Source organism: Monodon monoceros, unplaced genomic scaffold, assembly GCF_005190385.1.
Source record: "Monodon monoceros isolate NGI ecotype Baffin Bay Population unplaced genomic scaffold, NGI_Narwhal_1 Super_Scaffold_11, whole genome shotgun sequence".
NCBI lineage: Eukaryota > Metazoa > Chordata > Mammalia > Artiodactyla > Monodontidae > Monodon > Monodon monoceros.
The window spans coordinates 21401709-21473797 of record NW_021703767.1 but is presented as its reverse complement, the minus strand read 5'-3'; the positions used below and the strand labels follow the sequence as shown (position 1 = coordinate 21473797).

At 33.3% G+C, this 72089-nt stretch overlaps 1 pseudogene; it reads left to right on the top strand.

The window, feature by feature from the left end:
• Window positions 1-57641: 57641 nt before the first annotated feature.
• Window positions 57642-57872, top strand: LOC114891339 (annotated as a pseudogene).
• Window positions 57873-72089: the final 14217 nt, after the last annotated feature.

Genomic DNA, 72089 nt, shown 5'->3' with positions numbered 1-72089 from the left:
TTTCATGTGATGACATTATACTGCAAGTATGTATTTTATAAGGTAATCATCTTAATCCCAGGTGAAATAAATTTATGATCAACTGCATGATTACATTATATTTGCGAACAGTGAGAAGTCATGAGTCACAATGCAAATGTAGCCTAAATAAGCACATCTAACAAGCTTTCCTTAGCAATATCCTTCTTTTATATGTTGTACATAAATATACACATTTACTATGTATCCAAGAATCTCAGTACACAAACCTGTATTCCACAAGATTAATGTGTAAAACTAATTGTGGTTTCCAATAGCTTTGTATGGGAACTAATTCACAATAAAATAAGTCAAGGTAAGCACACTGTATGTCTCTTTCCTAGCACAGTGGATTAATTACCTTTGCACTGCACCCTATTTATAACAGCATTAGGAGGAATGAAATATTTTGAGAGAAATAAAAAGTGTCCCAAAGAAGGCAGTCATGTCAGTATTTAATTTCTCTAGGGTGTAAAAGTAGAACCCAAATAAAAAATAATCCATCTCCTTAAATAGCTTTAATATATTGTGCCCTTGATTATTAAGCCTTGAAACTTGTTCACATTTACTTAAGGCCGACTGGGTGGAAGCATTTTCTTTTCAACATCATGGCTTTTTTTATTTTTTTAACTACTCTGCTCCACATTATTTTAAATAAGAGCTGGTATAATTAACACCATTGTGTTTTGGAGACCTCAAGTATTTTAGCATAAAACATTTCATCAGCACTAAAGGCAAGACCATGTCCTCACAAACTGACAGGTTAACTTCTTTCAGAAATAATCCAAAAAGAAATTTCTTTATGAAATTAAATTAAGAAATATGTTGGTGTACAATTTAAAACACTCTGAAAGATGACTTTTTTCAAATTAAAAATAAAAAATTATATATATATTTTAGTTAAACCAGGTGAGGATTTCATATTTTATTTCATATTTCATCTAGCAATTTATAATTTCTAGATTAATTTTAATTGAGTACCCTGCATTCCTTTGTCATAAGAGATACTATGCATTTGTTTGTACAAATATTGTTACCAGAATAGCATTCTTACAAACATTCTTGCATTATTTTGGGTCAACTATGGCATAGCCAATTAGTTCTTCTCTAATATACAGAATAATGACATGTTATTTAATACCAATTTAAAATATAATTAAAATATTCAAAGTAGCTCTAAACTTAGATATTATCACCATACTAAATAATTACTGAAATGTGTAATACTGTAGTTAAAACTTACTGTTATCTTAGTTTGTATTTTAATATTGCCTCTTTAATCATGAATGATACAATTTGTTCATGACTATTCATATCTTACGTATTTCTAATTTATATCATTCATTTACAGTGGCTCATACCAAAGGAAACAACATTGGTTTTTCAGATTTTTTAAAATATCAGCATGATTTTTGCTGAAAATATGAGTATCTAGTAAGAGTAACTTACGTAATGAAGGTATTATCATCTCTCTTATTTCGGCCAGCACATTTCCTACCACAAGCACGTGCTGCACCCCACTCAGTACTGGGAATGCATTTTCATTGTGATTGACAGTAGTCACATATAGACTTTACTACGAATGTACTCACTAGGTTTTCACAGTGTCAAGATGCACAATCAAACACAGAAATTTTAATTAGTATTCTGGAACTAAACAGATGTAAATTTCAACTGCTCAAAAACAACAGGGCAAACTCAACCCCTTCTCATCTTTCTGGTCTAATACCATCCTCACTCTGTATCCTCTGTGGGTAGCTGAAGCAGATCTAATTATCTCACCACTCACTCCACCATAGCTGAAAGCAGAAAAGAAGGGCATGATACAGCTTATTTGTCCTCATGTGCTTCACTCTTTAAATCAGAGAACAAAATCTTCCGCCAAAGCACAGCTACAAAGTTCCACTTTTGTCTCATTGACCAGAAGTATTCATAACCTTTTCTAGCCCAATGATTAACAAAAGGGAACACAATTGTAATGATATGCCTGGAGTAGGCACTTGGCTGCAGAAACAAAATCATAGTTCTGAAAACTAAATGAGAATGGAGAAAGGACTGCTTGGTGGGGTTCTAAAAGGATCTGTCACATGCATCTCCATTAGTGATCAAATGGTGCCAGCCCAAACGTTGTACTGATTTAATTTGAAAACTGTTGTGAAATGTTGGACTCATTACTGAGAAATATTATTTTAAAGAAAGCTAAAAAAAAACTAGCTTCACATTTAGTAGCACTTATTTTAGACACTTATTAAATTTAAGTTTCTGGAAGAAAGTAAATATAGCCACTATGTGCAAATCAAATGGTTATTTGGAAAATCTAAACGCAAAAATATATGGTGAACACCATAAGCACTGATGGAAAAGAAAACCACAGATATTTCTTTATGTCTTTGGTTGTACAAACTACACATTTTCTCTGAATAATGAAGATAAAAAGGGAAATTATTTGAAGCTTAGGGCGTCATAGCTTAGCACCGCAGAAGGAAATGGCATTAATAGAACAGGTCAAAAGATGTGGCTGATGAAAGCAAATAAACTTCTCTTATCCAGACTGTGCCACAGTGGGATATTGACCTAAACAAATAGACTGCTAGTTTTTTCTCCAAAAAAAAAAAAAAAAAAATCCAAGTAAAACCCCGTGGGTTTATTCAAGATCAGCAAAGAATTGCAATTCAGGGTCTGCAATGATGGTGCAACACTAGCAAATCCCCCTGCAACAAGGAAAGAAGAATTATTTGAAAGAAAGGGAAAGGAAGTTGGGAGTGCTAGAGTGAACTATTGGAGGAACTGAGAGTTTGAAGTGCAGTGGCTTTTCATTGGTGGAATTGAGTCAGTCTCTCATTGGCTGAGCTCTTGCCAGGCAATAAGAGGAAGTCATTCTTCTTCAGGATCTGCTGTCCTCATAGGGTGGGGGACCTTCCCCTTCTGGTCTCCCAACATTATTTATTTATTTGAATTTTTGAATTTTATTTTTTTTTTTAATACAGCATGTTCTTATTACTTATCCATTTTATACATATTAGTGTATATATGTCAATCCCAATCTCCCAATTCATCACACCACCACCCGACTTTATTTTAATTGAAGTTTGTTTATTGATTTTTTACCAGGACAGGGCTAACCATTTTCAATTATTGCACAGCATCCCGCAGAGGCAGCAAGAGGGCATTTATTAGCCTTGAAGTGGATCATGTGTCAGTGAGGAAAAGAAGATTTTAATGACATTCCCACCAACATTATCTATTGTACAAAGAGGTCATTCTCACAGAAAAATTAGGCTTCTCTTAGAAAAAAGAAAGGGAAGAGATGAAGCACACAAAATAATATCATGTTCATTAAGAGAAATGTAATATTGCCTGCCATGTCAGTAAGCAAATGATGTCATGGTCATCAGAGATTGCAGCCACTGCCGCCATGGTGAGCTGGTGAGACCTGAGGGAACTCAGGAAGTAAACAAAGAATACCTGCCATCCAGCAACCATCAGACTGCAGCCACTTTCTACGGTGAGTCCTGAGGAAACTCAGGATGTGAAAACACAGGATACTTGCCCCAGATAGCTGAGGTGCATATCAAAGGAATGATTTCAGTAAGCCCAGACTCTTACATCTTCCCATACATAGAAAAGTGCTAAATTCCTTAACTGGAGATATCTACTTTTGTTTTATTAACAGTAATCTTTTATTCCACCTACCTGCCCTTTGTTGCAAAACTCCTATATATCCTGGCACCTCCCTCACCTCCTCAGAGCAGTTCTCTCAGGGTTACTTAAGATTCTGCTCCCTGGGATTGAAGTCCTAAAAATTTCTACTGAATAAAACATAACTCTCAAATTTAGGTTGTGAATATTTTTTTAGTCAACAATGATATTCCAGTTTTTGTTGTCCTGAACCAAGGTTTTTTTTGTGTGTGCGTGTGGTACACGGGTCTCTCACTGTTGTGGCCTCTCCCGTTGCGGAGCACAGGCTCCGGACGTGCAGTCTCAGTGGCCATGGCTCACGGGCCTAGCCGCTCCACGGCATGTGGGATCTTCCTGGACTGGGGCACAAACCCGTGTCCCCTGCATCGGCAGGCGGACTCTCAACCACTGTGCCACCAGGGAAGCCCTGAACCAAGGTTTTAATTGTAGTTATAGGATTTAGATTTAAGTCATCATACAGGCATTTTTTTTCTTAGTATTTTATAGGGATAAGATTATTTTTAATTATGGATAGCAAAAAAAAAAGCAGAGGATATATTCAAAGTAGAGATGTTTAATTATATTTACTTGGGAAGACACTGACACATTGCTCAAATTAAATACAGACTGCGGTGAAAACTGTTATTTCTGGCCCTTGAGAATTTCATAGCACTATAATGCTAAACTCCTAAGGTAAAGAATAAGAATCTAAATTCTGTTGAAAAAAAGAAAAAGAGTCCAAAGCAAGGGATAATGCAGGCAAACATACCTCTACATAAGCAATTAAAGCACTGTGTGGATTTCCTAGTCATGCGTCATTCCTCTGTGTGCTTGTAATGCCTAGACACGTAGAAGTTCCATTTATGAAACATTATATTTTTGTGTGTTTGCATTTGTTTACAAAAACTGGTATTTGCATAAAAGTTTTTTCCTTAGCAAGACCCACTATAAACTTTTATTTCAAGTATCCCTCTAACATTTATCATTTTGAAATTGGTTAATTGTTGCTTTTTATTCTAGGATGGCTTCCACTAATCTGGCACAGGACTTTTAAGAATTCCAGTAGTAAATGAATTACACTTCTTCATATGGAAAAGTCTTTGTTAAGGACAAGTCTACATGGGCTGAAAGAGCAACTTAAATCTGGGTTGGAAACATTAAATATTGCCCATTCACACCTGGAACAGTGAACAACCAACTAATGTAAGTGGGAAAGGTTAATGGTATCTCTAGCTCAGAGCTGTAACTTCTGGAGCCAGATTTCCTGATTTAGAATCCTTCCTGGCATCACAACTTGCAAGATCACTTGTGTGATCTTAGTTTGACCACTTAATCTCATTAATCCACAGCTGTCTTAACTCCAAAAGGGGGATAAAAATAACACCTGTGTTATGAGTTATGAAGGTTGTTATTTAATTCATGTAATGTTACTCAACGCAATGCAAGTAAGACAGTTCTAGCACTGTAAATTCTTAATAAATATTAGCTACTTTTATTATCTCTTAAAGAGGGCTCATTCTAAATATACCCAATTCTAAGGATTTTCTTTCCTTATTAATTTATTAAGGAGTGCAACAATAAAAATGACAGTTATAAATTAGGTGCTCTGGAGCTATACTTCCTGGGATCTGCCACTAACCAGGTATGTGACCTCACATTGGTTACTCAGCCTCTCTAAGCCTCAGTCTTCTTTTATGTAAAACAGGGTAAATAATAGGGAGTGCTTAACTTGCAGAGTTGTGTGAGGTATACAGAATCAATATATTTAAAGCACTTGGTAAGCAGTTTAGAGTATACATATTATCATCGTGGTACTATATTTTTAATGAAAACATATATCTATTTTGTAATTTTAAATAATTCATTGTCATTGTCAGAAAGTACTGTGCATGTGTGTGTGTGTGTGTATATATATATATATATATATATATATATGCTTTTCATGAATTTTGAATTATTTTTTCTCCTGAGAGAAAAATAGTCATCTGAAAATATTTGTTGTATTCTTTCAAGAAAAAGAAAACAACATAGGTCTTTGTACAACTTTGACCTAACCTTGATTTTGGACTGTGTTGTACAGGAGAGTGGCGAGATTAAAATGAGTCAATTAACTTAAAAAAGATGACAACTTCTGGGGAAAATATCTTATCTCTCAACACAAAGTTCTGTAGAAACAAATTATACAAAAGAAAAATACTTATTAAAAATTAAAAGCTTCCAGCATAAACTACGATAATATATAAAAGCATGTAAGTTCATAGCACAGAAATAAAAATGAAGAATAGGGTTAAAATAAAAGTTATTAAAATTTCTTTCTCCAGAGAGATGCAACAAAATAACAGGCAGAAGCAAGTAAGAAGGGAAATAGCTGAAACAACAAATAATAGGCAGCCCGCAATTTACATGAGAAAGCTAGATGGAAAAGAGCCACAGTAGAGAAAATAAAAGAAATATTATAAAGGTGTGTATTTTAAATACAGAACATATTTAAACAACATCTTGAGAAATAATTCAAAATGATATTTAATGCTGTAACAAATTTTGGAAAGGCAATCATAGTACATTGCATGCCAGCTTATTAATATTTAATAAATATATTAGTTTGAATTAAATGTTTTACTTAAAATTTGGCAATATTTTGGATCTTTGACAAATATTGTAATGTTGGTGAACATTACATATGAAGGCCATAAGGCAATTATGTATGATTGCTACAGAAAGTTACAATTAGAAATGGAATTTTCCAACATTAGCCGAAGCTGCATTTCAGTTCCTATTCCTTATGAGATTCTTGATAGATGTGGGGAAGAGAGGGAAAGCATTTAGTTTTGTTGTATGTGGAGGTACACCAGCTCCCTTCATTATAATGAAATGTCAATCCTAGAGTTATTCCCACCAGGGAAATGGCTTCATACTCATTTATAATAGCAGCAGGGAACTCAAGTGCAGCCATTGAGACACATGCCACTGTTTCAGTGAGAAAAAGAATACAACAATAAGATGTGCCATCCTGACAAAACAACTGCTCCCTACTGAATTTTTAAAGAAGGTATAGATTTAATTTCCTTGGGGAAGGACATTATCTCCCTAAGAGGGACATTCTAACCTGCAACAATGCAGAAATTTATGGAAAGACAAAATTTAAAATTCAAGACATGCTATTTCAATGGGTTAAACCAGAAAATACACAATAGGCAGCTTGTTTTAAGCTGCTTCTACTTAGAGCTTGAATGATCAAGGAAATTTCAGCTAACTTTTAAAATTTCATAGCACATTTTTTTTTCAGTGTTGAAGATCTAAGTTCACATTCAACTGAGCAAAAATTTTTGAATAAAAATCACCTTTGAATTTTCCTAATTCATTCTTTTTACGATAACTTTTAGCTTTGCAAATTGTATAGTGTTTTTTAATGTCATATGGATTTTCTCGTGGGTCTCTTTGCTGCATGAGTATATTTTATTTCTTATTTCCAATGGTACATTTTTTTCTCCTGACAAATACATCCTATGCAACGTAACAAAGTTAAATTTCAATAGACACCCCCAACATTTAAGAAATACACAGTTAAAAGTGGTTGAGGATGTTTTAAATAACTATTGATTGAAACAGCAGAAAAACAAGTTCTGATTTGAACTGTACTTTTTGATATTCATTGTCTATCTACCTATCCATCAAAATTAAAGACAATAACTTATATAACTATGTTAATTAGCAAGCAAAGGCAAATTTTCAGGCACTGATAGTATGTTAAATGACAGTTTCAAACACTGAGAATAAAACACCCATTGAAGAGCCTGTGGAAATTTTCTTTAGACAAAGTTTAGACTTTAGAGAAAGTTCTACATTCTACACATTCCAAGAAAGAAGAGGAGAAACAGATAGAGAGGAACAAAGAATGACAAACAAGGGAGAGACAGAAAAACAATCTTATTTTTCAGGTTATTAGAGATTTCCCTTAAGAAATACAGTGTACTTGAAATTATACAGATTTCCTCTGACACATGGTATCACACAGTGAAATAAAAGAGGCAACCAATTGATAGATTAAAGAGATGTTTATGTAAGAAGCCTTCTATATATTTGATATACTAGATCTTAATAGAAGGTATTAGATTATAGCTATTGATACCAATGACAGGAAAATGAGGAGAGAGAGGTGCAAGGCCAGCTGGTAAGTGGATGTGCTGGGCTGTCCCATGCAGCTAGGGATTAAAGTGGACTATCAGCTGCAGGGGACCTGGCACCGCACCAAGAGCAGAGTAGGCCTGGCTGCAAGGGGAGGAGCCAAACTTCAAGGGCAACAGGAACTAAGAGAACTGGCTTCCCTGAGATGCCGCCCAACTGTGTACTGTGGTGAGGGCTGTGAAGATCTGCGTCCCTACAGCAGGGCTGGGACAGGATCTTCCTGCCTGGAGAAAAGATGGTCTGCAGGACTGGAATAGTACTCTCTTCTGGAGGGCCTCTGATTGTTTTGTCTCTGTGCAATACAGACTAGATTGATTATTTGGGGGACGACAACTGCCAGAGAGAGATGCCCTAGCTGCACTTGGAGTGGAGGGCATCTGAATCTTCACCCGCTCAGTTACATTTTATCACAGAAACCATGAAAGATAGCTAGGAATGGCCATGGAGGAAATTCAATCCGTAATAAAGAGATGTCAAATCCCACAAGAGCAAGACATTAAAGGAGATTTTGGCCTTATTTCAGTTAGGAGGTCAATGATGCATAGATGAAGGCACATACACTGACTATTAGAAATCATTCAAAATGAAATGAAACTAATGAAACTGTGTACCATTGAGGCATTAAGGATAAAAGGTTTAGCTATTCTTCAGCCATATATTAACAAGTTGGATTCACAAGGCAAATATACATTATTTAGGTGCTTATTGAATAAAAGTAATGATTCAGGTGTGGAAGCCTTTATTATTCAAAATATCAAAATCTAATTGATGTTTTATTAAAGAGAACATATAAAAACAATGGTTGTTATTATATATATAATATATAACATATAATAACATAGGACCACAGTTGATTTCCTTTCTAGATTTGGTTCTCTTTCTTCCAGAGGGTATGGAAACAGATCTACTGCAAAACTCAGAGAAGACTATGGCTTCATTAAATGTATTGAGGTATTTGATTACCAGAAATGATGAAAATGAAAACCAAACTGGATTATAGACAGAACTCAGGAAAATTTGAGAATATTTTCTTAAAGTCACTCCAAATAGAACTTAATATGTTAAAAGCACATTATGAAGCAGAAATTAAAAACAGCCAAGAAAATAGCTAAGAAGTCCAGAAGTGTAATGATCTTTTTCTATAACCTTAGGTGGAGAGAAGATCTCTGCTATGACTCCTGAAATACAGTTTAAGGTCTTATGTTCAACTCTTTCACACTTGATTGAATTGAAAGTGTTCTGGCTTGAGTAGAAGACCAGATTAATATGAAAAACAAAATTTATCTCTGAAGAAAATATTGGGACAAAGTAGTTTCCACAGCCCAAATAAAAACCAGTAGAACACTATAAATTCCATTATGACTTATTTAACACCTTTATATATTTCTCTGTTATGCAGTTACTGCTAGAAAAATAAATGTGTTTTTAAATGTATTTAAATAAAATAAATGTATTTTTTAAATGAGAAAAAAAAATACAGCTGAGTCTTGAATATTGAACTATGTTACACATACCAAAAACATTCACTCTAGAGAAATAGGCTTGTGATTGGAAACTGCCAACTATAATACATGGATTAGTCTTTCAATCAATAATTGTACATTATGTTCAAGTAAATAATTTTGGTTATTTGCATGGGAATAAATCAATAAGTTCACATAACTATTCAAACTGATAATAAGTAGTTAATAATCATATATGAACCTATTTTTAAAATAACAATTCTCACTTTAACAGGTTCTTCTCAATCATGCCCATTACTTTTCAAGCAATAGGACATTAGCCAAATATACATAACTGTTAGTACTATGAAGGGTAGCAGGATGTCCCACCCTGAAATATACCTCTTTGGTTTAAGGATTATTTTGAACTGATTGTTTTGAGAAACATCAGACAAAAGATGGAGATGTGTACAGAGTAGCAGTTATCCTTTTGTAAAGGAAATTTACGTTTATAGAAGATGTGTCCATTTCTAAGGGTGTGGCCCTCTCTGTACCAGGAAGAGAAAGAAAATCCTAAATCACAAGAGAATCTGATTAACAGAGAAGGAACAGACTTAAATCTCCATTACAAATCCTACCCTTGTTTAGCTTACTTTTCCTGGTAACACACCCCCCTCAGTAACTGGCCTCCCCCACGCCCTTCCCTCTTGTGTCTTTAGCTGAAGATGGTATTTAAACTGGTGACTTAGGTCACGTGAAATAGTTACTCATTTTGGGATATGACCATCCTCTTGAGCCCCAGTTTTCCTACAACAATTTGTGTATGTTGTTTTCTCCATAAGTGCAAGCTGACTTAGGTTTAGATTTGTGAACATGGGCCAGGCCACTGGGGTGGCCTCCTTTTTGGGGTCCTTATATACAAATTACATATATATATATATATGAACCTTACTATGTTATCTATATCTAAGTCTATATCTATCTATCTATATCTATCTATCTATCTATATATATATATCTTACCATATAATGGTTACTTAGGTTTTAAGAAAAAATGAATGTTAATATGGCAGATAATTCTTTAGAGGAAATAATAGGACTTATTCATATATTTATTTTTTTCTTTTAAAAAGCAAATATAGTTTATATCACACCAAACAAATAATTGTGCTCATAGTTTAACTATATCTACTTTGTGAGGGACCCCTCATGAACTGTATCAAAATGAAATTTAAACATCTAACCACTCTTTTTTTTCTCATGTTGGATATTTATCAAGTAAAATTTTAAGTATGATGTTTCCTTTCCCTCTATGAATTTTTACACTATGTGCATGTGTATGTTTAAATCTTCATTCAAGGGGGCTCTGCTTTTAGTGTAAAGGTCTTGTGAAGTGCAATTATAATGTATGGTTATATTGATGTGTATTATTTATAATGTTAGTTTTGTATCACACAATTGTGTCAGATTTACTTGAATACTAAAGAGACATGCATTGAAAATAATCGAAATGATAATATTTCCATTTAAAATTATGCTTTTCCATTGACTCCTCCACTCTATGTATTTACAAATCTTATAAGAAATAATATAAACTATTTAAAAATATCCAATAGCATTTTAAAATATGAAAATCTGTCTACAGTTACCTAACATCCTTCTTTTGCTTAACAATACTACACTAAAATTTTATGATATAATTCTCTATAATTATGTGTAAAGTTAAAAGCACTGTGTGGGTTGTTCAAGAATATATTACAAGCATATAATAAAATGTTGACACTGAATACAACCTATGCATTGTGTATTTTGAATTTTTAGTGCAACAGCATTTGCATATGAGCAATGAAAATAATCAACTTAATTTGCCCTCCTAGAGAGCATGGAAGTGGCTTTGATTAGCCTATTGAAAATTTGTGTTGTTCCCCTTGAGTTTAGATTCAGGGGGTAGAATTGCCAACATGATGCAACTCAGTAGGGATGCAGGGTGTCAAGGCAATGCTAAAGTTGACTATATTAAAAACAAAGGGGAAGGTCATTGACTAGGAATAAACAAGTTGTTTATGCCACAGCTGTCTCTGTCTTCTTTAAATAATGTGTCCATGCTACTATGTTACAATCATAAATGCAAGCATACATTTCGTCCCTCATTGTTTATTTAGTTTTTTTGCAAATGAGCTTCCAAAGAATTAATATAAACAATGTCCAGTGCTCAAATAGGGCTGCATCTGTTCTCACCAGCCAGGATGGAAAAATCTCATAATTCATGGAACATTGGGTAGAATACTTAAGAAGTTCTTATCTAGGTAGTAGAGAATAATGAGCTTTAGAATGAGGACTGCACTGAATTGGTCTAAAAACAGAAAAAAATAATACCAACAAAAATCAACCTATTCCAAGTAAATTAATTGAATCTACTACCCCCACAAAAGCTCAGAAGTTCTTAAGATATTAAAAAATAGCCATCACACATCAAGATAAAATTCACAATGTCTTGCACCTAGTCAAAGATTACAGGGTAGGCAAAGAATCATGAAAACATAAACCTTAATGAGAATATTCAATTAATGAAAATACAACCATAGATACATATGTTGTAATTTGCAAAGACAGTAAAATTGTTATTATAACTGTGAGGGACAGAGTAAAGGGACAAATTAGGTAATTAATTAGATAATCCCATTAGGGTATTGTAAGTAAAGAAAAAAAGTATGGGAGACCCCTGTAAATTAATGATTACTCAAGAAAGCAGGTTTACTTAACCACAAAACCAAGCAGGCTTGCCTAGCGACAAAACCATGTGACAGAAACACGAGACATGCCCCAAGACAATAAAACAATGGTGACATGAGACACACATCCTGCCCAGTGAGCTCAGTAAGTTAATGATTCCCTAGGATATGATCTCTGCACACATAAAAAACAATAATTTATGGAAAGGGGCTCATTGTACAGAGACCTGAAATAATTTTTACAGTCCTGGCTTGACCATGTAGGGACAATAAAACTCCCCTGCCCAGCCTGGAGGAGGAGCTGATGATGAAAGCATGACATCTATTCAAGAATGAAGAAGAAAGTGGTCTTTTCCCCTTCCCCACTTTTCCTTTGATTATAAAACTGTAGCTCACTAAGTTCTTGGGTGCAGTACTCTCTTGCCCACCTGCTTGTAAGCCTCACAAGCATCCTATTCTAATAAATCACATCTCATCTATCACTTTGCCTCTCACTGAATTCTTTCTGCACTGAGACACAAAGGACCAGGCTCCTTGGAGCCCCCGACGAAATGACACTATCAGTTTCATAACTATTGTCCATGGGTTCAAAAATGTGTATAAATATATATGCACACATACATTATGTTTTAATACACAAACATACACACAGATAAATAAAAACTAATTACATATATGTTAGTATACATGTTTATTGCATAAACATGAACTTCCTGTCTTTGTCCACTGAATGGGTCTGGAAACAGTGATGACACAGTAACAATGAAGACACCCAAATCTTATAACTTAGTTTTTAAATACCATTCTATAATAAAAGCAATCAGGGCTCTGATTTTAGAGATTGGACAGGGAATACACAAGATCAGTCTTGATCATCTGATGGTTCTAGAAAGAAAGGAAGTGCTCTCAAAATAAAATGAAAGGGACACATCAAAGGGATATGGTGTAAAACTGAAAGAGTTCTCAGTGGACAAAGTTAGAACAGTTTGTGCAATGATATTAATAACAGTATTGGATTATAATTCAAAGAATATAAAAAAATATACATGAATCCATATTGCTATAAATAAATAACTGAATAAAAATTTGGAAAAAGAAACAAATCATTACAGAAGATATCTGTATTAGTTTGCTAGAGCTGTCCTTATAAAGTACCACATACTGGGTAGCTTAAACAATAGAACTTTATTTTCTTACAATTTTGGAGGCTAAAAGACTGAGATCAAGGTGTGTTTGTTGTTGCCCAAATCATATAATCCTAGTGTAATCATAAGAAAACAGTTCATAAACACAAATTTAGGGATATTCTATAAAATACATGATGAGTCTTCAATTCTCTTAAAGTCATGAAAAATAAGAAAAGAGTGAATCCACAACAGATGAAAGAGACTGAGGAAACATGTATACCAAATACAGTATGGTATCATGAATTAGATCCGGAAACATAAACTACATTAATGAAAAAACTGGTGAAATATGAATAGATTCAGTACTTTAGATAATGCTATTAGCTATCTCAGTGTAAACACATAGATCATAGTTAATGTTAGTTTAGGGAAAGTTGAGTAACAGGCATATGAGAACACTGTGCATTGTCTTTGCAACTTGCAATAAATCTAAAATTATTCAAACAAATTCGTTTAAACATATTGTAATGAGATGCCTCACATAAACAGCAGAAAGTCTTAAAATGAAAGAATGATATTACTAAAGGTTGGCAAGCACGTAGAGCAACTGGAACTCCCCTTCACTATGGGTAGTAGTACATGCTGGTACAACCAGGTATTAAAACAATTTCTGCTCAATCTCACTCTATGCACACACTCTACATTAGCAATTTCAACATGAGATTAGAATCCAATCAAAATGCATAATTATTTACATTAAGACATAAAACTGTTCATAGCATTTAGAAATGGCAGCACAAATTGGACACAAAATTGTTCATGAGAAAATGGAAGCAAACATGAAAATACCATAAATATAAGAAAATGGAAGTTAACATCAGCTTATCTTAAAGGGACAGAAAGGAAGAGAGTAATGATTTGATGGTGATATTCATGAGTCTTTTGTGGTACAGGAAATTTTCTATTTTTTGACTTGAATATCTTTATGTGAGTGTGTACATTTTGTCAAATATGTGTATGATTTTTGCATATTCTGTATTGTGCATGAATATAAGACCTTTATTTCCAAAGAAATGTATGAATAGAACTAATAGTGTCTCATCTGCCTTCCTGATATGTTTTTTTAAATTGAGGTATGATTGACGTATAACATTATTTTAGTTTCAGGTTTACAACTTAATGATTCCATATCTGTATACACTGTGAAATGATCACTGTAATAAGTCTAGTTCCTCCATCACCATATAAAATTACAAAATATGCAACATATCATTATTGACTATAGTCACCATGCTATACATTACATTCTTATAACTTATTATTTTATGACTAGAACTTTATACCACTGACCCTCTTCACTCATTTTGCTTACCCCCCAACCCCCTCTTCTCTGATAAATGCAATCTGTTCTCTGTTTCTATGAGTTCTGTTCTGTTTGTTTGCTTTGATTTTTTTAGATTCCACATATAGTGAGATCATACAGTATTTGTCTTTTTCTTTCTGACTTATCTCACTTAGCAAAATACCCTCCAGGTCCATCCACATTGTCACAAATGGCAAGATTTCCTTCCCTTTTATGGATGAGTAGTATTCCTGTGTGTGTGTGTGTGTGTGTGTGTGTGTAAATATTCCTTGTTCTCTTGGTTGGAAGTTTTTGCTTTTGGCACTTAGGAGAGATCATGCCTTTCTGTTCTGTCCTTCAAAGTTTCTAAGCAGTACTGAAAAGTATACTTTTTGCCACTTTAATGTTTCTTTTGTGTGTGTGTGTGTGTGTGTATGTGTGTGACTTAACTTCTTTCCTATTCAATATGTTTATGTGAATATTTTAATGAAGCAAACTGATTATATTGCTTTATTTCTGTCAGCATAAGTTTGAACAGAATATTCATTTTCATAAACTAAGGTATAATTTTTAAAAGTGATTTAACTAAATGATGATAACTTTAAGACTTCTGGATGTCAACATAAAGAAACGTTAGCATGACATTGGTAGCCATGGTTTTCAGAGTTAGACCCTGTCATTTTATGCCACAGTATTTGTTAAATATTTTAATAATTTTAATACTAAAATCTAAATTTTAAACTTCATTATATCAATGCAAATGTAGTTCTGCAAAAAGAAAAAAGACTTTTTGGAAAGTGATCTGAAATTGGAGATTAGTTTATTCTCTCAAAAATGATTGTTTCCCTCAGTGGAATATTTTAGCTAATTCCCTTTTTATAGCAATTTCAGACCACTAAGATTTGTGGGAACCTAAAACTACTACAAGCAAAGGTTGCTATATGTTTAATATAGTGAAAATGCATCAAAGAAAAACATATTCTTCAACTTTTGTGGCAATGCATATGTGTATAAAAATGTTGATGGTTTATGTACATATACATACACACATATATACATTCATATGCCAGATATATATTAGATACATCTGATATATATCTGATATGATAATTATATATATGTATGTGTCTATATATATATATATATATAAAATTGTATTTCAAGGAGATGTGAATATATATGAACAATTCATACCTCCTTGACATACATTTATAAAGATAAGTAGATGGATTTCAATTTATGTGTTAAATCTTTTTTTATGTTTTAAATCTTAATCAGTTCAGTGATGAGAACTCTGGAAAAATGTTAATAGTCCTTAGTAAATATGAGCAAAATAAAATATTTAAGTAAAAGAAAATTTAATTATGTTTTTAAATATGACTCAATCAGTCATGACAGAGAATAAATAAACCTTCCCCAAACTTCTTTAATCAAATTTTCTTAGATCACAAATATCACACAACATTGAAGACAGAATACTGAAATTAAAAAGTATAAATACTAATTTAGGTGGGGTGAATTAATAAAGACAGCTATGCATAAATAAAATTTAAAACTTTAATAAAGAGCTAAAACTTTCATTTTTAATCAATTTTTTTTATACTTAACATTTTTTAAGCAAAGAGGCTATATTAAGTTTGCAGTTTTTACAACTGAAGAAGGGGGAGTTCCTGAATACATAGTTTAAATTTTGGAACTAATCATAGGCAGAAAACATTATGACTAATACTGACTCACAGAAAGGAAAGTCTTTGAAAAGATTGTAAATGTAGTGGTTATCACATTCTACATAATTTTCTAGAATAAACTTTTTAATTGCCTTATTTATAGGCCTAGCCATCTGGAGTGATGGTAAGAGAAGAGGGGGTACCCCAAGTTTCAGGTCACCTAGCTTATGGGTGATTAAACAGAATACTAGGTGAATATACATTCATCTTTTCCTAGTACAGGGCTCCTGACTACTGGGGTTTCATTGCAAGCAGAAATTTATACAGGTTGATTTGAAAAGAAAAAATGTGAATAAAAAGTGATATGATTTATTACAGGTATTAATTTGAATGGTCAGTAGGAGAAGCAACAAGTCAACTCTAACTAGTAGCAGTCCAGTTACACAGGCTCAATGTTAGTATGTCAGTAATTTAGAATTCTTCAGCATAATGGGGCATTACGTGTTAATTTGATATACAGCCCAGACAAAATATTTGCTGTATTCAGAAAGTTATACTCCAAAGATGGTCAGCTAGCATTCAATTAAAAAGTCACTTTCTTGGAGGTGGCTACCGAAGTGCTTCATCTATCTTATATATGACCAGCTCCATTAACTTACTAATTTACTAAATAAGATATTTATAAAACAAAAATGGGTTTCCATTAGTAACAAATGGCTTTAGTGGTTAGCCTTAAAGAGTAATACCTTCAGGTTGGTCCCTAAATTGTCTGATCTCTAAACGATGTTAAACCAAACTTGGTGCCTACAATCAATATGGTGACAGTCACCTGCAGTAAAATGGCTTGAGGTATTTTGGTTTTATAATTTTTCTTTTTCCGGGATATCCTAAAGGACAGAGAAAGAGAGATTCTCCAAGTACATAGAAAAAATTGGAGCATGCATGTCTAAAACCATGGCAGATTTGGGGTTATTTTAGCCTAGTAGCAAGATGTAACAGAATAGCTAATCTTCAGTATTTTCTAAATATTGGTGACTGCCAAGATCTAGCAAAGAAATACACTTGTGGAGAAATAAAAATAGTGACTTACTTACATTCAGAAAAGTCAACTCAATCCTTCTATACATATTAACCATTATTTTACCTTTTATATATATATATATATTTAACATATTTATTGGAGTATAATTGCTTTACGATGGTGTGTTAGTTTCTGCTGTATAACAAAGTGAATCAGCTATACATATACATATATCCCCATATCTCCTTCCTCTTGCATCTCCCTCCCACCCTCCCTATGCCACCTCTCTAGGTGGTCACAAAGCACTGAGCTGATCTCCCTGTGCTATGCAGCTGCTTCCCACTAGCTATCTATTTTACATTTGGTAGTATGTATAAGTCCATGCCACTCTCTCACTTCATCCCAACTTACCCTTCCCCCTCCCCGTGTCCTCAAGTCCATTCTCTACATCTACATCTTTATTCTTGTCCTGCCCCTCAGTTCTTCATAACCATTATTATTATTTTTAGATTCCATATACATGTGTTAGCATACGGTATTTATTTTTCTCTTTCTGACTTACTTCACTGTGTGTGTGTATGTACTTTTGTAACATTTCTTAGAACATTTCCCTGCTTTTATTATTGTTTACTTCAATGGATATTAGACATCTTTTATTTCATTAAATTGACATTGCCATAAAGTGAGAATCATTATTTTGATCGAAATAATGAAACCATTCCACAGTGACTCTATTTCTTCTTCTGATGACATTCTTTTTACCCAAGATTAGATCTCTCTACAATGCCCTGTGGATGGCTATTGATTCTCCTGTGCTACAAACTAAACCCATGGAAAAATTTCTCTCCTCCTACACAATTGCTCTTCTTTAAAGCAATACTTCCTACTCAATGTTCTCTTACCTCTCACATGTCTTTCTAAATGCTCAGGTCTCTACAAAAAAAAAAACAAAAAATAAAGTTCATTTGTCATTCCTCTCCATAATGCTACAAAAGGAAATGATCCCTATTATTTAATTCTTCATTAATAAACTACATTAAAAAAAATGACCAACTCTTTCTTCTACTGGATCACTGCAATTATTAAGTCGGTGCTTGGGTGTTGGACACACCCAAAGCAAAATAACTAATCTGTATTTTCCTCAAGATGCAGAGACTGTCTTGTTGCATTTTGAATGACCGTCTATCATGTTCCATTTAAATTGTCCTAAAATCTCTCATTAAAGATCACTATTTCAACTTCTCTAAAAATGTTGGAACAGGATCTTAATCATACATTCTTCAAACCTGTAATCAGAATACTGTTGCATCTTTCCTTACATCCTCTTTGGGCTCTGTAATTCACTGGAGTTCCTTTTGCTCAGATATTCATATCCATATCCACACATTTAAAATATGTGATATTTCACAGCACTGTCAACCTCTGTTCAACTGGTGCTCCCAAATCTGATGCAGTTGTTCTCCAGGCAAAACCAAGCTAAGTCATACCAAGTCAGTTGAAAAAGCATTACAAAGCCAAATACAATGATCAGAAAATGTGTTATTCAACCTTACATATATAACTATATAAGATATAAGTATATAAGTATAAGTTATATATATATATATGTATTTAGTTTGAAGCATTTAAAAATTTACTGTTGAGATAGGCATGCTGACACCTCTAATTTAATTTTTATTTTTTTTTCATTTTGTCGCTGTAGTTTTTGATCAAACTATTGTGATGGTATTTTGTTTTATGCATGCAAATACTTGATTGCTTTTTGTGGATGATGACATTTATTATTGTCCCATTTTAAGGCATTGGGCATTAAAATCTTATGTTGCTTCTGTTTTGAATATGTTCATATTTTATTTTTAAAAGTTTTCTCTATTTCATTGTTTAATTTCGGGTCACTTTTTTTTGTTTTATCCCTTATAATAACTACAGAGCTTATTTTTAAATACTAATCTGAGATTTAGTTTCCTTTATTATCTAAATATTACTATTGATATTTATTGGAATAGCATATATCTGGTCTTTTTTACCAACCTCTAACTTTGTGTTTTTATAGTTAGGCTCATCTGTTAAATTTCTGTTTTTGTTTGTATCACCTCTTTGCCACTAAATAAGATTAAATGGGTAAATCAAGTTGGTCAGATCATGGTGTGTTACTCTCCTTAGCTAAAGTGATTTTTTGCTCCTAAGGTTAAGACATATGAATCAAGTCATTCCAATTGCAGTTCTTAAAGGGACAATTTCACACTTGTTTTCTTATTTAAAAATATGTGCAAATGAACAGAAGGACTAGTAGATTTATAGTTTCATCCTTATGGAAACAGCTAATCTTAGGAAATTGAAGTGTCCATTCAAAGAGAAGCTGAGATGAGTATGAAGAAACGGGAAACTTACAGTGATTGTAGTCTTTATTCAGACTCAATCACTATCTCTCCTTCTCCTCTTTCTTCTTTTTCTCCTTTCAGTAGATTTCAACCTTGGCTGCACATGGAAATCACCAGGATCCCACTCTCAGAGATTCTGATTAAAATATCTGCTATAGCTTGGATATGGGAATCTTTTACAGCTTCACAGGTAATTCCATGTACAACCAAGGTTGACAGACACTATTTATGTGACACTGAGTAAACATACTTGCTCCCTTTCCCCCATGTCATAAAAAACAAACAACAATAACAACAACAAAAAAGATTATCAGGCTTTTTTTTTCTCTTTCCTTGTTTTACCTACTGTGTTGGCTGAAATCATCTGAAGTGTCAGTTTCAGAATTTTTGTTATTATGTTTTTACTTTCTTAGTTCTAATTTTTCAACAAATAAATATAACCAGAAACTGTTTCTTCCATTATGTATTTATTATATTTTTAAATTAATTTGATTCATTTGTGTCTTATCATTCTAAATTGTGAGTTTTTATTTCAGAAGATTTCCGTTGAATTATAGAGTGGTCATCTTCTGTTTTTGGCTGCCCAATATCTCTATATTTTCCTGGCTAGGAAGACAGCAGTAATTTTCTTCTGGGGACTATTCTTCTTACATCACATACCTTCTTCCTTATCTTTCAATCCTCCCTAACCTAAAGGATAGGCATATAAACTAGACTTTTTCAATGAAACTACAACTAAAATTTGTATTTCAAGCAGAGTGAAGCTTGAAAAAAAATTAGAAGAATTTCTTAGATAAACCTTCAGAAATACTTGGAGCATTTAGGAAGATTTTAGTTTTGAAATTGCCTGAAATGCAAGAAAACCCATATTCGTGTTACAGATTAAAAAAAACTTGCAGTCTCTTATAATCAAGAAACATCTAATTATGTGTCTACACAATGACCTATATATAAAAGTTCCTATATAGCAGCTTAATTTGTAATACCCAGAAAATAGAAATGCCCCCAAATACCTATCAACTGGAAATAGATAAACAAATGGGTATGTAATAGGATATTACTCAGCAAGAGAAAGGAATGAACTATTAATACATGTAACAACATAGTTGAATTCCAAAAGCATTAAGTTAAGGAAGCCATACACAAAAGAGTACATACTGTATGGCCCTATTTAATTGAAATACTACAAAAGGCAAAAATAAAGTCATAAAGATACAGATCAGAGTTGCTAGAGTCCAAGGGTTGGGGAAGAGGGTACTGACTGCAGCAAGAGGGATTGAGAAATCATTGAGGTGTGCAGTAGGAAAACATACAGGTTATAATACTTAAAAGATCATGGTAGGGCTTCCCTGGTGGCACAGTGGTTGAGAGTCTGCCTGCCGATGCAGGGGGCATGGGTTCATGTCCCGGTCCGGGAAGATCCCACATGCCGCAGAGCGGCTGGGCCCGTAAGCCATGGCCGCTGAGCCTGCGCGTCCGGAGCCTGTGCTCCACAACGAGAGAGGCCACAACAGTGAGAGGCCCATGTACCGCAAACAAAACAAAAAGATCATGGTGAATAAATGCTTCTGAAGATACTGGAAAAGTTGAAAGAAAAGAGTACCAACTCAAATAATTAATATGCTTGCTTCAAGGCATTGAATATAATGAAGTATCTTTCTATGCCTGAGCTGAATTATTGTCTCACTGCTTTTTAATGAATGGTAAGATGGAGATGATGATGATGATAATCAGAAATTAACTATGTTTGTTGATAAACTTCATCAACTGAATTTAGAACCTAATAAATTCTTGTAAGTGAAAAGTATCCCCTTAAATGTGAAAGAGTAACATCTGAACCATTGATTTGGCCATATCTCAGAGGTTGTGAAATACACGGATGGATCACCTACTGTCCATGGCCAGATTAGACCTACAGCCTGTTTTTGTGTGGTCAGTGAGCTAATAATTGTACATTTTTAAAAAGTCATAAAAAGAAATATTGAAGAATATGAGACAGGAACTATATGTAGCCCACAACATATAAAATAGTTACCACTTGACAATTTACAAAAGCTTTGCCTATCCAAGTACTAACAGCAGCCCTGGAAACAATTTCTATTGAGTCTTCCTTGCCAAGGTGAGATAGATTCTCCTCATTCTAACACACTTAAGTGCCAAGCCTGTAACCACAGTCTGAACTCAACATTACTCATGGGGTAGAAGGCAGACAGAGTCAAAATAACAAAATATGTATCCAGAAAGAATTGGTAGAATTTGTTGATTTATATCATCACAATTATTAGGAATTTTTTTTGATTTCTTGTCAAGGAAGAAAATGCTAACTGTGGATACAGATATTAAATACATAGCCACATAAATGTATTGCGGCTGGCCAAAAAGTTTGTTCGGGTTTGGCCATACTATCTTATGGACAAACCCGAACGAACTGTTTGGCCAACCCTACACACACACACACACACACACACACACGCGCACACACACACACACACACACACACGTGCGCGCACGCACACACATGCACACACATGAAACATAGTATATACCTGTGTTTTGTGTACTAGCTGGTGCAAGGAGTGAAAATACTAAAAAATCTGCAGTTTGCCAAGGTCCATAAACAGTCATTTAAGCCAGGAAAACATGTTGAAGTTATGGTAAATGAAATGGAGTCTCTGATCTTAAACAGGAGTGGGAGGGAGTTTGCGGAACCAAAGTGATAGCATTATTTAACTCACAGCTTCTGCAAGAAAAAGTCTTAAATTCCACAATGATCTATGTTGACTTGACTTCCCTTGTTAGGCTCTAGAAAGGTGTTAGCAAGGGAAATGGCTCTACCTACTATCATCGTCAGTTGAAGTAAAGGACTCAAGGATTTACTATTAATTCCATCAAATCACAAAAATCACAGCACCAGTATGTTGATGTAATAGTTATTACTATTAGGTAAATTAGTTGAGTCAATGTGTGTCAAAACATTGAATTCACTTATACTTCACTGCAACAACATCTTCAAAGGCATATGCTTTTCTTCTTTTATTTTTGAATTTTATTTTTTTATACAGCAGGTTCTTATTAGTTATTTATTTTATACACATTAGAGTATAGATGTCAATTCCAATCTCCCAATTCATCCCACCACCACCCCCACTCTCGCTTTCCCCCCTTGGTGTCCATACATTTGTTCTCTACATCTGTGTCTCTATTTCTGTCTTGAAAACAGACATATGTATCATTTTTTTGATTCCACATATATGCATTAATATATGATATGTGTTTTCTCCTGATTCACTTCACTCTGTATGACAGTCTCTAGGTCCATCCACATCTCTACAAATGACCCAATTTTGTTCCTTTTTATGGCTGAGTAATATTCCATTGTATATATGTATCACATCTTCTTTACCCATTCATCTGTTGAAGGGCATTTAGGTTGATTCCATACCCTGGTTATTGTAAATAGTACTGCAATGAACATTGGGGTGCCTGTGTCTTTCTGAATTTTGCTTTTCTCTGGGTATATGCTCAGTAGTGGGACTGTTGGGTCATACGGTAATTCTATTTTTAGTTTTTTAAGGAACCTCCATACTGTTCTCTATATTGGCTGTATCAATTTACATTCCCACCAACAGTGCAAGAGGGTTCCCTTTTCTCCATACCCTCTCCAGGATTTGTTGTTTGTAGATTTTCTGATGATGGCCATTTGGACCGGTGTGAGTTAATACCTTATTGTAGGTTTGATTTGCATTTCTCTAATAATTAGTGATGTTGAGCAGCTTTCCATGTGCCTCTTGGCCAACTGTATGCCTTCTTTGGAGAAATGTCTACTTAGATCATCAGCCCATTTTTCGATTGGGTTGTTTGTTTTTTTAATACTGTGCTGCATGAGCTGTATATATTTTGGAGATTAATCCTTTGTCCATTGATTTGTTTGCAAATATATTCTCCCATTCTGAGGATTGTTTTTTAATCTTGTTTATAGTCTCCTTTGCTGTGCAAAAGCTTGTAAGTTTCATTAGGTCCCATTGGCTTATTTTTGTTTCTATTTCCATTACTCTATGAGGTAGGTCAAAAAAGATCTTGCTGGGCTTCCCTGGTGGTGCAGTGGTTGAGAGTCCGCCTGCCGATGCAGGGGACATTGGTTCGTGCCCCGGTCCAGTAAGATCCCACATGCCATGGAGCAGCTGGGCCCATAAGCCATGGCCACTGAGACTGCACGTCCGGAGCCTGTGCTCTGCAATGGGAGAGGCCACAACAGTGAGAGGCCCATGTACCACAAAAAAAAAAAAAAAAAAAAAAAAGGTCTTGCTGTGATTTATGTCAAACGGTATTCTTCCTACGTTTTCCTTTAAGAGTTTTTTAGTGTCCAGTCTTACATTTAAGTCTTTCATCCATTTAGAGTTTATTTTTGTGTACGGTGTTAAGGAGTGTTCTAGTTTCATTTTTTACATGTAGCTATCCAGTTTTTCCAGCACCACTGATTGAAGAGACTGTCTTTTCTCCACTGAATATCCTTGCCTCCATTGTCATAGATTAGTTGACCATAGGTGTATGAGTTTATCTCTGGGCTTTCTGTTTTGTTCCATTGATCTATACTATATTTCTGTTTTTGTGCCTGTACCACATTGTCTTGATTACTGTAGCTTTGTAGTATAGTCTGAAGCCACAGAATCTGATTCCTCCAGCTCCATTTTTTTCCCTCAAGATCACTTTGGCTATTTGGGGTCTTTTCTGTCTCCATACAAATTTTAAGATTGCTTTATCTACTTCTGTAAAAAATTCCATTGGTAATTTGATCGGCATTGCATTGAGGCTGTAGACTGCATTGGGTAGAATAGTCATTTTCACAATATTGATTCTTCCAATCCAAGAACATGGTATATCTCTCCATCTGTTTGTGCCACATTTGATTTCTTTCATCAGTGTCTTAGAGTTGTCTGAGTACAGGTCTTTTACCTCCTTAGGTAGGTTTATTCCTAGGTATTTTATTCCATTTGTTGCAATGGTGAATGGGATTGTTTCCCTAATTTCTCTTCCTGATCTGTCATTATTAGTGTATAGGAATGTAAGAGCTTTCTGTGCATTCGTTTTTTATACTGCAACTTTACTAAATTCATTGATTAGCTCTAGTAGTTTTCTGGTGGCATCTTTAGGATTCTCTATGTATAGTATCATGTCACCTGCAAACAGTGACAGTTTTACTTCTTCTTTTCAAATTTGTATTCCTTTTATTTCTTTCTCTTCTCTGATTGCTGTGGCTAGGACTTCCCAAACTATGTTGAATAAGAGTGGTGAGAGTGGACAACCTTGTCTTGTTCTTGATCTTAGAGGAAATGCTTTCAGTTTTTCACCATAGAAAATGATGTTTGCTGTGGGTTTTTCATATATGGCCTTTATTATGTTGAGGTAGACACCCTCTATGCCCACTTTCTGGAGAGTTTTTATCATAAAGTGGTGTTGAATTTTGTCAAAAGCTTTTTCTGCTTCTATTGAGATGATCATATGGTTTTTATCCTTCAATTTTTAATATGGTTCATCACATTGATTGATTCACATATATTGAAGAATCCTTGCGTTCCTGGGATAAACCCCCGCTTGATCATGGTATATGATCCTTTTAATATGTTGTTTGATTCTGTTTGCTATTGTTTTGTTGAGGATTTTTGTATCTATGCTCATCAGTGATATTGGCCTGTAGTTTTCTTTCTTTGTGACATATTTGTCTGGTTTGGGTATCAGGGTGATGGTGGCCTCATAGAATGAGTTTGGGAGTGCTCCTCCCTCTGCTATATTCTGGAAGAGTTTGAGAAGGATATGTGTTAGCTCTTCTCTAATTGTTTGATAGAATTTGCCTGTGAAGCCACCTGGTCCTGGGCTTTGGCTTGTTGGAAGATTTTTAATCACAGTCTCAATTTCACTGCTTGTGATTGGTCTGTTTATATTTTCTATTTCTTCCTGGTTCAGTCTCAGAAGGTTGTGCTTTTCTAAGAATTTGTCCATTTCTTCCAGGTTGTTCATCTTATTGGCATAGAGTTGCTTGTAGTAGTCTCATGATGCTTTGTATTTTTGTGGCGCCTGCTGTAATTTCTCATTTGTCAATTCTAATTTTATTGATTTGAGTTTTCTCCCTCTTTTTCTTCATGAGTCTGTCTAAAGGTTTATAAATTTTGTTTGTCTTCTCAAAGAACCAGCTTTTAATTTTATTGATCTTTGGTATTGATTTCTTTGTTTCTGGTTCATTTATTTCTGCTGTGATCTTTATGATTTCTTTCCTTCTACTGACTTTGGGTTTTGTTTGTTCTTCTTTCTGGTTCCTTTAGGTGAAGGTTACATTGTTTATTTGAGATTTTTCTTGTTTCTTGAGGTAGGATTGCAGTGCTGTAAACTTCCCTCTTAGAACTGCTTTTGCTGCATCCCATAGATTTTGGATCATCATGTTTTCATTGTCATTTGTTTCTAAGTAATTTTTAATTTCCTCTTTATTTCTTCAGTGATCTCTTGGTTATTTCCTAATGTATTCTTTAGCCCTCAGGTGTTTGTGTTTTTTATGTTTTTTTCCCTGTAATTGATTTCTAATTTCATAGTGTTGTGGTCAGAAAAGATGCTTGATATGATTTCAGTTTTCTTAAATTTATGAAGCTTGATTTGTGACCCAAGATGTGATATCCTGGAGAATGTTCCTTGTGCACTTGAGAAGAAGTGTAGTCTGTTGTTTTTGGATGCAATGTCCTATAATTATCAATTAAATCTATCTGATCTATTGTGTCATTTAAAGCCTGAGTTTCCTTATTAATTTGCTGTCTGGATGATCTGTCCATTGGTGTATGTGAGGTGTTAACATCCCCCATTATTACTGTGTTACTATCGATTTCATCTCTTATAGCTCTTAGCATTTGCCTTATGTATTGTGGTGCTCCTATTTTGGGTGCATATATATGTATAATTGTTATATTTTCTTCTTGGATTGATCTCTTGATCATTATGTAGTGTCCTTCCTTGTCTCTTGTAACATTCTTTATTTGAAAGTCTATTTTATCTGATATGAGTATTGTTACTCCAGCTTTCTTTTGATTTCCTTTTGCATGGAATATCATTTTTCATCCCCTCACTTTCAGTCTGAATGTGTCCCTAGTTCTGAAGTGGGTCTCTTGTAGACAGCATACATATGGGTCTTGTTTTTGTATCCATTCACTGAGCCTGTGTCTTTTGGTTGGAGCACTTAATCCATTCACGTTTAAGGTGATTATCGATATTTATGTTCCTATGACCATTTTCTTAATTGTTCTGTGTTTGTTTTTGTAGGTCCTTTTCTTCTCTTCTGTTTCCCACTTAAAGAAGTTCCTTTATCTTTTGTTGTAGAGCTGGTTTGGTGGGTGGTGCTGAATTCTCTTAGCTTCTGCTTGTCTGTAAAGCTTTTGATTTCTCCATCAAATCTGAATGAGATCACTGCTGGGTAGAGTAATCTTGGCTGTAGATTCTTCCCTTTCATCACTTTAAATATATCCTACCACTCTCTTCTGGCTTGTAGAGTTTCTGCTGAGAAATCAGCTGTTAACCTTATGGGAGTTCACTTGTTTTTTTTGTTTGTTTGTTTTGGTTTTTTTGTGGTACATGGGCCTGCCACTGTTGTGGCCTCTCCCGTTGTGGAGCACAGGCTCCGGATGCGCAGGCTCAGCAGCCATGACTCACGGGTACAGCCACTCCACGGCATGTGGGATCTTCTTGGACTGGGGCACAAACCCGTGTCCCCTGCATCGGCAGGTGGACTCTCAACCACTGCACCACCAAGGAAGCCCTCCCTTGTTGCTTTTAGTAAGTCTTGTCTTTAATTTTTGTCATTTTGATTACTATGTTTCTTGGTGTGTTTCTCCTTGGGTTTATCCTGCCTGGGACTCTCTGTGTTTCCTGGACTTGGGTGGATCTTTCCTTTGCCATATCAGGGAAGTTTTTGACTATAATCTCTTCAAATATTTTCTCTAGTCCTTTCTCTCTCTCTTCTTCTGGGACCCCTATAATGTGAATGTTGGTGCATTTAATGTTGTCTCAGAGGTCTCTTAGGTGGTCTTTATTTCTTTTCATTCTTTTTTTCTTTATTTTGTTCCATGGCAGTGAATTCCACCATTCTGTCTTCCAGGTCACTTATCCGTTTTTCTGTCTCAGTTTTTCTGCTATTGATTCCTTCTAGTGTAGTTTTCATTTCAGTTACTGTATTTTTCATCTCTGTTTGTTTGTTCTTTAATTCTTCTAGGTCTTTGTAAACATTTCTTGCATCTTCTCAATCTTTGCCTCCATTCTTTTTCCAAGGTCTTGAATCATCTTCACTATCATTATTCTGAATCCTTTTTCTGGAAGGTTGCCTATCTCCACTTCATTTAGTTGTTTTTCTGGGGTTTTATCTTGTTCCTTCATCTGGTACACAGTCCTCTGCCTTTTCATGTTGTCTATCTATCTGTGAATGTGTTTTTTGTTCCACAGCCTGCAGGACTTAGTTCTTCTTGCTTGTGCTGTCTGCCCTCTCATGGATGAGGCTATCTAAGAGAATGTGCAAGCTTCCTGAAGGGAGGGAGTGGTGGTGGGTTGAGCTGGGTATTTCTATGGTGGGCAGAGCTCAGTAAAACTTTAATTCTCTTGTCTACTGATGGGTAGGGTTGAGTTCCCTCCCTGTTGGTTGTTTGGCCTGAGGCAACCCGGTGCTGGAGGCTACAGGCTCTTTGGTGGAGTTAATGGCAGACTCCAGAAGGGCTCATGCCAAGGAGTACTTCCCAGAACTTCTGCTGCCAGTGTCCTTGCCCCCTCAGTGAGCCACAGCCACCCCCTGCCTCTGCAGGAGACCCTTCAACACTAGCAGGTAGGTCTGATTCAGTCTCCCTGGGGTCACTGTTACCTATGCGCACACTACTTTGTGTGTGCCCTCCAAGATTGGAGTCTCTGTTTCCCCCAGTCCTGTGGAAGTCCTGCAATCAAATCCCACTAGCCTTCAAAGTCTGATTCTCTGGGAATTCCTCCTCCTGTTGCTGGACCCCCAGGTTGGGAAGCCTGACATGGGGCTCAGAACCTTTACTCCTGTGGGTGGACTTCTGTGGTATAATTGTTCTCCAGTTTGTGAGTCACCCACCCAGCAATTATGGTATTTGATTTTATTGCGATTGTGCCCCTCCTACCATCTAATTGTGGATCCTCCCTTGTCTCTGTATGTGAGGTATCATTTTTGGTGAGTTCCAGTGTCTTCCTGTGACTGATTGTTCAGCAGTTAGTTGTGATTCCAGTGCTCTCACAAGAGGGAGTCTGTATTTATTCTAATATATGTTTCTGAACACTAAGGTTCAGTATATTTGCCTTAATTTTTGACCCAAGGCTATGTGCTCATGAGATATTTTTATCCATTATTCAAACTTCCTAAATTATTTCAGAACATTTACTCAGTGGTAATTAAATATATAATGATGTTCACTTGACCTTTTATATTTGATTTCATTTGCATGTGGCTTTTAAAAAACATATTGTCCCTAACACGGAAGTGGAATAAAACAGTAGCTTCATTCCTAATATTTGAATGTCCTAGAGCAAGATTAAAAATGGAGGTCTACATATATGTCTATTATTTAAGCAGAGGTAAATAATTTAAACAAAGCTAATACTCTATTAAATAATAGAGTTTATATCCTCTACCCAAGTTGACCTTCAAAATTACATAAATGGTCAGATGCAAACTTAGAATTGTTGGCTCTTTTAGAGTTATAGGCCAGAACCAGGCCTCATGGATGGCTTTGAAGTGTTCAAGACTTCAGTGGAAGAAGTAACAGTAGATGTGGTAGAAATAGCAAGAGAACTAGAATGAGAAGTTAAGCCTTAAGATGTGATTTAATTGCTGCAATCTCATGATAAAACTTTAACAGACGAGGAGTTGCTTCTTATGGATGAGCAAAGAAAGTGGTTTATTGAGAAAGAACGTACACCTGGTGAAGATGCTTTGAAGATTGTTGAAATGACAATAAATGATTTAGAATATTACATACATTTTGTGATAAAACAGCAGCAGTGTTTGAGAGCATTGAATCCAATTTTGAAAGAAGTCTTACTGTGGATAAAATGCTGTCAAAGAATTGTATACTACAGGGAAATGCTATGCTAGTCTTTCTTTGTTCATGAGTTAATCAATATGGCAAACTTCACTGTTGTCTTATTTTAAGAAGTTGCCATAGCCATTCCAACCTTCTACAAACACCACCCTGATCACTCAGCAGCCATCAACTTTTAGACAAGAACCCCACTAGCAAAAGGATTATGACTTCCTAAAGGCTGAGATGATGGTTAGCATTTTTGCGGGGGAATAATGTATTTTTTAATTAAGATATATCCATTGTTTTATTAGACATAATGATATTGCACACTTAGTAGACTACAATATAGTGTAAACATAACTTTTGTATGCACTGGGAAACCAAAACTTTTCTATGATTCACTTTATTGCAGTATTTGCTTTATTGTGGCGGTCTGGAAACAAACCCACAATATCTCTGAGGTGTGCCTGTAGTTTCTTAGTGTTGATAGCAAAATACCACATGTCAGGTGGCTGAAAGCAGCAGGAATTTATTATCTCATAATTCTAGAGGTTAAAAATCAGAAATCAAGGGGTTGACAGGACTATGCTCTCTCTGAAAGCTCTTGGGAAGAATACTACATGGTCTCTTTTTAGCTTTTGGCTTCTCCTAGTAATCCTTGGCATCCTGAGCCTTGTAGTTACATCACTCCCATCTCTGTCTCTACTGTTCTACAACCTTCTTCCCAGTGTGTCTCTTCTCCTCTTATGTGGACACCAGGTATTGACTTTAGGGCTCACCTTAATCTAGTATGACCCCATCTTAATATAACTAATTACATCTGTGAAGTCTCTATTTCCAAATAAGGTCACTTTGAGTTTCTGGGTAGATGTAAATTTTGAGGTGATACTATTCAACCCAATATATCTGTCTAAGATGCTTCATTTACTTTCTCACACATTTCCTCTAAGAATATGTCCTTAACAAATTCTTAGGGACCACTTCTAAGAAATCTGAAATCTATGCTTATACACTAGTATATAATATACAGTAGCAAATTATTTGGCACATAACGAAATATGTATATTTAATGCTAAAAAGTACACTTTATCAGGAACATGGGTAACATGTATGTATGGGAAATTGATAAATAGGTGTGAATAGGAATTGGTAAGTATAAGAAGAAAGTACACACTACATTAGGAAGAGTTTTGGAAATTGCTCTCCTATTCTGTTTGGGGAATTATTTTGCAAAAATATAATAATTCCTGGAGGGAAATTTGGCTTCATTAACTATTTCAAGCTATTTATTAAGCACCTGTTATCTTCTAAGTGGTCAAGACACATTAGTGGAACAAAACTGACAGAAATCTCTACCCTTAGGAAGCTTACATTTTGGTGGAAAAGTATACGAATTTATTATATATATACATATATATATATAATAAACTATATATATTCTATTGGTTCTATAAATAACACTTTACAGCTGTTCAAAGACTTATATTTCAAATATGGCATTACACCAGAATTTGGTTGCCCTTATAATTGCTTCCAGGTATATATGTGGCCTGGAAGAGAAATTTTGAAGTACGTATTCCTTGCAATAGAGGTGAAGATGGAAAGAGCAGAAAGCAAGTGTAAAGCTAATAAGTGGAGGGCTGAGATTTGATTAATTATAACCAAGTTACATTGTTCAATTCAAGTAGAACTCCTATAGGCTTAAGCAATTTCCAAGACAGTAAGGAACTCAAAAATAAAATAATATCATATTAAAAACCAGGACAAATTTTCAGTAGATCTATCTTAATTCTTGAAAATTATTTTGTTTATGATTTTGTTTACATTGTTTATAATTGTGTTCCATTATGCTCACTAAAACATTTTCTGTTATGTTTACAAACAATAACGCTAAGTGAAGTTGAGTAAAATGCTGAAATTTTGCCCAAGACAAAACAACCAAAGTCTCTCCAACTCATAAAAAAATGGAATTAAGGAAACAAATCTTAACTGATCATTTGTAAGAATAAAGCTGTAACTAGCAGAATATGTAGGAAAAACAAAAGGACTCTCCACTCTGGTGACTATAGATATACAATTAGGTATAAAAAGACAAATCAAATCTTCTCTTACACTAGTTACTGCCATAATTGTAAACAGCAATTTTGAAATGTTGAGTTTAGGCTTTTCTCTACAAATCTTTCTGTAACATATATCCTATTCCTAAGTCTGCTCCTCAAATTCTTTATGTTTTTTATTCTACAGCTCATTTTTCCAACAGTTCATTCCTTTAAAGAATATCAATAGTATTTCTAAATGAAGAAAGAAACTATTATCTGTTATTTTATGTTCAACTCCACCTCATCTGTGTCATGGCAATACAATAATGGGCAAAGAGAAAGATAGTACCACTCTTGAAAGTTATTTTTAGCATTTTCAAATTATGACTAAGATAAATTATTCACAGACCCACAAAGACTCATGCTAAACAATTGTGGCAATCTTAGATAACACACCATCTTGTCATTGTGATACTCTGTCAAATAAATGCTTGAAGTTAAACCCTTGACCCTGAGAAGAAGATTTAGGGCAAGGATTATAGAGGAAGGGGCAGTGACTTCAAATGCACTTACTGCTGTGATGTTGGTTTTTATTTTATTTTTTTTCTTTATCTTTTTTCCTACTTTATGTCAAAGAAGCAGTACAATGTTAAAACTGTTCTCAATTTCCAAATGGAAAATACTACTCCTTTATGGTAAGAAAACAAACAAAAATGCATTGGTTTTTTTATGTTATTGATGTCAAAGATTTTTTTATAAACATCACTGGAATGTTTCAAAAACGTTTGGTCTTACAAAAAATTTGGAAGGTCTGTAACACAAAGAAAACTCAAACAGACTTTCATTTAAATAACATTTTAGTTTCACATTTTAAACAAGTTGCATTATCACAGAAGTCCTCAGGCTAGTAGCTGTTCCTTCATGTCAAAATGTGTATGACTAAAATCAGAAATGGAAAGCAATAAACTCTTTTCTACTTACCTTATTTTATCTGCTCAGTCCTATGCCATTTCAATTCTAGAAGACTGTAGAAGTGTGGAGACAGCACTTTCAGGTACATATATGACTACAAGTTTTATTCTAGTACATCAGCTATATTCCTTTACAAGACCAGATAAATCAGAGCCCGTGGATCTATGATAATCATACTATAACACAGAAACCCTCTGAATGCTTAGTCCCTTATTGCCTATCACCTTCTGAGCCTGTCCCTGAATCTTCCACTAGGAGAGAAGAAACATAGGTTGTAGTAAATTGTGAAGTATGTATAATCAACACATTACCTGACCGGAGCATGAAAAGTCATAGACTATCACTGCCTATTCAGCCAGGAGAGTTTTTTGAGATCTTAGGAAGAAGTGGAAAGAGGCTGTTTTTGCTAACCAAACATGAGGGTACACTGATCGTGCACTCATGGTTCTTAAGGAAAACAGACAAGAAAAATAGAAAGCAAAAGCAAAAAAAAAAAAAAAAAATTAAGAATGAATTAAAAATCTTTAATTCCAAATGACAGAAAAAGAAGTAAATTCTATACTATTAACTACTATCATTTTGGCTAAATGGTAGGCATTTAGGCTTGAGAAAGTAGTCAGCTTAATTGAGGGCAGGTAAAACAAATGGTCCTTGGTAATTCTGTAAAAATGTCATCAGACTGAACAAGTGGTCAATTTTCAGAGGTGACCAATGGCACACCTTTCACTGTGGATAAATGGTTATTGATGACAATAGTACGAAAAGCAAACATCAAACAGAAGGCTTGGCTTTGCTTTAAATTACTTTGATTTAAAATTAGGGTGGCATGATTCCATTTCTGCTTTTATTTAAATCCATGTTTGAATAGCTTAATAGCAATACAAAGTGCTTTTTAGAAACATAAAACAATATAATGTAGTTGATACATAATCTACTTTTATATTGATATAAATAGATCTAAATACTTGTTTGTGTGTGAACATTTACATAATATGGACATTAAAGGCAAATGCTCATCACCAAATTGTTGAAGGATTATATAAAAGTATATGAATTGCACTGTACAATATGAAACATAATAACTGACTTTTATTCATTTGTTACATTATCTTTCTTTTGGTAAGATATGGAATATTATGATTCCCTGGAGATAAATGCACATGAATAAATGCACATGAATAAATAAATAAATAAATAAATATGAAGAAACTGTCAAGATCAAAGTTAAAAGTAGCACTGCATGTAGACATTTTGAGTATTTAAGAAAATAAAACATTATTACTTGATTATTTCAGGCACATGAAACTGAGTGGAATATGCAAATTAATATGTTGATTTTTTAAAGACTAGTAATGATTTTCATAATATATTTTCTTCTGAAAGCAAATAAATATTAAATTTAAAAATTTTAACATTAAGAGAAAATATTGTAATCTGTGTTGGTGGCACATGGGAGCATTTGCACAATCAGATTAAAGGATGATGGAGTGGTATAATTTTTGCAACACTGAAGCATGAATGCAGCCTAATTAACAGAATTGAAACTGTTACACTCGTATTGTATTGCATTTATCTTTTTTCACTTCAGTTCCTTATGCTGTTGTGGTCACTAAAGGGCTGTCTCTCCCTGGCATGCTGTAGTATTTCCTGTCCACCTGCTGCATCTTGACTGCTATGTCAGGATGTTGTGAATGCAATTCTCTTTTTTCTCAGAAGCATTCTAATTAAAGTTTATTGTCTAACTGAGATTCTGCTACAAAGAGCAATTGAAAATGCTCTAACCTTCTTGCTCTGAAGAATAGGTGAAAACAGTTATAAAAATGCATTTGTCAGTTGCCTTTGAGTTATGCATCTGACAATGTTACATACATGGTATTTTAATTTGCTTCATTTATTTTCTGGCTTAATTATTTGCTACCATTTTTCAATATCCATAGAAAATAAACTTATAAGAGGGAGAAATAAATGGAGATTAAGATCAATGTTCTTTCCTGCCTTGGTCGTGGCCAATGCTTTATCTCTTTAAATATATCAATTTTTTTTTCAAGATATCAGATCAAGTTTGCTTATGTCTTTTACCCCCTTTTTAAAGGATAAAGCAACTGTTTTGTTGTGTGGAAATAATATTTTAAGATATTATAACAAAATTATTTGTTTGGGGTTATGAAGCAGCACCAGAGGTACTAAGTTGTAACTGTTGTTAAAAGTTTGACTAGGACAGGCCACATAATTCTAGACCTTCATTTTTTACATGAATTAGGAGATAGAATGAATACATGACTTTTAAAAACACATTAATTCTGACATTTCTGTGGTTCCATTCATGTTTTACTCCTTGGCCAGCTGCAATTGCACATGTAGGTTCCTATTGGAACCAAACATATTTCTTTATACCAGTAATTAATGATATGATAAAGATACTCTAACAAATACAAATAGGGTTTTTTCCCTATGCCACTAATTTTATACTAATAAATGTTCTTGAGCCCTAATGAGTGTAAACAATAGTGCTAGCACTTTAGATACTGTGTTTTAATGTGACAATAAAAAGAAAGTCCTTCTTACTCCACAGTATTTTCTTCAAATCCTAAAATGATGAGAAAAATTCAACCTTATATATTTATCTTTCCTGTCTGTATTTGTTCTGGGATAATTTGTTTTATATATGATAAAAATATAAATATTTTTGTGGAAGGTCACCTTTGAATAAGGGTGGACATAGTTCATTTGCATTATCCTCCATCTACTTGTAAAGCCAAATAAGTTTATTTCAACACCTCTCCAGCATGTATACTCTATACCAACATTCTCCTCTTGCCTCTTGGTCATCTCATTACTTCATATTCTTGCCACTTGCTCACCATAGAGGAAAGACATACAAATATTTGAAGTTATTTTGAACTGTGTCATTGAATCAAAAAGACATGGACTCTGGCACAACTAAACTGGTTTGAATCTCTAATCTAAGACACTATCTTGATCAATTTAATTATTAAACTTTTAATTTGCTTATCTAGCAAATGGGTAATACTGCCTGCTTCAAAATGTTGTTATGATAATAAAATATTATTTGAAGTAGATGCAGTAAAAGACACCTAAAATTCACTTGAATTTCATAAAATAATTTTGTATACTAGCAATAATATAGTGTGCTATCCTTCTGAATATATTTGTTTCTATTAACTATTGGTACACTGATCTAATGGAATAAAGCACCAGTGGTCACCATTTTCAGTCCAAAGTCACTCATAAATATTTCTTGATTCTTCCTCTTTTCTCAATACCTACTGCCACTGACTTTTATCAGGTTGTTACTATCCTGTACCACAACTATTTTAATAGACCCCTAAAAGGTATCTCTTCATTCTTTTCTGGTCTATGCTCTCTTTTAATTTTATAATGCTCCATTAGATTTTGATTCTAGTCAGACCTTTCTCAATTTTTGCACTTTGTAATATAGCTGCTACTGACTGAAGGATAAAGAGTGAATCTCTTTGAAAACATCCTAATCCCATTTTCTGTCACTGTCATGATTCATGTTTCCTATGATTTATTTGTATTAAACTTCTTCTATTTTATCAAACTTAAGATTCATGAAATAAAAGTGCTAGAGGAGAAATATATGAACAGTAAATAAAAAATGATTAAAATAGAGATCTGAGTGGAATACAAAATCAAACTTTGATTTGTACCTTAACAACACGACTTTGAAGTTTAATATATATATATATATATATATGTTAGAGTTGGTTTCCAGTTCTGCTTATATGGAGCTTGGAAGTCACCATTTCATCCTAACAATAAGTAAAAGTCTGAACAGAATGAAAAACCAACCATTCTTCTTGGATCCACAAGATAAGGGAGCACAGAGGACAAATCACTGCCCCCTGGATTGAAGAGACAGGCAATACCGGGAGTCAAAACTTACCAGAGCAGAGACTCAGGACTGGAACTTCTGGGGGAACCAGTGCTGTGGCAGGAAAATCGGGACTGGAATTGACAAATCGCTGAAGGCTCAGGACAGACAGCTTTGAAAGTTAAAAATTACAGGGAGACTCAGTCATGGGGAGTGGAGGAGGCCCACATTATTGTGAAATATACCACTAGGAGCTCAACCAGGTTCCCATAGTAAATATAAGAGAGAAATCTCCTCCTGTTTCCAGCAGGAGAAAAGGAAAAGGAGCCATTTTGAAATATCCCGGAGCAGCGTGTTCTTAATAAGACCTGCCCTCAGGGGAAACTAGTTAACCAGAGTCTAACCGGCTGGGGTTTAATCAGAGCAGGGGTTTCATTAGGGAAAGGGTAATACCCAACACCAGCATACTCTAGTAATCCTGTCCCACTTAAGGAAGAGGAATAGTACCTGAGAAACACCTGTGAAGTTCAGGATCCAAAGGCACAGGCTCGCTTAAATACCTAGACCTAATTGTAAGACTATACAACACCCCCTTCCTCCACTTCTCACTGCCAATTCACTAAAGGTCTATTTGCAGCAGCTCCTGTTACCCAATACATCATGTCCAGCTATCAAGAATAAATTATAAGGCATACATACCAAAGGCAAAAAGAACGCAATTTGAGAAGACAGAGCAAGCATCAGAACCAAACATAGCAGAGAAGTTAGAATTATCAGAAAGTTATCAAGGATGAAAAGGGCATTACATAATGATAAAGGGGTCAATTCTCCAAGAAGACATAATTCTTAATGTGTATCTACTTAACAATAGAGTGTCAAACTCCATGAGTCAAAAACTGATGGATCTGCAAGGAAAAACAGGTGAATTCACTATCATATTTGGAGGCTTCAATATCCCTCTCTCAGAAATGGACAGCTACAACAGGAAGAAAATTAGTAAGGATATAGGTGAACTCAACAACACTATCAGTCAAATAGATATAAGAATGTTACAAACCTATGTGTGCTATTAAGAGAGTAGAATAATGAAATGACTATTGAGAGAAACAGAAATAGAGAAAACTCTTCAAATCATCAAGAAGAAATTAAAATAAATATACATTTCATAAAGTTATCAAAAAACTGGTCAATTTAGGGAAAATATAATCTCAACTTAGTAGTAAGCATATAATAATACCATACAAAAGAATGAAAATTGGATATAGCATTTATTGCATTTAATAAAAGTCTAAAAGGCAGAAGTTATAAAATCAGGTTAAAATGCAGAACAGGTTATATTTTTACAATGAATAAGTTTGAAACAAAGTGTCTAAGAAAGCCTGGAAAGTAAGGAATGACACAAATAATCAGAAACTATGAAACAGAGAGTAGAAACATTAAGAGCAGACTAAATTGGATAAAAGATTAAAGAAATTAAATGTAAAGAAGAAGTTCATATAATGTTAAAAGGTACAATTAATGGAAGAAGTATAATTTCAGTATGCAACAAAAACATCCCATTAAATAAATAAATTGAAAATTTGACAAAAAGTAATTATAGTTGGAAATATTAACCTATCTTCCCCAGAATGAGACATATATATATATATCAAAATAAAAATACGCATTGTAAATCAACTACTTCAATAACATAATTTTTTTAATTTTAAAAAATAAAAATGAAGAAAGCAATGAACAATTTAATATATAGTAATATTATAAACTTTACATTCCATAAGGAGAAAGCTTATATTTTGTCATTTGTCAACAGTACATTTACAAAATCTAACACAGACTTGATCATAAATAAAATCTTAATAATTTCCACAAATAGGAGAACTTAAAAAACATACTGTCTCATTATAGCAATCAAATTAGAAATAAGTAATATCTATGTGGTCAAAAATTCAAAGATACTTGGAAGAATACAATTCTTAAAAAAAAAAAACAAAAAAAAAACCTTGATTTTATTATATTGGAAATTACTAACTATTAAAAAAAAGAAAATTTCATACCAGTATTTATAATGAACTACAAAAGTTGTATTTCCATGAAAATTAAATATTCATTATATCCAAATCTTACAGCATTCCTAAGCTATTAAAAACAATAAGGAATTCTTAAAAAAGTATTTAAGGATTTGAAAGGATCTCAGTAAGGAGTGGACAATTATTATAATGTTAGAAATAAGGAGACAGAAAAGAAAAATTGTATTAAGTGACCATATATCCCAAAGCTAATGCTTTCAAAAGACTATGCAATAGATTTTCCTGTTCAAGGAAAATAAAAAGTGAAAACAGAAAAATTGTCCAAGGAACCAGAATCGCAGATACAGAAAATATAAATAGAATAATAAAATATTAATATTTTCAAGTTTTGGCAGAAATATTTAAATACTTTGAGAGAAATAATTATATATGACTAATTTAAAACTACCACAATTGAACCTGGAGAAACAATATACAAAATTTGAATTGATTAATTACCACAGAAGTGATTGGAAATATGTTTAGAGAGGTATCACTGAAAATGAATTACACAGCTGAGTTTTATCTTACTAGAACATATAATCAATAATCCTTACACTTCTAGGCACTGAAAAACATGGAAGTATTTTAATACAGTTTTATCATTCCATGAAAATTTAAAAAAATTAAATATAAAAACCAAATAAAAATAGTCCATAAAAGGAAAGTATAGATCAATTTTACATATATATAATTTTCATATAGTATACAGAAAAATATCAAAAGGATAACTCTTAATGAACAAGCTAATAAAATTAATATGGTATTAGGAAGAGAAATGGAAAGATAAAAAAGAATGGAAAATCTAGGACCAGATTAATTGCATATCAGAGCAAATATATACAGCTGGTAATTCCATTCAGCTGTAAAAGGATAGATTATATAATTAACTAGATATTTATCTGGAGAAATAAACAAATGGATAACATGGATATCTGCATTAAAATCCTTTTCAAAGGGTACAGTTATATATAAAATACAGAATAAAAATACTACAAATATCTAAGATATTTCATCTCACTATAGTGGTATAGGGGTTGGGGGAAAGTTCTTAAATAGAAATCTACAAAGTTAAAAATAAAAAGAATAAAGAAATAAAACTTCTTTGTAGGAAAAATACACCAAAATTAATAGATAAATGTTAATTCTGGGGAAAAAACATGTGTAACAATCTTTAGTTCTTCTAATATATACCTATTTTTAATTGAAAAGTAAAAGATAATCACTTCAAAACAAAAGTGGTCCAAGGAAATGAATGGAAAATGGCCAAAAGCATGTGAAAAAAGTGTTCAAATATTTGCTTATCAGAAAAATGGATATTAAAGTGACTAAGAGATGTTTATGACTAACAGAAAGGCAAAACATTATGTTTCATTGCTGGCAGGGATATGGGGAACTTGTGCTTCCTTATATTACTGGTGCAGAAAAGGTGATGATTTCTTCCTCCAATAATGTTACAGTGTAAAGAACAAATGCTTTAGGGTCACTACTTGTGACTTTAGAAAATAACTTTACCTCTCTAAATCTCTCTTTTTGCATGTATATAGGGATGATATGAATAGACTGTTCACTCTATTTCTTTAAGGACTTAAAGACTTATTTCATTTATACAAATTGTTGGCATAGAGCAGACCAAGTATGTTAAATCAATAAAAGCATAACTGCAACTAAAATTCTGTTTTAAATCAAAGCACTCTGGAAAGGGTTAAAGTCTTCCTTATGAGAATCAGACTCAAAAAGACTTAAACATGTTCCCCTGATAGTTTTATAGGGCTATAAAATCTATAATTGGCTGTATCTAGCCCACCAGTCTATAGCAGATTGGACAGGCAATGCAGTTAGAGGCAAGGAGATTAAGATTAAGGTGGTTACCAAGAGCAAAGGGTACAGATAGAGGAAAGTCAGTCCATTCATACTGCTATAATAAAATACTTCAGACTGGGTGGCTTGTGAACCACAGAAATTTCTCATAGTTCTGGATTCAAGGAAGCCCATTTCCTAGACAGCTGTCTTTTCATTGTAACCTCACATGGCAGAAATGGCAATGGAGCTCTCTTGATCTTCTTTTATAAGAGCACTAATCCCATTTACGAGGGGCCCACCCTCATGACCTAATCACCTCCAAGGCCCAGACTCCTAATACCATCACCTTGGGGGTTAGGTTTCAACATATGAAATTTGGGGTGACACAAACAGGGAAGGAAAAGATTTCTAAGTTTGCCAGAAATCCACTTGGAAAAACAGAACAAAACAAAACTACTTTATGGCCAAAGTATATTTAAATAATCACTAGTCAAATACATTTTAAAATTCATTCATATTTATTGAATTCCTACCTTATAGTATACATTTTTATCTCATACTCTGCATTTACTTTCTAAATTAATGTCATTTCAATTTCTAATAATGAAAATGCATATCATCAATAATTGAGAAGAAATCTAAAAAGAAAAGATATTAAACCTGACTTTTACAACATCTCATTGTTTTTTGTCTATATTTATTGTCATTGGTTCACATGCATTTTTGGAATAAGGTACTCAATCTTTTTTCCATTGAACTTCAAGTGCCATCTAAACTTTTTACCATGAAAAAGGCATAATGCTTGAAGACACTGAACATTTTGATACCATGATCTCAAGAGCATTCAATATGACACTGTCATTAAGACATAAAGACATAATTAAAAACAACTACTAAATCTTTGGCAAAGAAAGAAAAGTATTCACTTCATCTTTCTAGCATGCTTCAGTAATTCTAGAGAAACAGGACAGATAAACTCATCATTACTACATACAAAGTTGAATTTTCATATATATATATATATATAAATGACTATATTTGATTATATATATAAAATCTACCTTCAATAACCGATATTGGAAAACTATAGTCACATGTTTTCACTCAAAGTATGGCATTTTAAATATAATGTTTTAAATGTGAAAGATATGTCATGTACTAGTAAAGACACACAGACTAAAAATCTAACAATATAGAGAAAATTAGAATATCTCTTGTGATATTATTTGTATCACTCTAGTACAGATTTTTACAAACTATTAAGCTTTAATAAAATTTTGAGTCAACCCTATTTTACCATAAGTTTGCATATTTGCAATTCACATATCAAGTTTAAGCATAAAGTAGTTTAAATAACTGACTGAATGCTGTACATTAATTTAACTATTTATTTTCCAAAAAATAAAGCTTTGTTCATAAATACATTCACATCATATTTATTTTCTAAATTTATGTATTTCCATTTAGTAGCATCAAATTATTACTTTTAAAATAATGAATAAAAATAAGCATTATTCAGTTACATCTTTAAGGTAAATATATAATTTGACTGAATTTCTCCCTAATTTTTTCTATCCTTATTGGGCAAAATTTGCATTAGCAAATAGTGATATGAATAGAATTATTAACATTTATTGGTCTCTCAGTTCTGCCATTTTCTACTGGATTATGCTGCATAAGGATTTAAGTTAGCATTTTTCTCAGAATACTTCTGCTATAGTTCCTGAAAATATCTGTGTAGCTGCTCTCTTTTATAGCTCTCATTTATAGCATTAGGACATTGACTTTTGCCTAAGGAAACTTCTTATAATTATAAAATTTGGATTCATGAATTATTTAGTTTTAATTAAATCATTACATTTTTCTCAATGGTCAGCTACAGAATTAGAATCTGCAAAATATTGACTATAGCTCAGAAGTACTTCCAATAAGGTTTCCATGATGGCACACACTGTTGATTCTATGGAGGAAAATGAACTATTAATTATTGGCAGCCTAGGTGTTAATTTTCTTTTTTTTTTTTTTTAAAGAATTTTGAAGATGAAAGACATAAATTAATTCAAATCACCTGGACTAAATTTTGTGATTTTTGTATGGCTGCTAAGGAACCACAACTTTATAGCACTACAAATTATACCTGCATATATATTCTCCTTAAGTTCTCTCACACCTTTGGTTTCTCCAGATTGAAAAGTATGTAATGATTTAGTGAATATAACAATAATAATAATAATTGCTGCCAGTTAATTAGAACTTCTTCTGGAACTTTAACTCTGATAACTATTTTATAATTGTATTTTTAGTATTAATACAACAATGCTATAAAGTAGATTTAGTGCTAATTGTACAGATGAGATGATGACTCTGCAAATCATTAATCTTGAGAAACCAGGTTTTGAATCCAGAATTTAATTTAATATAGTTTTTAGGAAAAGAGTGTGGTCTTTCAAAAAAAATAATTTCTATATAACACGTGGTAGGTTTTCTAGCACATAAAAAGGGCTAGGAATGCTCATTACAATTCCAGTTATTAATAATACCTTAAGAAAAGACAGAAAATAAATTGTTGAAATTGTTACTGTGTCCATAGGGGAGAGGAAATGACAAAGGTAGTGTTCATGAAAATGTACAAAATAGTACTATTGGAAAATTGTACCCTCCTGAGAGAAAGTGGGCAGGTCTATTCCTGTGAAATTAGGGCAACACTTAAAGGACATGTTGAGGAGAATGGCTCTTATTAAATATTAAAGTTTTGGAATATGTTTGAAGGAATAAGACCTGATCAGTTTGTCTTTTTAACAAAACCTCCTGAGGTGCTGTATGGGTTGGTCAGAGTTGGTGAAGCAGTGTTTCATAAAGCAGGCAGAAGAGAACAAAAATTTTCTGCATCGTAATCTTGCATTAGTCCTACACATCAAACAATATTAAAATATACAACAATATATAGAGAAACACATTTCTCTTCATGGCCTTAATTGATAACATATTAGTTATAACTGGTTTTAATGACAAAAGAGGGAACTGGTATTTGTCACCTTTTATATACTAAGACCTGCAACAGATCCATAAATGGTGGCCTTTCATTCTAATTTTGAGGGTGCTATTGCTATTCTAATTTTAAGATGAGAGAACTAAAAATCAGAGAGGGGTAGGAAATTTCACCAAGTCCAACATTGAAGGATCAAAAAAACAAACCCAGGTAGTACCAGAGTAATTCTCTTTCTAATATGATTCAAACACTGAAGAATAAAGAGTCCCAGTTAACACATAAAACTGATTTCTTGAATATATATTCATGGACATGACAAGAAATGCACTGAAATTGTTCTCAAATGGCACTCAAACAGGTACTCTACGTAAATGGCATGTATGAGTTGGTGTGCATGTACAAGACGGTGGGTGCATGAGCAGTGGGACATCATATGCATATGAATATTATACTTTTTTCTAGCACATATGAATAGTTTTAATCCAATTCAGAAATGTTATATATGCTATAAGTACACCAGATTTGTATAATTCAAATATCATAATATGTCATTATGCAGTATTATAACATACTGCATAATATCATTAACGCTACATTTATATGTGCAAAATACTCTACTTCATGAATGCATACAGAATTTTCTCAAACGTTTCTTACTGTTTCAAAGAATGTCTGTTATCACTAAAGTGCAAAAAACAAAACAAAAAAACAACAGTAATTCAGTACCCTCATGCTAAACACTCCAGGTACTTAAAAATTTAACAGCTTAGAATTAATGCCTCTAACATAACATGGTCAGCACATAAATATTTAATCCCATTTCTGTAAACTTTCAGAATTAGCATATATTGTGGTAAGAGTTCAATAGCACTGACACATACAGAAGTAAAACCCACTTAGTTTGTTTTAGCCAGTGCTTTGAGCCTCCAAAACTCTTACCAGAACTACTTTATGGGGGGATACCTACCTAGTCATCCTCTTCCTTTAAAATTTTCCTACTCAACTGCTAATGGATGCAACAAGACATTTTTGTTTGTTTGTTTTTTTAAGTCAAGAAAGTGAGCAAAGAAAAATGAGAAGGGGCAGGAATAATTCCTAAAATGCTTACTCACTCCTTGAACAATCTATCAACTGCATGTACACTTGGACTCCATGCATGTGCTATAGAGATGGATAGGAAGTCGTAATAAGAAATGAGGTTGTCTTCCACTGAATGTTGCTTAGCTAAGTCAGTTCAAATGTCAGTAGACACTGTGCCATGACAATAACCTTACAGATGTCACTGTCTCTTCAGCTCGCTGCAGGCTTTTGGCACTTCAAAATCAGCGGACTCATTTTTCATCTTTGGTTGAGTTTGATTTCACATGAATCTTCAAGAAGTCATTTTAAAGTCCTTTAAATTCCCAGAGTAGAATTAAACATTAGAACTTGGATGATGCCCCAAATATCTTTTACACAGACAAGTGTCAAATATCTAAAACAACACAAGATGCTCATTTGAGCATGAGTAATTTAACAACAAAGGAGAAGTGGAACTAGGATATTATTTTGTGTTCTTTCCTCTGGCTCTTTTGAAACAGAGCATTAAATGCTTGTGCTGATGATATGGGTTTTTGTTGTAACACTTATCAGTCATCTATACTTTGCATTGGAAAAAAAGCCAAAGCAAACACTATTAGGGAAAGCTATTTCTTTAAATCATGTAAGAGTAATTTATGCCCCTGAGAAGATAGTGTGTCCGCAAAATTGTTACATTTTTTATTAAAAGATGTGTGCAATTGAATAAAGTTTGTAGGTCAGTGAACTGGCTTCAGGATTTCAGGCAGGAAAGAAAACAGATTTGAAACAGCTGAGCATAAAAACCGCAATAACGAAAAGAGGACAACCATAAGAAAAAAAATTAGAAGACTAAAATCAAATTGTTTCCTCAAAAATGAAACCTAATGTCAGATGATTATCACACACGCTATATTTCCAATAAAATATGAAATAGCAAATGAGGATTTACATTATAATTGCCACACAGCACTTATTAAGTTGTACCTGGTTCTAGTTCCTAGAAGATCAGAAAAAATATGGGTCTATAATTCTGATTTATTAGCCTGCTTTTAATGAGATGTTCTGAAGTTTATGCAACTATCAGTCCACAGGAAAAGCAGAAGTAATCAAATTCATGATTTTGTTTGTTTTTTAGTGAATAAATTTTAAACTGTTCATAAAAACAATATAAAAATAATTTAGCAATAATAGTTGCAATTTATTGTGTGCTAGACACATTGTTCAATTGTCCCAGCATAAATGCTGACATAAGAGAGAGAAACTTAACATCAACCAATGTATAGAGAAATTTTAGGTGAACAAATAGGCATTCACTCTGTAGATAAAATAAGTGTAATCAAAATGAGCATTCAAATCTAATATTTTTCTGAGTGTTTTTAATTTGATGAACCTAAATTTAACTCTAAATTTCTACTTTCCCATCCTAGAATTATGATTATGTCTCAAGGTTTTCCAGTGTGAAAACAAAACAAAACAAAAAAGTCCACTTGTACTCTGTCATCTAAACCCTCTGCTTATCTCTATTTGTATAAATGGCCTTCAAGTTTGAAGTTTAATGACTCTGCTCATTTCAATGCCACTCTCAGAATAGAGAAAGTGTGCTAACCCACGGTACTCACATATTAAGTCTTGACCCACCCTAAGGACCGTTTTTTGTGTTTTACTTATGACTATTTTCTTTGTGGAAAATAATGTTGCTTTCTAATTTGAAAGATTCTTCAGAATTCCCCTCAATGGCTCATGAAAAAATTTCTCCCCACTTATAACAATACTCTGCTATTTGCTTTCCCTTATTATGTGTTAGAATAAAATCTCTAAAGAGTTTAAGATGTTATAAGAGATATTAGTGCTTTTGACTTTAAAGAACATTTTCTATGGCAAACAATAAAAATAATAATGCAAAGAACAATACTAACCTCCTAAACTATCTTGGAGATATTGGAAGTATAGCCGCTTTAATTCAATGTCATCTGTCAAGAATTATTTTGCCATATATGTTGTATGAAAATCATAGGATTGAGTAAAAATCTTTATGAGAAAGGGATTGAGGGAAAAAATTGAGCTGATTTGCTTTCATGTCAGCAGGGCAAAATTGAAGACACTCCAGCCCTTAAATAAGACATTGTCATGATTCTAATAAATAAATATTTGCCAAGTGTCAGCACTGCCTGAAGTTACATATTTATTAGACAACTCTTAATTAGGCAGTTTTTTAATTTGTACCTTTATGTACTATTCTTACAAATACATTTCACTTACACAATTTATATGCTGGTATTCTTGTTATGTTAGGGCCTGTTTTGTGTTTATTTCCACAGAGCTTCTAAAATCACTTACAAAATTTAACTCAGAATAAAATAGAAGGAATTATACATTAAAACATCCTCCCACCCAAACAACAAATTGGTCATAAGAAGCAAATAAATTGTCATTCTCAGTTACCTTAAATGAGCTTTCTGCCATTTTATAATCTTCCTAATAGAAAATCATGTATGCTTTCAAAAATTGTGGCAAATTATAGATGTAAGTGGGCCCTGGACATTGTTTTCCCTCTTATGAGCTGACAAAAATTTCATTAACAATGATATTGGCTATTTTAAGTAATTATTGCCTTTCCAATTTGGTTTACACCGAAATTCATGTTACTAAAATCCTCTTTTTCTCCGTTACCATAGCAACAGACTACTGAACATGTAATATGATATACACATTTAATTTGTTCTTGGTCTACAGGTAGTTAACAAAGCAAGATGTACCTACTGAGATTAGCCCATTTTGTTGTTCAATTCATCTCACCAAATAAAATGACAGATTATGGTATTGCTGGGTGAGTAATAATAATTTCATTCCTTTACCTATTCTCATATCGTGTTTAATGAATTCTAATGTGTATTTTCATGTTAGAAGTATTTAAGGGACAAGAAGTTCACTATGAGGTGACTTTACTTGGAAACTTCATTTACTTGTTTGAATCATTTTACATTAAATAATTTTCTGTATTTTATTTGCTCTCAGATTATGTCATATACATTTATCTCATCAATTCAACTGATCATAAGTATGTTAAGCACATAATAATTCTTCCAATCATAGAAGGACCGTTAAAGAGAAAGAATATGAAACAAGGAGCCTTGGTTTCAATACTGACTCCAACACTTATTAGCTGGATGATTTTCGCAAGTCGCATAACCGCTCTGAGCTGCATCAAGTGTATCACATGTAAAAGAGGGACAATAACACGACTCACCTTAGTGGATTGTTGTGATAATTAAATAAGATTTTTAAAGAGGTTTAAAAAAAACTGCCTAATACAGAGATATCTGTATGTGTATTTATTACCCAAATCAGTAGCTATGAAAAATATTCTCCTAGAGTGCCTAGATTGGAATTTGGCTGTACTTTTTTAGATTTTGCAGGACACAAACATCTCTATCACATTTTTGTTTGTTTGTTTTTATACTCCGTTACAATTTTTAAAACATTCATAGCTCACAGGCATAAAAATGCAGGCCAGATCTGGCCCATGGGCTGTAGTTTGCCAACCCATGGCCTGGATGATAGGAATCCTTGTGAACTACAATATAAAGTAACAGATAGAAGGAAAATTCACATAGACCTAGAGGATAAAGTGCCCTGTTGTTTTCATGTGTTTTTGATTCTTTTTACTGATGAGGACTGAACAGAAAACATTTGCCATACCAGTTGCTGCATATTGAGTGCCAGATGTTGTGTTAGTTAGTGCTAGTAAAAACCCCATAACTGGAAGTAAACTAAGATCAAAGCTTAACTAAATGGTTATATTTGGGGTAGTCCATATCATTCAGCTTCATCTGCATAGTTTTGATTGAGGATATGATGGCGACCAACATCCTTCCATCCTCTCAGTCACCGAGGGTAGACCCAGTATATGAAATGGATTATGATTTCTTTTCCTGATGATACTTCCTCACATCAGGGAACAAATATGAGGGTTCTGTTTTTTACTTAATACATCTATCCTAATTAAGCATTTGAGAACAGAAAACGAACAACATTGGGAACTCAAATATTGGACCAACTGTAAGAGAGTCCTGGGCTAGGACTCCATTCATATCTTCAGCCATAAGACCACACTCTCACTGGGGGTCCATAATAGAATTCATGTTCCTTAGTATCAAGACCCTATACGAATAACCATCAAATGCCCTAGGTATTCAGTTTTCCCCCGTATACAGTTGCTAAGGTGAATGGTTGCCGATTTCTCTGGGAAAGAACTGGGGGAATACTTATATAGTGGTGGTTTGTGGTATTTCTGGGTCTTTTTAAAGGGTATTCTGTCTTGCTTTCAATATATGGGCTATGGATCTTAAAATCTGATCAGACCTAGAAACAGGTAAGGACTTGTAATTTTCCATTGTCACAACTGACCTGTTTCTCACTAACTCCTTTTACTTTCCTGTTTGTAAAGTCATTGCCTAGCTTCCTACCCATTTTTCACGGTTAAGACATAATTTATTAACCAATGCCATAGATTTGTGTATTGAGTTTCATCATATTAAGGTCACATGGTTCCCACGGTTGTTTTGCTGTCCATGCTGATGTTTGTGCCCACCTCACCTCTAATAGTTAAGGGTCAACACTGCATTTCTGCTTTTCAAAAATCACTCATAACATCACTCAACCTTAATGAGCCTAGTTCTATGGAGATATCTCCCATCATAATCCCTGAGGTAGAGAGGAAATTCACCATGTAGCTGCCCAGTGATGGAGGTTCCATTTCTTACTGTCTTAATGAAGTGTCTGTTGTCTGGGATTTTCTGGTAAACATAACATGTCCAATTCTCTGAGCTTTCAAATCTTTCTGCAAAGGAGTTCTGTTATCTCTATCTCATAACATTAGGGCATCATTGAGTGCAACTTTCAAGGAACTATTCAAGAAGTGCATCCAAAAACTGGCTCTATATCAATGTATCATTGATAGACTATTAAATCCTGAATTATAGGAGTTTCCACAACCCCGTGTCAGTTAACTTTCCCTTATGTAGCCTTATAATCTACTCCCTCTGGGTCAGCATACTTAAAATACATTCTCACATGTTTTTCATTGCTCTTATCAGGACATATTATCCTTGGTCTAACAACTCATTTAGGGAGTAAATTATATTCTCCTGACAGAGAGAGATTATATTCTCAGAACAGACTTCTCATCTGTTTATACTGAGACCTGACCATAGTTATTGGTCTAGATACAATGAAGACAAGCTGGGGAAGACCTTGAGTAGTACAACCATCATCTAGGGGTATCTACTTCAGTGAGGTCTGCACTGTATCCAGGTAGGTTTAGTAGATGCTGCAAAATCGTTTTTTGAAGTGATTGTAGCGATTTAAACCCCAACCAACAAGCTATGAAGGTATAAAAATTCCGTTTATTCCACAACATCACTAACACTTTAATATTTCAAGCATATTGTCAAACATTTCACCCATTATGTTTTGGGACTTGTTGGTTGTATCATGTGTTTGTTTAATTTGAATTTTTCTGATGACTAATGATGTTCTACAAAGTTTAAATACTAATTGGTCACTAAAGTATCTTCTTGTTAAGTAACCATTCAAGATTTGTGTCCATTTATGTGTCATTTTCTAATTGATTGGTAGGCATTCTTTACACAGGATGAGTCTGTTGCCTGATATGATACATACAAGGTCACACTTTTTATCTATCTATCTTCTGCAATATATCTTCTCCAATCATATTCTCTCAATGGTGTCTTTTAATGCATGTAAGTTATTAATTTTAATACAGCTAATTAATTATGCTGTTCCTTTTATGACTAATAAATTTTACTTCTTGTTTAAGAGATGTTTGCCTACTCTGAGGTCAAGAAGTTCTATATTTTTTACTAAAAGCTTTACTGTTTTACTTTAAACATTTAGATCTGCAATTTATCTGGAATTATGAGCTTGTGTGTCTGTGTGTCTGTGTGTGCACACAAATGTGTGCATGCTTGTGTGCAGTTGAAAAGGACAGCCTTTTTTCCATGGTACTGCTTTCGCCATTTTCACAAATCATGTAACCATATATGTTTACATTTTTTTGAACTCTTCATTGTGTTGAACCCTCCAGTTAGTTTATCCTTGTGCCAATATTATGTGTTTTCCAGGAAGAACAGGGCCACACCCTCAGCTTTGGAAAGAATAAGAAAATAAAAGATTGCAAATATACTGAATGATTGACTACATGCTATTTGTATCAAGAGAAAGATTGTACCCACATTATTCTGTTAATTCTCTGTTCTTTGGAAAGAGAGTATGTTTGATGTTGGAGTAGTTAATACGTGAGAATACCACAGATAAAGCAAAACCAAACAAACAAAATTAGAGAGGAATCTGGAACAACAAAGAACTCTGAGACAAGAAAGTACCAATCTTTCAAGGGCATCTGAAAAGGAATTTTTTTTTTTCTATGTCTAAACTTTTGGCACCTAAACTTCAGTACCTATACCAATTGAAGTTTGATACTCCCTCTATGAAAAGTACCTCAGTTATATACAACACAATATAAGACTGTATCACTCTGGATTAGGCATTTTGCTATCAAACATGCATATGATATCTTTGTGTGTTTGTGTGTGTGTGTGTGTGTTTGTGTAGAGAAAGAGAATGAGAAAGGGGAAGAGAGAAGAACAGAAAGGGAGAGAGGGAGAATGTATTCCAATTTTTAAAGAAACATTTAGCTTTTCATTAAATAAATATTTCACCTTCAAAAGGCAAATTATTTATTAGCTGTTTTGACTAAACAATATACAGAACCTACCATAGGTTCAAAACTTTTATGAAGATCTTACAAACATAAAAGTCTCTTAAGGTATGGTCCTTATTTTAAGAGACTAAAATAGTTTTGGGAATAAGACTAAGGCATATTTTAATATTAGGAAGCAAATCATTTTGGGGTAAAATAGAATGCTAAGCATAATCTTGCATAGTGTAATTACAGCAGGACTTGGGGGAGAGAGAGGTCACAGGAGGTTAGAATAAATTAATTTTTCTGACAATTTGACATGTGTATTTGAATGTAAGTACTTTATCTGTTAATAGTTTGCCTGCCCTCTCTTTTTTTGTTTTCTTAAGAACTACATTTTGGAAAATGTACTGTATTTAATACAGACTTACTTTAATTTCCTTTTCTTTATAACGTGAGTGAGAGGGACAATAAAAAATGATCTTAAGTATTTGAAAATTTTAAATGGCCTAAAAATTTGGAAATCTCCCACTTTACTTTTTATATTCCTCCAAAACCACTCAAAGGCTTGTCTTTTATCTTTTATTTCAGGATTTTAATTCCTGGATGAATGAAGTAGGAAAATGAATACAATTGAAGTTTAATTATGTCTTTGTATGTGTAATGGTAACCATGGTTAGAAAAATTATTACCTCTTAGATCAGAGTTGGAAAGAAACTAAAGCATCTCTCTCCTTAATTCAAGTGTAGACTAACGACTAACTGGACCCCAAAGCATACTTATCAGATGTTGTATGGCTATATAAAGGCAAATAAAATTCCTGCCTGATTGATGATACAGAACAACCATTTTCATATAATTTGTAACTAAGAAGTTGCTAACTCACTCTTAATTGATCTATTTACACAGTTAATGTAGAAAATTTGTGTTATTAGTATTTATTTTAAAATTATACTGATTGTTCATATTATACTCTTAAAATGTTATCCTTCTTTCTTAAAATATTAAATATTTTGCTATTTAAAACAATAAAAAGGAAAGAAGTCTAGTCTTTTGTCCTGTAGCCCTACATATCTTTTTAGTACACACTGACAATCCTGGTAGGCCAACAATCAAAATCTCCTACAGAAGAAGTGTGTTTTATTCATTACAACCACCCGTCACATATATCACTATGTTTCCTCCTTTTGCTGATGGCTTGAATCAAAATATATATCCTTTCAGAGAAACAATAACCTATCTTTAAATATAATGTCTGCCCATGCAATTCTTTCTCCTTTCACGTTAATAAACTGAGTAAGAACAACATCTTGTTAAATACCATTGGCTGTAACCTCAAAGCCACGTCCTGTTACCCTTCGGTATGTAATAAAAGTTTTAAGATGAAATCTACTGTTTAAGTGATCATACCTCCAAAAACAGTCTTACATGAATACATATTCACCTGGAATTCTCAAAATTACAGAGGAGGTGAAAAACAAATGGTCATTTAACCTCATTATGTCTTTTTCTCTCTTTATACCGTGAAGGATATTCGTGAAATTTACAAATAAGTTTAAGCTGGTTTTACCTCATTTAAACTACTTTCAGTCAGTGTTGCTTAGTGTTTCTTCAGAAACATCACATTCTAATACAGTTTTCATTGATCTGAATACACTTTAATGTTTTGAAATATAGAGTAAACATATTAGGAAACATTGTTCTGAGGCTCCATTTATTTCATTAATTCTAAAATCAGTGTTTCTTTTAGGAATTAGAGATACACAGAGAGTACTGAGAATGTACCGCAATGCTGAAACAAATTAAGAACTAGGCCAAATAATTTAGAAAAACACAGACACACAGACAAGAGTAGCTGCCTTTTCCTAAGATGGATACAGAGTCACTTCCACTGGCTTTCAGTGTCTAGTCATAGATGACTATTGAGCAAAATTTTAAAATAGGAGCATTTCTACCTATTATCATTTGTATGGAAGTTAGAATATGCCTAGTTTTTTTTTTCATATATGATCCATAAAGGTAATTCATTGTGCTTTAGGTAACTAAAACTTCAGGTAATTAAACTATATGGTTTTTCTTTAGCAATGGCATTTATATACGCCTTAATTAAGCATTTAGAAACAAAGATAAAGCAAAATTTCAGTTAAAAATGAATATATTCTACATTATAAAATACTATTATCATATCTAAACTATGATTGCTTTTCCAGTTGGAAATGTGTAGTGATTCTAGTGCTCTCGGTCTCCAGGGGTAAGGAGAGAAGGTGGCTGTTTCAGAAATGACATTGGTGCAATTGAAGCATATTCTTTCCAATATGAGAACAATGATGACTTTAAAATTATGTCTCAACCTCAATAACTCATGTCAATAAGCACAAATGTGAAAATAAGTACCATAAACTCATATATCACACTATTTCTTCTTACTACTCCCATAACAGAGATACCTTCAGTATGAACCCTGTTTCATATGCTTTGGAGGAGGCTAGTTTTTCTCGGTCCACGTTTTGAACAAATGACTCCTTTATAGGAATTGTTAGTAAATCATAATCGTCGCAAGTTCCTCACTGAACCTACTGAAAAAGACAATTCCGTTTCCTCTGATAGTGCTAGATAAAAATATGATATGCATAAAATTCAGTGCTAGCCTTGTCCAGATATATCAAGACAGCACTGGACAGTAGGTGATTCCAAGGCAAAGAGAAGCAGATTTAACATGAGAGACCAATGATGGCAAAGAGGCTTAGTTACAATCTTGGATCTACCTACACTTGAAAGTAAGAAGACCCATGGATTATTTTTTCTCTCATTTGCAAACTTATTTAAGATTTATTTATGTAATTTGCATTTTAGTTTGAGTTAGGATTACATGGCTTGTAACCCAAAGAGAGCCATTTACTACAGATAGTGCTATATGACAAAGGATAGTGCAAGTAAAAAACCTTAAAGTACAGAATAAGCTGCGTTAAAGTGGGATCAAGGACATGGACTGCACACTGCCACCCTTCATTCCCAGAGCAGATATTTAGATTCTTATTACATGCAATCAAAACAATTTTATAAATTGTGCAACTGCCATACCTTGGCATTCAGACTCACTCAACTAAGACTTTAAAGGATATGGTAGAAAACTGTCCAGGTATTTGTGTGTTACAGCTACTTTTTGTGGCTTTCCACACAATGAGAAGGATAACGTATAGCTGTACAAAGCAGCATTTGGTCAACCAAACAATTACAACAGAGAATGATAAGTGCCATGATAGATGCACACACCTGGTGGGAAATGTTCTTCTCACCATGCCATGGCTGTCACTTGTACCAGCCACTTTACACTTCAACATGGTAGGACAGACACTAATGTAATTATTGTATCAGAGCCTAGTAAATAAAGACTCAAAGAATCTCTACCTCTTTAAGTAAAAAAAAAAAAAAGAAGCCATTAATTATTTCTTTACCTCACAGGGAGAATACAGTTAAATAACTATATAACAATAACCATGAATACTTAAGTTGAATTTCTTCAGTTAAAAAGTAAAATGGTATTGGACTAAGTTCAACCAGAATGAAGGAAGTGCCTTTTTTTGGACATATGTATAACTTAACACTTTTGTGAGAATTTTTCAGTGATGTCTTCTCATTGACTGCTGACAGAATGTAACAGTATTAATGGACATAAGAGCTTAGGTCCTTTTGTGAGGAAGTGATGGATGGTCTTATTTCTTTCTGTTTCATTGTTCAGTATATCTCTTTGGGTAAATGCTGAAGACTATAATAAATTCTCATCACATTTCCAGAACCTCTCCTTTATACTGAAGGTTGTTTGCATATAAGCTTGCCAACACTTTCCAATAAAACTCTACTGTTAATGCCAATTAAAGTAAAATTTGCCAAACAGCTTGTCTAGAAGTCAGATTAATGTTAACTATGTCCAGAAATAGATGCTTACTTTGATGCTTAGTTTTTAAAAAGTTAAGAATTACTTTATTAGAAGGAATGCATTCACTGCTTTCATGCTTTGTTTTCTCTAAGAGCTTTCAACATCGCAAAAAAAGTACTTTGTTTACTTTTAATGTTAAACGTTCTTTCAGTATCAACTGTGAAAAATGATAAAAGATATCTCATTCTGTTAAAAAACAGAAACAAAACTGTGTACCACTTTATCACTGCCTCAATATAGATAGATGATAGATAGCTGATAGATAGAAATAGATATAGATGATATAGATATAAATAAAAAAGGATAGATACAGAGATAGATATAAAGGATTGAACAAATTGCAAGCTTTCCAAATTGTTACTCCAGAAATGCTTTTCCTGTTATAATTTTGTCTGTCAGCAAACCTCAAATCATAAGTCCTTATTACAATAGTAAGTTCTGAGGTCACAGTAGGTTTTGAAACTTGACACTGCAAAACCATATTGTTCTGTGATATTGGACAAGTTGTAGAACTTCTGTAAACCTCATTTTCTTCATCTAAATAATAGAAATGTAATGGTTTAATGTGAGGAATAATTGAGATAAATTATTCAAAGCTATTGGAAGAACACTGATTACACAATTTATGTTTGTAGGTTATGTTATTACCATTGTGATTATTTTTGTTGTTATTATTGAATATCTATTAGCCTTTCAACCAAAAATCTATATATTCCAAAGATGTGGCTAGTGATTCTCAGTTACTGTAAAACTATTTGTTTACAAATTGATAGATTATTAAAGTCCTATATTGTTAATGGGTTGCACATTCATGTTGCTCTGTGAAATTAAGGTTTAATGTCCATTTGAAGCTTCAATAGTTCAGGATACACCTTTATATATAGGCAGTGTAGGATAATATTGAAGACCAGAGATTTGGAGTTTTATAGAATGTAATGGGAGTTCTGACCCTGCTACTGCCTGGTCTTGAGACCTTTGACATGCATTTATCTTTTCTAAATCAAAACTTCCTCAGTATAATTCAAATGTGTCTTTGTGGCATACAACTCCTCACAGAATCTATTAATTTCTAAATACATTTATAATTTTTAAACAAACCTAAAAATTCCTACTAATGAAACAACTTGAAAAATTGGAAATTATAAATGCTTAAAAGTAAAGAACACTAATCCCTCACTAGAGATAACCCTAGCTAAAATTATAATTACTTTCTTTTCAGTCCTTCTGTGGATCCTGTGATTCAGACTCAGAGGCACAGGGCACTTAGGAAAGTTAATGTTTGTATCACACTCTTTTAGAAATGTTATAAATATTTCACGATAATTAGAACTAATTGTGACAACAGTTATTTTTAAGGAAGAGCAAATACAAAAATGCATGTTTGATTTTAATTATACAATTCCTATGTTTGTCTTTCATTTGCCATTAAATATCATATCTAATCTTCTGAGGACTTAAAATGTGTTTATATGAAGAAATTTCATATTGGAATATCATGATAATAAGAAAAATTCTCCAGGTCTAACAAAACATATATTAGCGTCTAGTACAGCCACAAAATAAAAGTTTGATTCTATAAAAACTTAGAAAATGTTGAGAATTATTACCACTTTTTTTCATAAGAGCCCAATTTCAGCATAAATGCACTTTCATATTTATTTCATTGATTTTTATGTAATGGATCAGAAGATTTAGGTAAGATTATTATGCTATAGTGTTAGATGTTTCAGTTTGTTTCTGTGTCATGAGTAATAAGCTGTGATAAGCACCTGGGTTTTTTCCATACTTATTGTCGCAGAAGTTATTTTTACTCAAATGCTTAATAAATATGTTCTTTAAATTATGTCCTTGTCTTCCTCTTGCTCTCCCTCCCCAGCAGTCTCCAGGATGACTTTAGGGTCCAAGTGAGTCTGGAATGCTGAAAAAAATCTACTATTGTTACACACCTATAATCTGAAAGATGTAGCAGGTTAAGATGAGTATAAATTCACTTATTCTCCATCTTTGGAATATTTTAATTTAAAACGTTCTGAGTTTTCTATATTTTGGAATTTTTACTTAAATTATTCAATTTTAATAACTCAAGCCAGTAAAATAATTGTTGGTACTTATTTATAACAATTTTGTTGCAAATGGGACCACACTATTCATATTGGTAGATAGACTAAACAAATAGGTAGATAAACATAGATATATACATACTTTAAAGAATTTCTGCAAATCCCTCACAGGTTAATTTCCCAAAACACTTTGTTTTAAATACTCCAATTTTTAGTGGAAAAATTATAAAAATATAACTTTTGTATATATATATATGCTGAAATAAATTGTACAAATAGATAGATATAGATTTATATATCTGGTTTTGGTCAATATTTATGGGTGAAAAACTCATATTTAACATACACTTTTGTTAAAATGATGTATAAGAAAAATATCTAGTTATTTTATATATATATATATATATATATATATATAAAACCTCTTGAGCGTGAGGGACAGCTTGAATTCGTTTTGGTGGCATCTTTGAGCTCGTCGAGTAGACATTATGAGCAAAGCTCACCCTCCCGATTTGAATAAATTTATGGACAAGAAGTTATCATTAATATTAAATGGTGGCAGACATGTCCAAGGAATATTGAGGGGATTTGATCCCTTTTTGAATCTTGTGATAGATGAATGTGTGGAGATGGCAACTAGTGGGCAACAGAACAACATTGGAATTGTGGTAATACAAGGAAATAGTATCATCATGTTAGAAGCCTTGGAAGGAGTATGAACAATGGCTGTCTTCACCAGAGAAATCAACTGCTTCCACGTGACCCCTCTCCACATTTTACTACGATGGGTCATGTACATTTTCTTACTGAACTTTTTTGTTACATAAACTTCTGTAATAGTCAAAAAAAAAAGAAGAATTTCTGTAGATACCTTGAAAATCAAGGACACATATAGTTCAAAGAACCTTGATTAAAAATAGAGGAAATAGTTTGCCAACTGAAAGAGGTATCACGGAAGTTCAAAAAGTTCAACTTTGAGGAAGTTTACCAAATGAGTTGCAAGGTGTTACATAGAGACATGTATTATTTTGCCAAGGCTGGATTGTGTTGTATTCAGAGTGGAAATACAGTTTCTTAACATAAACATGTACAGCACAGGTGTTTAGGAAAAAAAATACTCTTAATGACATAATAAATGGTAATTATGTTTTAGCCATTAGGGGTTATTATTATTTTTTATTTTTCTTGTTGCAAGGGTTCCAGAAGTTGGAATCTAGATTAATTCAAGTAATTTTCTGTGCTCTGGAAAACTGTTCATGGAGCTGGCATTTAGCTTTTTCTCACCAATTAAATATTATATGTCTCAAATACAGTTGATTGTGTATATTTGAATTTCAGTTCATTGGTCAATTCTTGCTAGAGGTTTTGCATCTTTTAGTTATTCAGAAGAATAAATTTTCCACAAAGCAGTGCCATAATATATAACTCTTTTACAACTTAACACATTATTTTATATAATTTTTAAAATATTTAAAACAACTCGAATTCATGGGAATTCTTGTAAATGTTGTTTAAAACTTACTATGTTAAGTGAATATACTTATGTCGACTCTGAGCAAGTGGATATTATTTTTATTATGATCTACAGAGTCCACATCTCTCTTTACAAAATTTCTTAGAATAGTCCCCTAGTTATCTATGAAAGGTACAGAAGTTTGTTTTTTAATGATTAAAAAACTTACTGAAAAGATGAAATATATTCATGTACATATTATATACAATAATAAAACTTCTTGTCCTTCAACAATATATACGATAAACCCAAATACCTACCATTGGATTTACTACAGTGGTATGCTGGTGCTGGTTATTATTAGCCCTCAAGAGTTTATTATTCAATTTCAGCAAAATTTTACAAGCAGGTTACTAGCTGGAAATAAATCACGGTGGGACTATAACACATACACACAGAAATATGCAAATCCTACAAATCAAGATTCTATTTTTCCCAGACTGCCAGATTTTAAACATTTACCACCTCACCAATGGGTTGTATTCTCAACTTCTAGTACTTTCTACTTCAGAAACTGTTCAAGAAGAGTTTCTCTCTTTAGTCCTGTTTTTTTTTATTATTATTATCCTTTCAAATGTCCTATTCAAATATTCCTCTTTGTGAGTCCCATTTTTATCATTTTGTTAAAAATTTCATAGTTTGAACCATGTTATCATTTGCAGACTATTCTCAATTCCTGCTCATACATTTTCTCAAAGTTCCTTAGAAGTACACTTTTTAGTCATTTATTTGCAAAATTATGAGTAATTTCAAACTAGTCTAAAAAAAAATTTCAACACAACCGACATTGATTTATCTTAAAAATTGGTCCTCCATAAATTCCTGCACTCTTTGTGCATGTACCACACCACCCACTGAGAGATGGAGTTGAATCCTCTATGTTACTGAAACAGTGCTGCTTTGATCAGTAAAATATAGCAGCAGTGACCTGGGGCCTATCCTTTTAGAGGATTGGTGGTTACAGTGTCCTATTCATATTGCCCTGGGCTGCCATGTCTGAGGTCTGTGCTGTGGACAGAGGACCCTGGTGGGGGAGCATAGAGGTGCAAGCAATTTTTTTAAAAAAGAAGTGATCTAGTTTTATTGAGCTTCCATATTATCTGTCCTGCACCCACCACCACTGGTTTATCCTAATAGTCTGCTAGAGGACGTGGCCCTGGGACAGGGTTGAATGAGTAAATGATGGTTGGGACTGAAAAAATATTTGCTGCTAAGAAAGCTGTATTTTAAGCTAAACTGATGTCAGTTTCTAAAATCCACATATAATTAAATACATCAGATAAATGTTCTGTTCCTGTGGCAGAGATTATCTTCTGTTCTTCGATAGGTATTGCAAAACATCATTTCTCTCCTCACTGACCCTAAATAGCACCTCTTTTCATCAACTCTCCTCCTCCCCACCTTTACCTTTAGCCTAATTCATGAAGATAATATCACTCAGGTGCAACTTTTCTTGTTAATGATCATCCCCTTGCCTATGAAAATGTTGGTTGCATATATTCTCTTTTAAATAAGTCTAGCTCCCAGAATGATTGTTCAAGAAACTACTTCCTTTCTCCATTGTACTTTCCGTATTTCCCCTCCTCTGAATCAAGTATTTCTGTCCTTAACAAATGAGCAAACTTGTCACGAATCTAACTTACTCTCAGAATTTACATCTATTTAGAAAAAAATTATTTATAGGCAATTATCTTTATTTAATTTTTTAGTACCTATTATAGATGGTTATGTTATCTCTACTTGATTCAAATAACTCAAAATATTGACAATTGCATGCAACCTCTTTAACTAAAGAGGTTGTGTTGTCTAAAAATTTCTTTATCAAAATGATAAAGGAACATGATATAAAATACAATACAGAAAACTGAGAATTAAAAGTAACAGAAAATGCCATCTTCTGTATGTAATTCCTTTACCCATTGATTGATCTGTTGAGCCCACTTTTCAACACTTCCAGTTTATTTTTTTTAGTACTTACCTCTATTTTCTCTATAGCATGCTTCATGTTTTTTGCTTTCTTACTTATATCTACTGATTTTCTATGAAAGATGATGATTGCTTATATATTTACCCCCACTTACTCTCAGGGTTTCTTTCCAAAATTCTTTTAATATATTTCAAACATCTGTGGTAAATTATATTTCAATTGGAGACCTCTTATGACTATGTAAATATTATTCAATGATAAGTAGTATATTTTAGTAACATATATGTTTTCCTGCAGCCTTTTTTTTTCCCAAGTATTAATTAGCAATCTTCTTATTTTTAAAATTTGCAGGGCTTTTTTGTTCTAATCTAATTGTTTTGTAAAACCTCCAACATAACATCCAACAACTTAGTAAAACACTTCTCAAACTGATTTTGCAACAATCAAATCTACCAGATAATCTATTATATATGTATATATTTTTTTGTTCCTTTGAAACGTCTTTTCTGGAACCTTCCATCCTCTCATTCCAAACTGGACTTGTGACTTTGTAGGAAAATTTCATAGCTGTTGTCCTTTGAATTCTTCCTGTCATCATCCTATGAATTTCCCTCTACCATATCCTAAATTAAGTTCACTTTTTCCAGGATCCTGTGTATTTTTAATTGCTGTTGGACATTGTTCATTTATTCCCTTAGGAAGGATTTCTCAGTCACTTCTGCATGCACAGGGATGGGGGTACAAGCAGGTGGGCAGATACCACATCGGGAATGGTACCAAGCTACACATGCCCAATTCCTTGTCACAAATTAACTAATCAGATTGAGCACTTCATCTTTCAAAGAGAGGAATAAATGAGGGTTGGAAAGAAAATATGATCTTTATGTTAAGGGAGGGCCTTTCCCATGGAAGGAATCACCAGAAATAGTGAATATTCATTTCCCCTAATCTTCTTTATTTCTTGCCTTGGGTACATCATGTATTCAGTATTCATCTGACTGGGGATGTTATTACCAAAAATATGCTGTATTTTATACTCTTGGAAAATGAAAGAGTTAATAATTTTGTCAGTCATCACATACCTCTGCTATCTATATAGCCAAACAAACATGTCAATAACACCTTTCTTCATTAAACATTTGGGAAATATACTATACATATAGCTTTCCTTCATAGTTCATCTTCTTCCTTCCTCCCTCCTCTCCCCTTCTCCCTCACCCTCCTCCATCTTTTTCTTCCTCTTTCTTCTTCTCCTTCTTCCTCTTCCTCTTCTCTCTCTATTTTTCACTTTATAATTTCCAACTCTAGTTATATAACCCATTACTAGACATTTGTTTAAAATCTCTGCATGGATGATTGCTACTTCAGCTCCAGCATTTATTCTGAATCTATAAATTCCTATTTCAAATTGCCTGCCAAAAATTAGTGTGAATATCCTGCTAGACTATAATTCAACCTGTTAAAAGTTAAACCTATCTCTAAATAAGTTTGTCCTTTCATTTTTTTTAATATCCTTAATTTTCCAACGAGACATCAACTTGGCTCATCATGTCACCATTTTCCAGGGCGTTCAAGACAAAAAAACCTTGATATCATTGCCTAGACATTTCTCCTCTTCAACCTTCTTATTTTCTCAGCTACAAGGATATATTATTGTATCTCTGATAAGTCACATTAATTCCAAGCTACTTACTGCCTCTATTACAAATGTTGCAAATTCTACATACGTCTTCAGCATTCCTCATTTGAGTAATTGCAATAATGTCCTGTTTTCCCAATATTCCTGAAAAATGGCCTTGCTATCTAATTCTTAATACTGCTGGAAAAACTAAATTAGCCCATTTGCATATTTGAACTCTCTATTGCCTATGGAGTATAGCTTATATTTCCAATACAAGTCATTCTACTGTTGGGCTAAATTGCTACTGCCTATACATGAAATATATTCCTCAATAGCTTACAAATATATGTTCTTTTTATTTTTAATATTTGCACTCAAAGTCATGTGAAAGTACTTGTTTATATAAGAAAAATGTTGATTTTCACTTATGTTATGGACTGAATGCTTATGCCTCCTCAAATGCATATATTGAAACATAATCCCCAGTAGTATTTTGAGGTGAGTATTTGGGAATGATGAAGTCATGAGAGTGCAGCACACATGAATGGGATTAGTGCCTTTATAAGAGAGACCCCCAGAGAGCTCTTGCATCTTTTCTGTCATGTGAGGACTCAATGAACAAGGAAACAGGCTCTCACCAGACACTGAATCTGTGTGCCTTGTTCTTAAACTTCCCAGCCTCAATAACTCTGAGAAATAAATTTCCTTTGTTTATAATTCACCCAACCTATGATTTCTGTTATAACAACCTGAACAGACTAAGACAACATATCACACTTTCTTATATTTAGGCAAATCCTCAAGTTTTCTAAATCACATTGTAAAGTTTAAATCAGAATTTCTAAAATCAGTTTATAGTTCAATGTTTTAATGGATTTTACTCAATTAAAAACATCACATCTGATCTTTTTCAACTTAAAAAAATACTCTTTTCATGTTTAAAATGGACATGGGGCACCTTCATTCTGAGTTTGTGTGAGCTCAAATAAATTTTATTGTAGATCTAGGCTACAAACTTACAGGAATGTTGCAACAAGATTGCTATAACTCGTGAGGAACTCTGGGAGTTTTAATCCTGGTTCTGTTATAAACCTGCTGTATGACCTTGGCAAGTTAATCTATATCTGTGTATTTTTATGGAAAAGATCATTGTTGTACCTAAGCACTTTGATAAACATGTCACCACTGTATAGTGTAATATACAAGGAAAACCAGAGAGTTACAGAATGTATGACCTGAAAGAGAACATGAGGGAGTGTCCTGTTTATAGTTTGAATCTCAAACAGTACTGTCTATAAACAACTAGTCACATCACAGAAGATTCAAAGTCAACTGTAGTTGGAGTGCCAGGCAAGTGACATTTATTTTAAAATTAAAAATTTGATAAAAATTATTTCCTGCATATTTTGATCATTGATTATAAAATGAAGTAACAGTGGTCAATTATATATATGATATAGTTTGCCCATTTTTCCTTATATTTCTAAACACTATCTTACATTCATCTAGTACATTGTTTGTTACATGTTTGAAGATGGATTGTTAAATTCATAGCTCTTCACTTTTTCTTTAAAAGCCTGATTTCATATCTTATCTGTCTTTGTATTTTTTCTACAATATCTGAGATCTTGCTTCCACTTACACTAGAATCCCAACCACAAGCACATTGACTTATAAGTTCAGGAAAACGTATATTTTGCTCTCAGACATGGAGGTGTTGAAGAAATGAAATCTTAGGGCAATCTTATTTAACTTAGATTTGTAGAACCTTATTCAGCACACACTATTCTTAAAAGCGTGGCTTTAATTAACTAATGTGTTCTTTTATTAACTTCCACACGCATATGTTCTTTATAATTCTATGTTATATATCCTTATGTTAAATATTTTAAACATCCACTTGATTATAAGAAATATTATGGTATAGCAGAATTTGCTAATTTTGAGAAGAGTGTTAAGCCAACATGGGGAAAAATCTGTTCTAGGCAATAAATTCACTAGATATTTTAGGCATGTGAAATCAAAGATTGAACAATTTGGATTGAAAAAAGAATGACAGTATCTGTAATAATTCTGGCTTAAAAGCTGCCTTCACTTGTTTGTAAACTGTATATACATTTTGAGTAGGAGAATTTAGAGAAATATACTAAATCACCAAGCCTTAGCTATGAAGAAGGTGCATTAATGAAATTCTTGGTATAGTATTATTTTGGGTATTTCATATTACTACTTACTGATCCATTCACACACCTTTTTTAAAATCAACTTTATTGAGGTATAACACATATGTAATAAGATGCAGCTATTTTAATTAATCAGTTCATTAAGTTTTGAAACATATACTTACTTGCATGAATATTACTAAAGTTTCAGATTATTTTCATTGATTTGAAAATTCCTTCTTGCTGCATTTACAGGCAATGTTTCACCCACCCCTTGCTCTAGGCAACCACTGATCTGTTTTCTGACAGTCTAGATTAATTTTGTCTCTGTTAGCATTTGTTTAGCTTGTTGAATCTGTTAGTTTATGATTTTCACCTAATAAGGAATTTTAGTTGACAACTGTGCCAGTAATCATTTGTTTCATCATCACTTTCATTTTACAGTTGAGGATATTAAGCCGCCAAATGAGTAGGTGGCTTGGCTTCGATTGTATGACTGGTTAGAATCAAAGTCAATCTCAAAAACTAATTCTTCTAACTCCTTGGCCAAGGATTTCTCATCTTTATTACTCTGTACACACCACAAATAACGAAAAACACAATACGATGAATATTTTAAAGTAGTGATTTATCCTTATATTGTGCTGAATATTTATAAAATAGAGCAAGTTATCTCTTCACATTTTTAAAAAAAATTTCTTCATATACTGAACTTACAGTTCAATGGGGTTGAACTTTTAGATATTAATCATAAATATTTTAGTTCTACCAACTTGGACTGTATTTGGAGCTAGTCATGGTTAACATGAAACTTTTCTTCAGTGTTGCTATGAGAACAGCCACTAATCTACTTTCATAAAAAAGAAGTGACATATTTTAAACCAGACAGAGGATAACTGCCTTTTGTTTATGTTTTAAAATGTTAAAAATGTTAACATTTGGCTTATTTGTCAAATGTTACTCTTTTTAAGTAACTAAGTTACTAAGCTCTCTTAGTTACCAAAATAACAACCAAAGACAAGACAATTTTGTGTAAATTGAACTTAATTTTAAAAATGTATTTATCTCTTAACATCAGAATACACCCTGACAATAAAGTATTTTAAAATATATTTAAACTAAAAATAATAAATAGTAAAGGAAATTCGGAATGTGACAGTGTGCAATATATATATTAACTCATACTTACACTACTGTGTATCAAGTAAATAACAGTGAAATAGTAGAGAAAAAGTTTTTGAGTCTGTATGTTGCAACACTGTATTAAGAAGCATGATGCATTTTTCTCTTCACTGATTTATAATACTTTTATTTACATGGCTAAATATTCCCCACCTACTGTTCCCCCATCTGAGCAATAGAATTGAGCTTACAGTAAAAAAAATATTAACTTTATTTTAAGAGTATTTACTGAGACCCTAATCTGTCCCATGACATATGCTAGGCTTGAGCATGTACACAAGGGATAGGTCTTGTGAAGGAAACACACAGAATACTGGCAGAAAGCAAATAATCAAATTACATTTCTTGATGGGAGGAGTAGAAAGCTGAGGCCTAAAAGTTGAGTGAATTAGGCAGGTGAAGAATGGAGACAAGTATTGAATACATTCCAGGTAGTAGCTTTCCCCAAACCTACATCTTCAGAAGTCAAGACCACCACTCTCTTCTCAGAAAGATGTGCATCCACGTGGAAATAACAATCACAAATAAATATACTTATCTGGGACTCACAGATGAGATTCATGGGAAAAAGACAGGAATTTGGGAATTAACTTCTAATTTGTATGGAGAACAACAGAAATGATGGGACTGCTTGAAACATGAGATTTTAGCATTTGAACAAAGAATGCCCAGTCTTGATTCCTAAGGAACTTTACCAGTTAGAGGACAGATAGAGTAGGAGAGGCCAGTAAAGTCTTCTGAGAAGGGGTGGCAGAGTTGAGAGAAGAAGTAGCAGTGTGAAAGGGGGAAAAAAGAATAAAAATTTATTTTTAAAGGGTTATGAAATAATGTCATTCGCAGCAACATGGATCGAACTAGAGATTATCGTATTAAGTGAAGTCAGAGAAAGACAAATATCATTATCACTTATAAGTTCAATCTAAGAAAGTGATACACATGAACTTAACAGAACTAGAGTCACAGACATAGAAAACAATCTAACAGTTACCAATGGGGAAAGCAGAGGTGGGGTGAGGGATAAATTAGGAATTCAGAATTAACAAATACACACTAGTAGATATAAATAGATAAACAACAAGGACCTACTGTATAGCACAGGGAAATATATTCAATATCTTATAATAAACCATAATGGAAAAGATTCTGAAAAAGAATACGTATGTATATAAAAAAAATAACTGAATCACTCTGCTGTACACCTGCAACTAACAAAGAATTGTAAACTAACTACAATTTTTTAAAAAAAAGGATTGATCATCTCTGTAGAATTCTGTGGAAGGTAAAGTGAGATAAGAAGAGAAAAACACATATGAGACTCAGGAACTTGGAATGCCAGAAAAAGTTAATAAGAACAGCTTTTTCAGGGGCTATGTATATATCAAAACATGATTGGAATTGACTGAGACGTAGAAGCAAGGTGTTGAAGTAGAGAAGTCACAGGACACCATTCTCTGAGGAAGTTTACATGTTCTAGGGAATAAACTTACTGACAGGACCTGGAAATAGGGTCAGGACAACTTTAGTTTGCTTTATAAGGAGAGACAGTATCACTTATCCACAAACTGATAGAATGATCCCATAGAAAGGAGGGTTCGATGTGCAAGAGCAGGAGGGAATAATTAATGAAAGCCATTCCTGAAAAAGGAGAAAGAGCACAAGGGGAGCTTTTGATCTTCTGTTAAGAGGAGGAAAAAAGTAGTGAAGAATAGCAAATTTGTAGATTTGGGGGTGCGGTAAGTAGTGATTATTGTTTGATGAATGATATTTATGAAATGTGAGATAAGGTCATTAACTGAGGTTAAAGTAAAATTGACAATTTCTGTAGACTGTAAAAGTAATTTGTTTTTTTTTTCTTCAACTAAGCTAAAACCTGGGACTTTACATTTCAAACACTAATTGCAGCCCATTATTATTTTGGCCTTGAATATGGTATATGAAGAGGAAGGAACCGAAGAGAATGTTGGGGATAACTTTAGTGGTGTACTGTCTGTTATGAAGCCAAATCATGCTGGAACTATTGAATCCAATCTAGTACCTTCTTTCTGATTCTATCATTTTTCCACTTCCTTTGTCATTGTTTTTCAAAGAAAGTGTGTTTGGGTGCGCACATGCACACACACACAGTATAGGACCATGGCATATAATGAAGAGAGTTTCCATAATACTAGTGATTTATGCAAAGTTGGACAGTCAACTATTCCCCACCAACAGGGACAATAATAAAGATAATGTTATGTTAAATAATTTATACCCATGTAATCATTATTCTTAAAGTGATCTTTGGGTGCTACAATTTTTCACGTGCACATTTTTGTGCCTTTTCAATAGATACAGTCACTTTTTTAAAAACAGGACAGCATGTTGTACTTTGTAATATCCCATTGGCACCCAGTGTTACTTTGTCAGCTGTTCACTATTGGCCTTTTTCATGGATAATTTTGGCCTAAAAATAATGAACAGGTGGTGCAGAGGTAAGAAGCCATGTGGGTGTTAATGTGGCATCACTTTCTGCAGAACAAGAGGAAGTGTTTCCAGAATCTCAGGCTGCCAGTCTACTCATTTGGCACCTGTAGTCTAAACTGGAACACCATTCTGAGAGCAGGCATGTTGCCATCGTAACAGATGGTTGTGAGTATTGATGGCCAAGTGATCATGTATGTACATCAGTTGTGGATGTTGAAAGCAAGCTGCTCATTTGAGAAGGTCAAACAGCAGTCTGTCCGGAGCTCCCACAAATAACATTAGAGTGATAGCTGTCTATTTCTCATATTCTATTATTTATCTTCTTATTTACACTCTCATAAAATTACTTAGATTGTGTTCAGCCTGAGAAACCTCATATCGCAATCAATAGAACTCAGTGGCATAGCAGATGCACTGAATGTGGAATAAGTAAAATAATTAATTTTGATAGACAAAAAAAAAAGTGGGGAGGCTTAAATGTCACATAAAATGAAGGGAAGTTGACAGTTAATTACATGAAATATATTCTTTTTAAATAAGAATTTTTTGTCTAGTAAATTTATTTTCAAACAGCCCTCAAGGTTCCACTAAATTGACTAGGCTTATTATTTATTAATTTTGTAAAATCAGCACATTATAGACCCTGTGAAAGGTTCATAGAGCATTGTTTCTAGTAGGTTTTCTTCCCTAAATAAGCTCAATTCAAATACTACCAATGTACAATGGCATAATTAGTCATCCAATTTCAAATGAATAATCAAAGATATCACAAGGCATACTAAAATATATATGTCTTCCAATAACTTACATTCAAGTTTGTTCAACCAACAATATTTTTATGAAAGAATAAATAAATTCAAACCAGTATGTGTGGCAGATTCTAAGAAGCCTCCTCCTCCAATTATTCCCAAATCCTGGTACCCAGGACCTTGTGGAATTCCCTCTCTTGAGTACTGGCAGGACCTGTGACCAATGGAAAATTACAAAGGTGATGTCATCATATTACTACCATTATTGTATTACATAATCTGTAACTTCTATCTTGCTAGTGGACTCGCTTCATTGCCTTTATGTTTTATATGCTTTGAGGAAGCAAATGGCCATAGTGGAGAGGCCCATGTGGTAAGGAATTGAAGGTCACCTCTGCCTAAAAAGCCAGCTAGGAGATGAGGGTGACCTCTGACTGATAAACTAGCCAAAAAAAATTAGTCTCCAGAATTTTGCAAGGAGCTGAGTCTTACCAACAACGATGTGAGACTGGAACCTGATCTTGCTCCAGTCAAGCCTTAGATGCACTCCCAACTCTGATTGATACCTGGATTGCAGATTTCTCAGAAATCTTGAAGCATAGTACCAAACTAATTAATGACTGGATTTCTGACTCTAAGAAACTGAAATTAAAAATCTGTGTTGATTTAAACCACTTAGTTTGTGTTAATTCAGTAAGAAGAAATTCATAACTAGTATAATATGTTTATTCATAGATTAATGAAAAATTCAGGTAATAAAGGAATCTGTAGGACTACAATGGCAAGGAGAGTTTCATAGAGGAGATTTTCTTTAAAATGATAGAATAAGTGTTGTCTGCATTCCTAGAAGACAGAGGAAGTATGATCCATAAAGAGAATATCATGAATGCTAGGAAGAATGTTAAATGATATGGAGATAAAAATGAAAATTTCTGCCCAGATGACTCCACACTTTTGTCAACCTTCTTTACCTTTGAATATCATCAATCTTGGAGTTATTGGTATGTAGTAGATTCTCAGTAAGTTTTCTAAATAATTACAAAATTATGGAAAATTGGAGGAATAGTGCATGTATGATAAAAATAATAATACTGACATGCTAGATGAGAGATCATTTGGTGAATAATTGATTAAATGACTGAATATTTTGTGATAAGAATTATCACAAGAATAACTGACATTTACTTTGTATTTCCTATGGATGAGCAATAAGCAAGTTTTCTATATGCATTATTATATTTAAGACTGGTTACAAGCCTGTGAGTTAGCCACTATTTTTTGGCAATATACATACCAGCATGGTAAGGCTTTTTTGGCAATATATATACCAGCATGGTAAGGCATAGAGATGTTAAACTGATTGTGCAGAATCTCTCACTCTTGAAAGAAGATGAGCTGGAGTTTAATTACAGGGTTTCTGATCTCAAAAAACAATGTTCTCTACCAATACAAAAAGCTAGGCAAATGATGAAAGAATGGAAAATTAGGAAAGAATAGAAAAGCTGGATAATATAGTTTTGAATTAACAATGGAGTAAAAATAAAAAGAATGAAAAAGCACACACACATTATAATCGTAGCTCTATCGCTACAGAATAATGTGATTAGAAAACACTTTCATCTCTAAAATAATAATTATTTACTAAATAACCTAAACCTTACATTGTAAAATTCCATAATTCTAGAAAAGCATGAGAGGCTCATTTTGAGATCTGAGAGTTAGAAATTTAAACATAGTGTAACTATTATATATATATATATATATATATATATAATGTGTATATATATATATATATATATATATATACACAATTTCTACCTTTTTAAGATTTTGAATTCAAGTTTAATGAAGGTAACAATGTTTTATATTTCACCTTATTATTTCATTTGACAGAAGGGTTTGTTTTTTAGAATACTTTCTTAAAAGGTACAGTAAGAATGAAGGATTTTATGTTCTAAAAAAGCAGGGGAAAATTACAGTAAATGGTCCCTAAAGGGAGATGGGAAAGGTAAATCATAGTGCAAGGGGAAGTATTGTGTTTTAATCACAGGGAAACCTGTTTTCTTGTGAAAGAGAAGGGAAGAGAGATGAAATTATGAATTCAAGTGTCAGAAATTACTATAGTAGTTTTTTTAGTAGTTTTTTAGTAGTTTTTATAGTAGTAGTTACTATATTATGGCTTTGATTTGCTCTTTTCCATATGGATTAAGTATATTAGTTTATAAGAAGAAAAGGAAAGAGAAAAAACATAGTCTGAAATGACTTGAAGTAATCACGGGCAGTGGACAAAGAACCAAGTTCCTTGAGGATCATCAAAGAAAAATCAGAGATTAAGAACTAGTTGCTACTAGTGACTATGAATATACGGAATAGTGACACCTATTTGATTTTATCCATCAGCATTTAGTTGTATAAGGGCAGGTTTAGAGAAATTACATGGAGAGATTTTAAACATGAAGAGATATTGCTTAGAAAGTTACAAAAATGATAAAAGGAAAAAGAAGTCAAAAACTAAAGAGAAATGTTCCTTGGATCTCAGTTGTATATAAAAAATATATAGCCTGTGATGATAAAAATCTATGGTTAGAGATTAGGATATTTAACACAATAACTTCAAGGATGTTTTAGTTCCCAAAGATCTAGTATGTGATCATAGGATGGGTGACAAAAATGTAATACAGAAAGTTATTTATAGGAGATAATAATTTTTTATCAATGAGATGAAGCCATTCTAATAGATTAGAGAGATCAGATAGGAAGATATTAGATTAATGAAGATAGTATCCATAAAAGAGTATGATTACACAATGAAGAACTGTAAAGAGAAGTATACCAAGGTGGTACAATCAACAAAGAATAGTGAATTTTGCAAGGATGGAGGAGAAATAGTTTGGGAATAAGGAACAGTGATCTTGAATCCCAGCATGAAGTCTATGGAACATGAAAAAATAAAGAGCTTCTTTTTACATGAACTGAAAAGAAAACAGCATGCTCAGTTAAAAATAGAGTTAAAAAAAAAATAGAGTTAGAAGGAACTTCGAGACAAGAAAAGTTAAGAGTACAGCTTAAGATATCGACATTGGAACTGAAGGTTTAGTACTGATAGCAGCATTAAAGGAGTGAGGGAATGGAGAGGAAACTGCATCATGAAAAAGGAAATTTAGAGGGTTACTAGAGATATAAGAATAAAGTACAAGACTGATGCTCCAAGAAGCCTATATGTTGAGCATAGACCAAAACCAATAGGGATAAGTGGTTAGTCTTGATGTTTTCTTGCAGAACAGAGAAAACCTTTAGGTCTAATTAAATACACCAGAAG